The 62,440-nt window shown below is 38.1% G+C and overlaps 5 protein-coding genes and 1 non-coding gene across 15 annotated transcripts; 2 read left to right on the top strand and 4 right to left on the bottom strand.

Annotated features, from left to right (window-relative positions):
* Positions 1–3,933: 3,933 nt before the first annotated feature.
* On the bottom strand, positions 3,934–5,732 carry EXP7 (expansin-A4). The gene is made up of 3 exons (XM_009359463.3): positions 5,498–5,732; positions 5,005–5,323; positions 3,934–4,489 (listed from the first exon to the last, which is right to left on the bottom strand). Exons 1-3 carry the CDS (start codon positions 5,652–5,654, stop codon positions 4,180–4,182), a joined length of 786 nt encoding a protein of 261 aa, XP_009357738.2. The 5' UTR covers positions 5,655–5,732; the 3' UTR covers positions 3,934–4,179.
* Positions 5,733–25,413: 19,681 nt separating this feature from the next.
* LOC103948434 (telomere repeat-binding protein 3-like) lies at positions 25,414–30,715 on the top strand. Its single transcript, XM_009359466.3, has 10 exons — positions 25,414–25,816; positions 26,969–27,116; positions 27,227–28,067; positions 28,152–28,337; positions 28,452–28,514; positions 28,604–28,683; positions 28,905–29,131; positions 29,587–29,904; positions 30,000–30,063; positions 30,210–30,715. Exons 2-10 carry the CDS (start codon positions 27,036–27,038, stop codon positions 30,372–30,374), a joined length of 2,025 nt encoding a protein of 674 aa, XP_009357741.2. The 5' UTR covers positions 25,414–25,816; positions 26,969–27,035; the 3' UTR covers positions 30,375–30,715.
* Positions 30,716–33,953: 3,238 nt separating this feature from the next.
* On the bottom strand, positions 33,954–34,104 carry LOC125469003. Its single transcript, XR_007251331.1, has one exon. It is a non-coding gene; the product is annotated as a U4 spliceosomal RNA (small nuclear RNA).
* A 540-nt stretch (positions 34,105–34,644) lies between these two features.
* On the top strand, positions 34,645–36,615 carry LOC103948436 (ribosomal RNA large subunit methyltransferase E). Of its 4 annotated transcripts, none has more exons than XM_048565811.1 (7): positions 34,645–34,993; positions 35,068–35,154; positions 35,245–35,307; positions 35,414–35,515; positions 35,903–35,987; positions 36,090–36,158; positions 36,282–36,615. In XM_048565811.1, the coding sequence occupies exons 1-7, from the start codon at positions 34,916–34,918 to the stop codon at positions 36,404–36,406; spliced, it is 609 nt and encodes a 202-aa protein (XP_048421768.1). In that variant the 5' UTR covers positions 34,645–34,915; the 3' UTR covers positions 36,407–36,615. The 4 variants fall into 4 exon arrangements, with proteins under 4 accessions (XP_048421768.1, XP_048421767.1, XP_009357744.1 ...); XM_048565810.1 differs by having other exon boundaries at positions 35,900–35,987; XM_009359469.3 differs by having other exon boundaries at positions 34,657–34,993; positions 35,903–36,158.
* A 58-nt stretch (positions 36,616–36,673) lies between these two features.
* On the bottom strand, positions 36,674–40,251 carry LOC103948437 (protein FIZZY-RELATED 3-like). Its single transcript, XM_009359471.3, has 10 exons — positions 39,500–40,251; positions 38,505–38,627; positions 38,282–38,386; positions 38,022–38,201; positions 37,869–37,931; positions 37,568–37,762; positions 37,392–37,493; positions 37,204–37,266; positions 37,024–37,092; positions 36,674–36,935 (listed from the first exon to the last, which is right to left on the bottom strand). Exons 1-10 carry the CDS (start codon positions 40,085–40,087, stop codon positions 36,882–36,884), a joined length of 1,542 nt encoding a protein of 513 aa, XP_009357746.2. The 5' UTR covers positions 40,088–40,251; the 3' UTR covers positions 36,674–36,881.
* Positions 40,252–40,954: 703 nt separating this feature from the next.
* On the bottom strand, positions 40,955–44,253 carry LOC103948439 (actin-related protein 5-like). 7 transcript variants are annotated; one of them, XM_048564844.1, is made up of 7 exons: positions 44,047–44,253; positions 43,879–43,949; positions 42,947–43,131; positions 42,656–42,818; positions 42,273–42,400; positions 41,708–42,050; positions 40,955–41,617 (listed from the first exon to the last, which is right to left on the bottom strand). In XM_048564844.1, the coding sequence occupies exons 6-7, from the start codon at positions 41,876–41,878 to the stop codon at positions 41,162–41,164; spliced, it is 627 nt and encodes a 208-aa protein (XP_048420801.1). In that variant the 5' UTR covers positions 41,879–42,050; positions 42,273–42,400; positions 42,656–42,818; positions 42,947–43,131; positions 43,879–43,949; positions 44,047–44,253; the 3' UTR covers positions 40,955–41,161. The 7 variants fall into 7 exon arrangements, with proteins under 7 accessions (XP_048420801.1, XP_048420802.1, XP_048420804.1 ...); XM_048564845.1 differs by having other exon boundaries at positions 42,947–43,124; XM_048564847.1 differs by having other exon boundaries at positions 42,947–43,084.
* Between the last annotated feature and the right edge of the window lie 18,187 nt (positions 44,254–62,440).

Here is a 62,440-nt window from a genome sequence, read left to right as displayed (position 1 = left end):
ACGCATAAATTGCTAACCATGTAGTAGTCTTTGTTTTTTTTTTTTTTTTTTTTTTTTGGAGTTAACTGGAAATTCATTAACCAGGGCAAAAGCCAAAGAGTGCAGGAAAGCCACGAAGGACTAACAACCACAAACATTGAGAAAGCAAGGAGGACAAAGAAATACAAGACGCAGCTGGGCCTCGGCGAATACGTCAAATCCAACACTTTCCAAGCCACCTACAACCTCCGAGGGGGGCAAGGATGGAGGTCTTAGCAACCCACAGAGTTGCACATCCAAGACTAGGTGCACACTTGAAAAGATTTCCCCAACTCCAGGACACAGCTTAGAATAGGAAGAACTTCTCAAGGAGTTCACTCCAAGCCTGCCACCAAGGATGTGATGACCAGTTTGGAATCCGATTCCACAAAAATTTGATGGAAATTCCTCTGGCAAGCAAGAGCACAACCCTCCCAGATCGCCATAGCCTCTGCCATGAGAGCACTTGAGGCAGCGACTTCCAACCGGCACACCTCGACGCAGGGCTTGGGCATCACGAATTACCACGCCCACAAAGTTTCGATCCTCACCCATCCTCCAGCGAGCATCCACATTCACCTTAACCCCACAACTAGGAAGAAGAGACCAAGGAGGACATCGATTCAGCACTGGTGCACGCGGAGGAGGGGGCATGAAGGTGCTGCTCGTTGCCGACGAGAAACAATTAAACGCATTCCTGATAGCAGCAATGGTGATGGTGGGCGATGGCGGGCGCTGGTCGAAGACGGCCTTGCACCTGGATTTCTAAATATGCCAGCAGGAAAACACGACAAGGGAAAGAGCCCTCGATCTTTCCGTCTTACTCCCGAAGTCAACACTCCCAATCCGGAGAAGCTAAGCAGCAAAAGTAGAGATAGAGGCTCGGTCCACCCAAATACCTAGGGGACCTCCAAACCACACGGTCTCAACTCAAGGGCAAATGAGGAGAAGGTGTTCAACTGACTCATCATGCTCGCCCCAAATTGGGCAAGTGGGGGAGGAGGTGCAACGACGTCGAAAAAGATTTCGATAGGTTGCAATAACTCCTCGAGCCCTTCGCCACAAAAAGTTCCTCAGCTTGGGAAGTTCCACAAGGCCTCAAATCATCTTCCAAACTTGTGGGTCCGTTCCAACATTGGCAACACGCTACGGATGTTGACCCAACGATATCCCGATTTAACGGTATAGTTTCCATTCCTTTCCGTCCGCCAAATAAGGTGGTCCGGTCTCGCAGGGTCACCAAAAGAACCTTTGATCGCCGTTCTATCCAACGTCGAAATAACATTGGAGATTGGAGTCAAATCCCAAATCCCCGCGTCCTGATTAATGATTGAGTCAACAGTCTGATCTAAGTCCATCGAGCCATCGTCAGTGGGAATAAGATGACCTGTTGGTATATTCGGGACCCAAACATCCCTCCAAGGGCGGACCGTTGGCCACTTAGGACTTGCCAATGAGCACCCTTAAGAATAAGATCCCTTCCATCCAAAAGACTCGACCAAATTCAGGAGGAACGGCCCCCTCGCTTCGCCCCAAGGAATGAGGAATGAGGAAAGTACCAATCCTTTAGTTAGTACAAATAAAAACGGAGAACTTGTTTACTCATCAATTAATCATTCCGAGGTTCCGAGCTCATGTTCACGTTATGCATTCGAGGTCCCGAGTTTGATGTTCAATGATCATTATCTTTTGGGATTTGGATCTCATTCGGATTCAAATTGTGGAGATCTTAGAATCTTCATATCTTAACTATTAATCGTGTGGTAATAAATTATTTAACTTTTGTTGTACAATAAAGTGCAAACAAAAGTAAAATAAAAATAATAATTCAGTCAAACTGAACGCGAGAGAGAATGCTGCAAACGACGTCGCCCAACATGGGAAAATTCTTTTCTGAACGGCGCCAACTTTCCTGATGCAGAACGACGCCGTTTTCCTTTTCCGCTCTGCAAAATTAACCCTAGTGCTATATATATATTCGCGTTCTGTCTACTGAAAGCCTCAGATCTCCATCGCCTACATCTTCTGTAAAAAAATTAGGGCCGTGATTAGAAAGAGAGAGGCTTGAGCGGCGGTTCCTCCAGACAGACGCTGGAAAACCTAATTGGTCAAAAGTTTCAAGGAGATCAAAGAGAGAGCAGAACACTCGCCGCCGCTTTTCACCCGAATGGCAGGCTTTTGGCGTCTCTGCCGAAACTTTTGCGCTCCTCGACTCTTTGTACCCGATTGGGTTCGACCCGCAATGACAGTCCATCCAATTCTATACACTTGATATGAGCCCCCCTGCACCAGCCTCCTTTTTTCGGTACAGAGGGATTTTTAATTTTTAATTTTTAATTTTAGGGTTTTTTGTGTGTGTGATTTGAGGGTTTTGGGAATATATGGCACTTGTTGGGTTTTTCAGAGGAAGCGATTTTGATTTGCTTTCTCGCGGAGACCAATGGTGCTTACAGTGAAGGCCCGATTCGCACCGTTTCGGTGGGAGTCGGGCAGCGGCCAGACAACCGTAGTGATGGTATCCACAGATGGCGGGTTCTCCCTGTCCCGTTTTTCTACTAAATTCCATCTCACATTTTCTTATATTTCAATTAATTTTTCCAAATTTTGTTTTTTTTTTTTATTGAAAATTGAAATATAATTATCTAATTAAGGGTTCTATATTAGGTTGTATCATTGGTTGATTTTTGAGTTTTGGATTGGACATGATGATTAAAGACCTGGACTGCTTGAACATGATGATTAATAACCCTAAACCCTGTTTTATTAAACAAATCATAAATCCTAAACAATAATAAATCTGAAACAAAGGAGAACAATTCCCCCAAGAGATAGAAGGACTTGCATGAAACGAGGATTCAAGGACTTGAAAATAATTATTAAGGATAAATCGTGGATGATAAGAGGGAGAAAAACTTGCATGAAACGGGCGGGATTAGGGTGTGGAAAAGTGAGAAAATTGTGCTGAAAATTTCAGCTGGCTTAAAACCCAAGACAATGAACAATTGATCTGGAACTGAAGTAAGAACTGACTATTTGGTTCAATTCAATCTGTTGCTTTGGGACGGAAAAGGATCCTGGCCGGATCCTTTTTCTAAAGATCCCGTGATCGTTCTCGTTCATCGTATATCGTGCGGTCAGAAATTATTTCAAAATTTAAAATTTAAAATTAAATATAAATAGTATTTAACGAAAACTGATTGCACGATGTACAATGAACGGTCACGATATACTGCTCATCTCCGTTCATCTAAGTTCCTCTCCAAAACTTTAGAAAGTTGCAATCAACTGAATTATCTAAGTTCCTCTCCAAAACTTGAGAAAGTTGCAATCAACTGAATTAAAAAAATTACCAAGTTATATGACTATAGAACCTAGTCCAACCTGATGTGGAACCAACTTAAACCTCATTTAGACTTCAACACAACGAATCCAACAATAGTAGAGCATGTAGAAAAGTAGTCAACAGTTTTCAGTTTAGTGGTGTGTGAAAGAAAGAAACTTGGCTTAGACTGCTTGACCACGTAGCATGTCCGACAATCAAATATCGACATATCATGGATATTACTGATAGCATTGATACCTCGATATTGTGTCAATATATTTGTCAAGATAAATCGATATGAAATTAAGTGACGATGTAATGACATTTTATTAAATGGTCGAACAAGACACGTGATCAGTTATTTTGACCTAAAATCTCCTCGAGTGAAATGTGAAACAAACACGAATCGGGCAAAATGTTTATTCTTATTCCGCCGCTGGTGGCAGACATCCCTTCAAAGTCTATGATTGCCGGTAAAACAACACCCCAAATGCAAAGTTGCAATTTGCAGAGCATCGCACCGAAAAGCACAAAACGCAGAACAAAATCAAAAGCAAAAAACAGAAAACAGAAAAATACTTGATCGTGTCTAATGGTCTATAAAATTAAAGTATATTAATTATAATCATGATCAGATAACCAAAGCAGCGGGCTACACGACCTTTACCGCCACCTCAGCTGCTTACAACTTTCACTTTCTGGCTTTGAGCTTTTTTCACTCCTCCACCGACCAGCAGTAAAAAAAAAAGTTTTAACTTTAACCCCACCCTCAAAGCATACTTTTACTTTCTCACTCTCTTTTGAAACCAGATGTATTAAAAAGCGGGAAATTTGAATAATTAGACCCTGAAGTTCTTGCCGGTGAAGGTTTGGCCGAACTGCCAGTTGGAAGGGACGATGTTCCAGGAGGTGGAGGTGCGTCGGTCACTGCCTGTCACCCTGAAGGAGAGTGACTGTCCAACCAGGACTGAGTTTGACTGCCAGTTCTGACCCCAGTTGCGGCTCAGGCTCATCCACGGAGTGTTCGTCCCTTTAACGTACGCCTTCACTATATCCCCTGCGCCCGCGACGTTGTGGATCAGAACCAAGTTGAAGTACTTGTGACCGTTGATTGTGAACCTGATTCCACCTTGCTTCCGGCATGGCACTCTGCGTAAAAAAGGGCATTTTAGTCAATTGTCTATTTACAAACGAAGAGATGTCATTCACAACTTTACAAAAAAGAGGAAAAATTAAACAATGCCCCCTACAATTAAAACCTTCATTTTTACTAATTTACCCTCACGATCTTTGCTTTAGTTCAAACTCTCATAATCTTTTAATAAACTTAAATTTGTCAATATTGACTAATAACGGATTGTTTTTATCATTCAAATAAGAAAAACTAACAAAAAATGTGATCAAAATTTGATTCTAACTTGTCCATTCGACTTTCAATTTGATTATTAGACGTTAAACTTATCACATTAACTTTTAGGTTTCCGTATTTGAAAGGACAAAAATAGTCTTAATTTGACAGAAAATTTGAGAAATTTTAATCGTCGTGTTTTAAAACATTAAAAGGCTTAGAACCAAATTAAAAGTCGAGAACAAAATTCAAGAAGCATTGCTAATGTATTTTCGAACAAAAGAAAAATAGAGAGAAACAGAGAGAGCGAGCTCACCGGCGGTAAGAAACGGGGACAATGCCGGCGCGGTACTCAGCGATCTTGAGGAACATGGGCATGGCGAGATCGAAGTGGGTGCGAGGCGGGTTGCACCAGCCGCCATTGTCGCTGGGCTGGGCGAAGTTTGGCGGGCAAAAGTTTGTGGCCGTGACAAAAATGGAGGGACTGCCAGATTTGCACCACTGTGGCTGATTTGCGCACTTGAGTTCGAAGCAAGCTCCACAGCTCAAGCCGTTGTTAAAGAGAGCCGTGCTCAGCGCAGCCGTGTTCACTCCGTAGCCCTGGCTGTACAGATTTCCGTACCCACAAGCTCCTCCTATATACACACAAAAGCAATCAAAATGAGTGGACTAAATTCAAATATTGTTAAACAAATTGGGAAATTTTGATGTGGGTCTTTGAAATTGGGGGTGTAAATCCAAAAGGAATGAACTTTATGGTATGTTATGCTTAGAAAAATGCATGGGGTCATGAAATGTTTTGGGCTTACCCATAGTTCCAGAGGCATCACTGCCGCCATAGAAAGTAGCATGGGCATCCTGCCACGCGGCGCCAGTGTAAACACCAGGAATTCTGGCGTCGACTACAATGGTACTCGCCAGTGCCATGAGAGAAACAATGCAGAGCAGAGGAGCCATGGCGGCCATTGTTTTCTAGAGAGAGAGAGAGAGAGAGAGAGAAGTGGGGGTTTTCGGCTGTGGAGGGTTTGGGTGTGAGGAGAAAGCAGAGGGGGGTGGGGTGGTATTTATGAACAAAGTTGAAGAGAAACAACTGTCCAAAAGTGACCAAAATTATCACCTTAATTAATGCGGCTTTGGTCTCCCCCGGGCGGTAATTGCGTTCAACTCCTTTTTTATTCTCAACAGACGGAAATGCCTTTGGGTTGATTCATTTGGGGCTTTTAGCTTAAATGGTTGACGGTGAACAATCACAAAACTATTTCTATTGATTTTAAATCTTAGAAACCCAAGTGACGAGTTACGCCAATTTCAGAGACCATTTTGAATAAAAAATAAAAACTTCATTTTAACAAGTTTTATAGTGAGGATTGTACTTCGCACATTATGATCTTGGTGCATTTAAGGAGATAGGAGTTTGGTTTGCTTCAATTGCTCTGAGTGGAAAAAGAATATGCTGCTTGAAAGAAATTAAACTTTATTGTCTGAATTTGTTCGTCTCATGTTAACTTATCATCAAATTGTTCTGTTCCGTCAATAAAATTATCTTGATCTTTCTTTAAAGAGAACATTAGAAAAGAAAGATGGGGGGTTTTGTGTAAAAAGGGCGGGTGGTAAATGTAGGGTCAACAAGGTCGGGGCTCAAGGGAGTTGTGATGATATTGGATGAAACCGGTTTGCTTGGTTTGCAAGTTGTGGCATCAACTGCGCCCTCTCTCTCTTTGGCCACAAGGGAAGGATTTTCTTTCTTTTTGTTCCCTCCTTTTTGCCTTTTGACTTTCTAGATAGTGGGTGCATTGTGGACTGTATAGTGAATAGGAGGGAAGACTTTGTACGGATACAATGTTTTTCACTTGAAATTTTATTTTTTTAAAATTACGCTGCAGAGTTCGATTGATATGTATTGTGCCTTGAGCAGGTGTGGTTTTAGTGTTGAATTAAGGGTTTCTCTATGTGTTGATTTGCTCACGGTTCTCTCCTTATCATTTAAATTTTGCGTACTTATTTATTACTATTGCCAAGTTTGCTTCTCAAATCGATGTCTCTTGCAATTAGAGTGGAGCATGTTTATTCATATTGTATTGATTGAGCATTGTAATTCTTTTGTAACTCATATAAAATGATTTCTTTGGAAAATAACATAAGGTTGCCAATAGTGCGAACCTTGCATTTAATGAATATAATATAATATGAAATTCGGCTCAATACAATTAATTAGCGGTGAGCATTACTTGTCACATTATGAAAAAAATACATTAAATCACTCTACAGATTTGAAATGTACAATGATAATCTCACAACATAACACGTCGGTAAAATCTCATATTATAACACGTCGGTATACGTTTGTATTGTCAAAAGTAAAATCAACTAATCAAGAGTGAATCTAGGGATTGGTGGGGAAAATAGCTTCCCACTTTCCTAAAAGAGGAAATGAGATTCCAATAGGCACAGACCTTTGACGCAGCTACAATTTATCCACAAATTGTCTTCTTTTTTTTTCAATTTTCAAAGGGTGCGGATTGGGTTTTATCCTTCAACGGGGCCCAATCATTTCCGCATTCGTCGGTGCTAGTATTACGCCGTGCATCTGTCGTACAACTGCGTACACAGCACATGGGTACGGTGGACCTACGCTTCGCCTACGTCACTCTGGCTTCCAGCTTTTAGTTGGGTCAAATACTCAGTATTTGCTTTGCGACACCTACTGTAATCCAATATATATATACACACACACATATATATAGGGTTTAGGGTCTAGTGTGTATATATATAAATTTATGTATATACAAATGCATGTTTAAATATATAGAATTTTAACGAAAAATTTCTAGTATTGTTCATTTTAACAAAAAACTATAATTTTACATTAAAAAGTCAATCATGGACCTGATACTATTCACTTTACTTTTTATTTTATCCTTATCGTTAAAACTCAAAAATTTTAAATCATTTTCATTAATTTTCCTTTAAATATATTTATATATTTAAATATATATACACACACACACACAAATGCATGTTTAAATATATATATATATATATATATATATATATATATATTTTGGACAATATTATTGATAATTAAGTCCTTGTATATACCTAATCTTATTGAGAACGCCATTATTAAGGATACTTGGTGGCATGTTTATGTCACATCCCTGCCCAGGCCCTTACCACATCCCAAACTCAACTCCACCATAACACGATATTATCCGTTTTGGGCCCCGACCACGCCTTCGTTATTTTTGGGAACTCACACGAGAACTTTCCAGTAGGTCACCCATCCTGGGATTACTCTCGAGCGAACTCGCTTAACTTCAGAGTTCCGATGAACTCCGAAGCCAGTGAGCTCCCAAAAGGCCTTGTGCTAGGTACATATGGGAATATACATATAAGGCTTACAGGATCCACTCCCTTAGGCGATGTGGGATATTACAATCCACCCCCCTTAGGGGCCCGACGTCCTCATCAGCACACTTCCGGCCAGGGATTGGCTTTGATACCAAATTGTCACATCCCCGCCCGGGCCCCCACCACATTCCAGGCTCAACTCTACTGTAGCACGATATTGTACGCTTTGGGCCTCAACCATGCCCTTACGGTTTTGTTTCTAGGAACTCAAGTGAGCAGAACTTCTTAGTGGGTCACCCATTTTGGGATTGCTCTTGCGCGAACTAGCTTAACTTTAGAGTTTCGATGAACTCCGAAGCCAATGAGCTCCCATAAGGCCTCGTGCTAGGTACAGATGGAATATACATATAAGGCTTACATGATCCACTCCCCTGGGCGATGTGGGATGTTACAATCCACCCCCCTTAGGGGCTCAACGTCCTCGTCGGCACACTTCCAGCCAGGGATTGGCTTTTATACCAAATTGTCACATCCCAGCCGGTGCCCTTATCACATCCCGGGCTCAACTCCACCGTAGCACGATAATGTCTGCTTTGGACCTCAACCACGCTCTTACGGTTTTGTTTCTATGAACTTAAGCGAGCAAAACTTCTTAGTGGGTCACCCATTTTGGGATTGCTCTCGCACGAACTCGCTTAACTTTAGAGTTCCGATGAACTTCGAAGCCAATGAGCTCCCACAAGGCCTCATGCTAGGTACATATGAGAATATACATATAAAACTTACAGGATCCACTCCCCTGGGCGATGTGGGATGTTACAATCCACCCCCCTTAGGGGCTCGACGTCCTCGTCGGCACACTTCCGGCCAGGGATTGGCTCTTATACCAAATTGTCACATCCCAGCCGGCGCCCTTATCACATCCCGGGCTCAACTCCACCGTAGCACAATAATGTCCGCTTTGGACCTCAACCACGCCCTCATGGTTTTGTTTCTTGGAACTCATACGAGAACTTCCCAGTGGGTCACCCATCATGGGATTGCTCTCGCGTGAACTCGCTTAACTTCAGAGTTCCGATAAACTCCGAAGTCAGTGAGCTCCCAAAAGGCCTTGTGCTAGGTAGAGATGGGAATATACATATAAGGCTTACAGGATCCACTCCTCTGGACGATGTGAGATGTTACATTTACGTCTTGTTTTCCATTTTTTTTTAATTGATTCATAATGGAAGAGTGATTTTTGCACATAATTTTTCACTTTCTGCATGTTCAGGTTAATTTTTACCCTCCATTCATTTATGATTTGTTTAATCCCATAGTTATAAAAAGATATATATATATATATATATATATATGTATGTGTGTGTGTGCGCGCGCGTGTGTGTGAAAAAGAGTGCAGAAAACATTACTGTCGAAGCTCCCTAAGAAACTCTCTTGTACCATCACCATAAGTTCTATGTATTACACATTATAATCCCAAAATAAAAGAAGAAAAAAGTCACTTGGTATGAATGCTCTACTTCACTGATACAAGAAGAAATAAGATAGGAAATTTTTTTATTTGTATCATTGAATTTGATCTTGCATTTGATTGCATATATAGAATTATTGACAGTATGAATCTCATATTGGAGAAGAGAAATATTCCTAATAGTTTAATAATCATGGGCCTCTCTCTTTTATTTCAATTAGTTTACAATAAGAGAACTGCTCAGGAGACTCTCAAAGTCAGACTCTCCATGAATTCTCTGTCACTTACAATTTAATGTCAATTTTCGTGCCAACATTATAAAATGTTGTGCCAAAAACATAAGGTGCCAGAAAATCCTTGGATAGCCTCACTTTTGAGAGAGTCTTCTTAACATTTATTCACGCGTTAGATCCAATAATTCACGTACTTTCACGTCACTTGATATATGTTGTCACGTATGGTCGCATTCTATTAGAAACTCAAGATCTAACATCGCACAATCATGAATTGCAAGAGGGAGGACAAAAGAGAGGGTGGCATTTCTATTCGACAACACATAGCTTTTTACTAAAGAAAGTGGGCACAGAAAAGCCACAAAAACGGTTAGGAAGGTAATGCTTTGCTGCCTTTTTGGATCAAGGATGTCGATTTGGGTTGACAGAAAGAGATTATTTCGTACCCATCAACAAAATCTAAGAGAGATATTCACCACGTCATCGCATCTCGTAAGATCATTTAGCTGTGTTGTTCAACAACACATCACCAAACCCCTTCGATCGCCCAGTCACCCTGTGTTGGATTCAGTCCCATGAAAACACCATCTCAATGCATGTGAATATTTTCCACGACTAAAAGTCTTGTTTAATTATTTTCTAGGTCTTTCGTTTGTGTGTTTTACGTGTTGTGTATTGTAGAGAGAGAGAGAGAGAGAGAGAGAGAGAGAGAGAGACTTAAATTTTACTTTCAGCGTGGCTTGGTAGATAGAACATATGACATAATTATTGATCTCCTTTGAAGCTGGGAAGGATGTTGATGTTGTTGTTTACTTTGTCTGTGATTCTGTTAACTGTGACACTTATTAGTTTCATCACCCATACGTACTTTATACGTAGTAGTAGTTGATATGTAACCGGGTGCATGTCTTGTTGTGTGTGAGTGTGTTATGCAGTTATGCAATTAGATATGCGAGTTTTATGAGATTCACTCGTCTTACTGTATACAGTGGAGAAATTTAATATTTTAATAAGAAGTGATTATAGCATAGACTGTAACATCCCACATCACCTAGGGGAGTGGATCATCTAAGCCTTATATGTATATTCTCATCTCTACCTAATACAAGGCCTTTTGGGAGCTTATTGGCTTCGGGTTTCGTAAGAACTCCGAAGTTAAGCGAGTAGCGTACGAGAGCACTCACACGATAACGTACTAGGTAGAGATGAGAATGAGAACGTACTAGGTAGATATAAGAATATACATATAAGGCTTAGAGGATCCACTCCCCATAAGAATATACATATAAGGCTTAGATGATCCACTCCCCTAGGCGATGTGGGATGTTACATAGACAACTTAGGAGAAAATCAGCTCATAAATAACTCTTAACTTTAGTTTCGGACAATGAAAATCGATAGAACTAGTCACTGAGTTTGTTCACCGTAAATTATTTTAGTCTTTTCGTAAAAAATCTGTCAATATTCTCGTTAAGTGCCGAAGTTGGTTTGACAAAAATACTCTTAAACGGTGATAACATGGTCATTCATGTGATAATCTAACGAGGATATTGACTAATGTTTCATGAAATGACTAAAATGATTTACGGTGGGCAAACTCAAGGACCAGTCCTATCGATTTTCATTGTCAGTGACCAAAGTGAAAAATTATGCTAATTTCATAAACCATTTGGGTTAGAAAGCCGAAAAAATTCTCTCAATAAGGTAATTTTTAAGAGAATTGTAGATTACTAACTAGCTTTTCAAGTATGTAACATCATTTCTCACTTGGCAAGCAATTCATATAATTATGTGGTATAATAATTGAATACCAAAAAGTTCACTATGTTTCTTCAAGGTTTGGTAGTTGGTACACTCCATTTAACTCTAAATTTTTTTTAAATAATAATAATAATAAAACAAACCATTATTTGAGAGATTGTTAAATCATAATTTTTTTTTTTTAAAGAGAACAGTTGGTGATTTTACCACGACGATCAATCTTTTCGGAGACCAAAAAGACTTATAAAAGCATTTTAACCTCGATGTGCCAAAAAGGGCACCAAATCAAAAGCTTATATCTCCAACTAATCAAAACAATTTCATCACTCAATGTGCCAAAAATGGCACCAAATGCATGTGGTGGTTGTAAAATTACAGTCCTAAAACAAATTGACCTAATTAATTATTATTTTTTTCTTGCTATTAGAAAGCTCATCATCATTCATGCTTTGGAATTGGTTGAAAACTTGCCTCATCCTTAATCTAGCAAGGGGACCATTTACTATATTTTGATGTCTCATCTTTGGATGAAAAAAAGAGGCGTGCAACTATATGTCTAGGCTCCATTGAGTTTTACGCAAAGCCCCTACCATGGAAAAAAAGTTAAATTCCAAGTTTCTCAAGCAAGCAAATTAGAATCATATCTTCAACTTCCTTCCTTTTCATGCACCACACCACCACCACTAGGTTTATTATACTCTAGCTTTTATAATTTTATTCTATATACAATAATACAAGTGATATTTAAGGAGAGGATTCGCAAAACAAGGTCTTGAGTGTAAAAGAGAATGTTTTTAATCAACTGAGTCATGCACTCGTTGCAGTCATAATCAATTTTTTCTTTGAAGGTAACTATTCACACTTTTTTACCTTCCACACACCCTTATTACGTTTTGTCAATTGATCTTCTTTAACCCATTCAATCGACGATCATAAATTGATAGCGGTGCGTGAAAGGTAAAAATAAGTGTGTGAATAACATCACCCTTCTTTTATATATACAACGACATACTTACTATTAGGGGTGAGATGAAAAATTAGTATTAAACTCGTTATCTACGAGATTTGAATCTAAGATAGTGAGACACTAACAAATAAATAGCGTAATACTAATTGGCTGCAATCATATTTAATTTTGATTTCTTTATTTATTATTTTCGTTTTTGTAGGTCGGTAAAGATAAAAGTGCCTCATGAGGACTATAACTACCACATCAACTAGTCTAACTACCACCCGCATTTATAGGGCAAGGGACCAAATTACAAATCATTTTGAGAGAGAGTCAAGTCAATAATATTCAAGAATTCTAATTTTATTTTCCATTTTTTGGGCATTTGGGGTCAATTTATCTATCTTATTTTAAATCAATTGGGCACGTTGAGAAGGAAATTAAACATTTTTCATATTGCTAATTACGTCAAATATTCATCGATGAACATGGGCTAGCTAGCCAGTGCTTTACGCTAAGAAGCCACATGGTCCACATGGCTTTGTTGCCAAGAGAATGTATGTGCATATATACATTAGTACTTACGAGGCAAAAACCCAGTTCATAATTAAATTTAAGTTTTTTTATGGGAATATTTTAAGGGTTTTTTTGTTTAAGTCAAAGGGATTTTGTGTGTTAATATATACATTTGTTTGAGATGACCAGCTAGCTGATAAACCATATATAATGGGCAATTGGAGATGACCTGTTCTGCCCTGAATTTGGAGTCGGTAGTGAATTTTGAATTTGGAACGCGAGTTAAAAACAAAAATAAGTAAATAGAAAAACATAGTAAAACATGGTAAAAATTAAATTTCTCTTATAAAAAAAAAAAAAAATTCTTTTTTATGCTAGTAAAAATTTATATCCCAAAAAAAGCCACATTCAAACTCAACAAAAGCACCCAAGAAAGGATGGATTAGATGAAGGAGACGTGAGCTCTTATCTGTTCCGAAGATAATGTGTCTGCAAGTATGTCAATTTTCTGGGTTGAAAGAATACATACAAATATAGATTAGGTGGGTGGATCACTTCACAATGAAAGAGTTGAAGCTTTGAGAACCATTGGGCCAATGCACTTGAAATTTGGAATGGAGTTACAAGGATTGCAGGCTTCATCAGGAATATAAAATATTAATGATCATCAAAACAACTAAATTAAACCATGTAATTAATTTCCTTGCTTTTGGATTAAGAGAACTTAATGCAGTTTAGTGTATAATTAGTATAAAGAACTAGTGTTTGTTAGAAAGTCAATGTAACTAGATAGGAATGTTTTATTTAATTGATTTGTAATTGATACTTTCTGTTATCGTATTCCTAGTTTCTAGGTCTTCTTGTTGTACAAGGAAAGGTATTGTATATATTGAGCATTCTATCAATGAAAGGAATTATTCTGGCTAAATACAGTTTTCACATGGTATACAGAGCAGGTTCCAAACCCTAGCTCTTTTCTCCGCCGAAACCACAAGAACCTTTTTTTTCGTTCGTTGTCTTCCTTCTCCATGGCTGACAGCGACAACACCATTATCAAGAAGGACGACGGCGAGAGTTTTGCTGACCCTTATTTTCTTCATCCTTCAGATCATCCTGGTTTGATTTTAGTCTCCAAAAAATTGACTGGGGACAACTACAACACTTGGTGCCGAGCTATGGAGATTTCTTTAGGTGCCAAGAACAAAATTGGTTTTATTAACGGCAAAGTGAACATGCCATCTGAAACAAAGCAACCCGATGCTTACGCCGCATGGCAGAGGTGCAATAACATGCTACTTGCATGGATCATCAATTCCATTGAATCTGATATTTCAGATTCAATTCTTTACTTGAAGACAGCCTATGAAGTTTGGGAAGATCTTCGAGAAAGATTTTCTCAAAGCAATGCTCCACGAATTTTTCAGCTTCAAAGAGAGATTGCCTCTCTCACCCAAGGCCAACAATTTGTGGCTGTTTATTACACAAAATTGAAGGGTATTTGGGATGAGTTAGCATCCTATAGTTCTTCAACAATCTGCACTTGTGGCGCACAACATGAAACCAATAGACTTATGCAGTTACTCATGGGATTGAATGAGTCTTACAGTGCTATTCGTGGACAAATCCTATTGATGAATCCACTTCCCTCCTACCGACAAGCGTATTCCTCAATCATCCAAGAAGAAAAACAACGGGAGTTAGGCACTGGATCCCGCAGTCTAACTGAACCAGCAGCCATGGCGGTTCGCCATCAGCAGCAATCTTACAAGAAGCAGCACCAACAGTCGCAGACCAGCAGCAACAGTCGACCTCCTCTTCACTGCTCTTACTGCGACGCTAAGTATCATACCGTTGAGACTTGTTGGCAGAAGAATGGTTATCCACCGGATCATCCCCGTCACAATCCCAACAAGACACGCAACTCCAAACAAAATGATGGTGGCAGCGGCTTCTCTCGTGGAAGTTCTTCTGCTCATCACGTTGCTTCTACTCCCACCATCAAGGATCTTCAAGCTGATGTGCCCAACCTGTCCGAGAAACAATATGCAGACATCTTTTCTGCCTTGACTTTCAAGAATGACAAACCACAAGCTGCGAATGAAGCACCACAAGCCCATGCTGCTCTCACTTCTCCACCACCCTCAGGTTTGTCTCCGCTTGTTCCCGGTCGATGGATCATCGACAGCGGAGCAACGGATCACATCACTTGCTCGTCTAGTTTATTGACAAATTCCATTAACAATACCTCTTTGCCGCCTGTCTCACTGCCTAGCGAAGAGAAGGCTTCTATTACTTCGATTGGCAATATTCAATTAAGTGATTTACTACAATTGAAAGATGTTCTATGCGTGCCTTCTTTCCAAGTTGATTTATTATCTGTTGGAAAAATTACAGATGGGTTACATTGTTCAATGACTTTTTTTCCCTCTTGGTGCATTTTACAGGACCTGATTTCGAAGGTGACGATTGGTGTTGGTAAGCGACGGGGCAATCTCTATTACCTTGTGGCGTTGGCTTCTACTTCCTCTCTGCAAAACCGACCCTCCTGTCACCTCATTACCGTTTCTGCTGACCTTTGGCACCGCCGTCTGGGGCATCCTTCTCCTGGGCGTCTACAATATTTAGCAAATAAAACCTTAAATTTCCCTTTTGATTCACGTCATCGTTGTCCTGTTTGTCCGTTGGCGAAACAAACTCGCCAACCTTTTAGTCGTAGCTCCATTTCAACTTCTAGTTTTTTTGAACTTTTGCATTGTGATATTTGGGGTCCTCATAAGACTGCCTCCCTTACTGGTGCTCATTATTTCTTAACTATCGTTGATGATTTTTCTCGTTTCACCTGGGTTTTCTTAATGCGACACAAACATGAAACACAACCTACCCTTAAAACTTTTTTTGCTTATATTGAAACTCAATTTCACACCAAAATCAAACAAATTAGAGTCGATAATGGGGGTGAATTTTATTCCATGCGGGATTTCTTCTCTGACAATGGGATCATTTATCAACACTCTTGTGTTTACACACCACAACAAAATGGTGTTGTAGAACGCAAGCATCGCCACATCCTAGAAACTGCCCGAGCTTTGCGTTTTCAGTCTTATTTACCAGTTAAGTTTTGGGGGGAGTGTATTCTCACCGCCACTTATCTCATAAACCGTCTCCCTACACCATTACTTTCCAGAAAATCACCATTTGAGATACTATACAACAAACCACCTTCTTATTCCCATATGCGTGTTTTCGGTTGTCTTGCCTATGCCACGTCTGCCCATCCTTCCTCTAAGTTCTCTCTGAGGGCTCATCGATGTGTTTTTCTTGGTTATCCCCCAGGTCAAAAGGCTTATAAGCTTTATGATCTTGAGACACATAAAATTTTCACCAATCGGGATGTTATTTTTCTTGAAGACACATTTCCTTTTGATCCATCCACCACCGCTGCACCCTCCCCTTCCTTATCCGATTTACCTCATTCCACACCTTTACCCATCCCACTTGATCCCATCACCCTTGACCATTCCACCACTACTCCACTAGATATTGTCCCCCACACTTCCACACCGCTTGACCCACCGCTTGACCCATCCCTACCGCCTGACTCATCCTCACATCCTCCCACCTTTCACCCCCTCACGGACCCCCCCACGGACCCCACCCCTGACCTTCCTATTTCTACTCAACCCACCTGTTTTTCCACATGCCACAAGGAGCCCAATGTTCGTCTCCGTGACTACGTTTGCTCGCAGGTGATGCTGCCCCCACTCCAATCTTCGTCGCCTTCGTCATCCGGTTCCACCAAAGGTACTCGTTATCCCATTTGTAATTCTATTTCCTATCACAGATATTCACCATTGCATCTTTCTTTTGTTGCTCACATTAGTCGAAGTGTAGAACCTTCTTCTTTTGCAGAGGCTCTTCAAGACCCTCATTGGCGCGCAGCTATGGATTCCGAACTTGAGGCACTTTCTTCCAACAATACCTGGACTCTTACTCCGCTTCCTCCCGGCAAGCGTCCCATTGATTGTCGGTGGGTCTACAAAATCAAGCATAATGCTGATGGTTCTATCGAGCGTTACAAAGCTCGTTTAGTGGCCAAAGGATTCACTCAAGCCGAGGGGATTGATTATCATGACACTTTCTCTTCCACCGCCAAAATGATCACAGTTCGCTGTCTACTTGCTCTTGCCGCTGGTCAAGGGTGGTCTCTTCAACAATTTGATGTTCATAATGCCTTTCTTCATGGCGACCTTCAGGAAGAAATTTACATGTCCCTTCCTCCTGGTCTTCGGCGTCAGGGGGAGAACCTTGTATGCCGCCTCAACAAGTCCTTATATGGTCTCAAGCAAGCCTCTCGACAGTGGTTTGCAAAATTCACAGAAGCTATCCTTGCCGCTGGTTTTACTCAATCCAAAGCAGATTATTCTCTCTTCACCCAAAAGAACGGTACATCCTTCACAGCTTTGTTGATTTACGTTGATGATATTATTATTACGGGCAACAATTTAGATACCATTAATGTTCTCAAACGGTTTCTTCATACTCGCTTTCGTATTAAGGATCTTGGCAATCTGAAATATTTTCTGGGTATTGAAGTTTCTCGTTCAAAAAGAGGACTATGTATTTCACAAAGAAAGTATGCCCTTGAAATAATCAAGGATTGCGGCCTTTTGGGTGCAAAACCAGTAGGATTTCCAATGGAGGAAAACAAACTTTCAGATAAAGGTGAATTACTCAAAGACCCATCTTTGTATCGAAGATTGGTTGGACGGTTGATTTATCTTACCGTTACTAGACCAGACATCACATACTCCATGCATGTACTCAGCCGTTTTATGCATCAACCGCGTCAACCACATATGGATGCAGCACTTCGAATTGTGCGGTATTTGAAGTCTGCACCAGGTCAGGGCTTATATTTTCAGTCAGATAATAAGTTAACTTTGAGAGCCTTTTGTGATTCGGATTGGGCTGGTTGTCCGATAACTCGACGTTCTACGACTGGGTATTGTATATTCTTGGGGAATTCGTTGATTTCGTGGAGGACTAAGAGGCAGAAAACGGTCTCACTTTCTAGTGCTGATGTCGAATATAGGGCTATGGTTGGAACATGTTGCGAGCTCATTTGGTTACGGTATTTGTTAACAGATTTGCATGTACCCATTTCAGGACCTGCCATTATGTCTTGTGATAACCAGGCAGCATTGCATATTGCTGCTAATCCTGTCTTTCATGAGAGAACACGCCACATAGAGATGGATTGCCATTTCGTTCGGGACAAGATTTTAGACGGCTCTATAGCTACTCGATATGTCAGTTCTTCTCAACAATTGGCAGACATATTTACAAAGGCCTTAGGCAAAGAAAAATTTTCGTCCATGTTGGGCAAGTTGGGAGTTCTTGACATCCACTCTCCAACTTGAGGGGGAGTGTTAGAAAGTCAATGTAACTAGATAGGAATGCTTTATTTAATTGATTTGTAATTGATACTTTCTGTTATCGTATTCCTAGTTTCTAGGTCTTCTTGTTGTACAAGGAAAGGTATTGTATATATTGAGCATTCTATCAATGAAAGGAATTATTCTGGCTAAATACAGTTTTCACAGTGTTTTCTTCTACTAAGTATCATTTGACATGATTGTGTTTTTTTATCTAAATAGTTGTGATATTCTGTTTTATTTTTGGTCATGAAATTTCTCTAGCTTAGATTTGGTTCCTGAACCAAATGTCGGTTCGGTAATCATTTGGTTAGTTTTTATTCTTTTTTATTTTTATTGTGCTTGAGATGCAGGAAAAGTGTATGGACGAATAAAGGGATACATAAGAGTGGTCTGAGGAAAGAAAGAAATAAAGAACAATGAATGAAAACAAAATTTTAAAAGTGAAAGTAACGTAAACTAATGTTTGGTTTATGATTTTTAGTTTTTATAATTTGTGTTATTTTCCTTATACATTTCTTCAATATATCTCCTAGAATCCCACCATCAATCTCCATTGTTTTATATCCTCATTTCTTCTATATCTTTCCCTCCATCACTAACACAAATTTACAAACTAAATTGTTCTCAAATGTACCCTGAGATATTTAAATTCTACAAGTGTGAAGCATTACTTCCTTTCAGAAACCAATTTGCTTACATAGTAGGACTAAAACTAAATTGTTATCAAACGTGCTCTGAGATATTTAAATTTTACAAAATGTGAAGCATTAGTTCCTCCGCGAAACCAATATGCTTACGTGGTAGGACATGGAACCAATGTTATACGACAACTTCGACAAAAAGGATTTGAAGTTGGGTTGGTCTTCCCAAATTACCCTGGACCACGTCATCCAATTGGAGCCCAAAAACATTTTTGGGTAGCTTGAGAGAACAAAAAGCTACTCAACTATCAAGGCAACTATCAAGGCTTGGGTTGGGCTTGTTATATTTATTCACTACACAAATTTTGACATTTAAATTCATATAACGCTGATAAATAAAGTGGTGAACATCATCATCACCACTTGAGGGTGCTGAGCAAAAATATTCCTTGATAACGTTAAGGCATTTTGTGATAAACATCATCTGGAGATGTGCAGGTAGGAGGTAATATCAATGTTAGTAATAGGCCATCTATCATAAATATTGACATAGTATGATAGCATGCTGATTAATCGGGCTCAAGTTAGAGGGCCTTACTTGAGTTGCCTGATTTAATATCAATGATTTGGCAGCGAGCGTGGCCCTATTTGGTGTTCTTACTTGTATAGACGTGCTGTACTACTATCTGTACCGACTATTTTTAATAAAACTTCGTTAGTGGTAGTCGACTTATACAAGAATTTCTTGTAGTTTAGGCCATTGAGAGACAAATGCTAATTAACATAACTCTTATATACAAATATATCTAATAAAGTAATATATCCAAGAGTATCATTTTTGTAGACATGATTCAAGATTCTAAGGAATTATTCACCCACGATCCTTCTTGTTGTGTTGAATCTTGAAAAGCAAGCACACACACATATATATATATATATATATATATATATATATATATATATATATATATATATATATATATATCAAGCCCTTTATCTAAAGAGATCTTTATTTAAAATAAAAAATAAAAAATAAAAAAGAGATGAGTTGTGGGGGTTACACTACGTCGAACTTTAATGATTCAGACCGTTTATTTTTCAAGTTGCATCTTATAATTTGTCCTTGCAAAATATTAGCCAAATAAAAAATATTAGATACATGTAATTAAGTTCAAAGAAATTGACGAACATTTTGTTCTCTAAAAAATAATGAATTTTATGATGATAATTAAATAGGCAAATGGTTCCCTTCCATCCTACCGCCCACCCTTCCATCCCTTTTGTTTTAGCTGCAACCTGTGTCTCTCTCTCATGGGACATGGGACAATAGCACAGCTAGCTAGCCAAAGCTTGGACGGAGCTACCAAAAGGCAACGACGATAAGGGTCTATCAACAAGAAAGGAATATTGCAAACAAAAGATTTGATGGATTAAAGAAGAAAATTAATAAAGATTTACGTGAAATGTATGGTGCATGGAAAGGTGATATGTCCCAGAACAAAAGAAAAAGGGCACGTGATTGCTAGCTAATTGAGCAAACACACTCCTACAGTCCCACTTGGTTCCCAATTTGTTGGCTAGTCATTGGCTTAATCCATTTGTTTAGTACACTAATCACCCCTACTTTATTCATTTACTTAGCGTCTTTAAGTGACTTGACAACTATCACTTGCATTATTGATGATTACCTATTTGTGAATATACTATTTCTATATATCAAGATTTCTAATTAGAATTTTCTTTAATATGTCGCCACTAAACTCTAATTACGAGGAAAAAATTACGATATTTATGATCACAAAATTAGTTGTTAATAATGTCGATCTTAGCGATATCTCTTAAGACAATATTATTCGTTTGATAGTGTAACTAAAATGTTTCCACCTTCACACATAATCAGTATGATAATAACTCAATACAACATGTGTATGCTCTTTCTTCTTTTAGTACTCATCCCGCGCGACGTGTATGGTGAGTGGTAAAGAAATGTCACAAGATTTATATTAAAGGAATAAGGGAGTGTAAGGGCTACACTCCTCGTGGCATTCAAGTAATTTTTCTCTATAAGTAGGAGAAACATATTGTGTCATCATGAGTAAATCTTTTAAGGCAAATTGAGACTAAACCAATTTTAATAGAACTTTTAAGGAAAACTACCAATCCCTTCCCATTCTACTTAGATTAAGCCCCAAATTGTGGGCAAATGTATACACTTATAAGCATAAGACCATTTATATTTTTATTCTCATTGCACATGACCCACATGTCACCAATGCATGTGCCAGAAATTGTCGGCCGACCACAGTCATTTTGAACGAATCTTTTTTCTGATCAACGAAAATTTTCAAGTCATGGTTCAACAATGACTTAAAAAACAATATGTGGAACATTTTCATCTTCAATTATGTTTTGTTGTGTGAGTTTATTATTTTTTTACATGTATACAAAATAAAATTAGAGAATTTATGAGAAAATTCATTACTTAATATGTTTTTTTTTTGAAGGTCACTTTTGGACAATGACATTGAGATCAGAAAATTTGATTAGTCGGTTGTCAAAAAATTTGATCAATTAGTCACAAGGAAAAGTTTGGCGGATTGAAAATCACGGTAGGATTGAGTGACAATCATGTAGTTATTTTCGATTATAGTAGTATTTATAGAATTGTTTTGGTTGACTTTTTGATTGGTACCTAAACTAAAAACATAGTACTTTAGCTAAATAAACTAAAAACATAGTACTTTAGCTAAAAAAATTCATATAATTGGTATTTAAACTAAAAAATCACTATCTATTATCTACAAAACTTACCACATGACCATAACTTGTGCTGTGGATATTTAGGACATGTTTGAGGTTCATTCTCTAAAAAAAACACTTATTTTCATAAGTGCTTTAATTATAGTTGTTTTGATTTTTTTTAATTAAAAATCAATTACTTAGAAAAGCACTTGAAAGTTCTTTCTTGAATGAGCATTCAACATGTGTTTCTTCAAACAAGCATTTTTTGAGTCATAAGCACTTCTAAGTCTGTCTACCAAACAAATTTAGAAGTGATATTGAATGTTAGAAATCGAAATCAATTTAGCCCTTTTAGAAACAATCTCAAACATACCCTTAATAAGCATTGTAGACATAAAATGATACATCTTGGTTGTAGACAAATTCTCTCCATAAGTAACTCTTCAAAGTGCTTGCTACTAGTACTATAACTAGTAGTATGCCTATTCACTTGACTTATAAATAAAATGCTTCATGTTTGATTCTTGTAAATGTTTAGGTGATATCAATTTATTATATTGACAAGTCGAGGCATTTAATTCAAATCTTCATCACTTTGTTATAAAAGTAAAACTATCGTTGCATATAAAAAATATGAGACTTGCTTAAATCACACGTAACATCAATCAAAGTACATTAATCTCAAAAAATGGAATTGGATTCTCTTCGAGGCAAAGTCTCGAGATTCTCCTGATCCAATAATACGGGTCATTGGAGTTTGATCCAACGGTTATAAATAGGAGGCTTCTTTAAAAATTAAAATAATTGTAGCTGTTGGATCAAAATCCAACGGTCCGTGTTAATAGGTCAAGAGGATACCAAAAGCTTTTCTTCGAAGAGGATCCAATTCCTTAAAAAAATAAAATAAAACAAAAGCACATGAAGCCCATTTCACTTTAAAATAATAAAAAAAAGTAGGTGAAGCCCAAACTCCAGTAGACCATAAACCCAATCCACTCGCAGCCACTCACCCACCAACCAGTCCAAAATGTAACCGACACGCGTGTAAAAAGCAAGAGGGTGACCGGCTACCGGATACGTTGGCGGGCGTGGCAGGACAGTTACTGTGGGTTTCTCGAAGAAAGTGAAGGAAACGTGCAAGACAACTTCTAATCTAGATGGTTTTGACGGGATAACCGCGAAACCGCATTTGGCCACTCATTCCGTTATCTTCCATGCCTTCTCTGCGCGCCACCCAATCAAATCCACTCCTCCTAGTAACTAACGCCGTCAAATATTCCCTGCCTTAATCCGTGTTTTTTCCACTACCACCACTTCAACATCTATGTCCGACTAGGACAGACGACAAGTCATATAAAAGTGTCGCATTAATTCCACGTGGCAAAACATCGTAATCTTAATTGATCGTGTAATGTTATAATTATAGATTTTAAATAATCTTTCTATGCAGAAGTGTAAAATCATTTCATTTTTTTTCTTTTTCTAGAGACAAAGTAATGTTAGTAAAAATAATCTTATTAGTGACCGGATAAATAGTGTATAAACCATTAAAAGCTGTTGCTTAGGAACACGCTAAAGTGTTAATATATAAACAAGTTGGCATCCATATGACAGGCTGAATCTGTTCTTTCATTTAAATAATGGGCCATATTAGAATATAATTAAATATATTTGCAAGACCATAATTTCTACCCCTCTGGAATAGTGAAGCCGCCAAATCAATCCGTTGATCTGTTTCGGAGTGAGTCACGCACTCTGGATGTTACTATAACAAAATGTCAACGAGATCCTCGAAGCCAGTCAATTGTTGCAGCCTTAATGGGACTACGCGGTCAGTCGCCCGTAGGCTCTCCAATATAATCTACATCGTGCCCAACAACTCCCACTAGATACCATCAATCACCAAACAGATCCTAATTTGCCAAATCCTAACTGCATGTACGATTGGCCAGACTAATGGTACCCTAACCCATGATGCGCCTACTACGAGAGAAGGAGTAAGGTTCTCTTTTTTTTTCTTTCTTTTCTTTCTTTTTCTTTTCTTCTATTTGAACGATCACGTTTAAATTACGTCAATATCTTATACTAATTTTTTATAGAAAGAGAAAAACAAAATAAAGAATGTGAGAGGAAGGAAAAGAGTTCTGGTCCGTTGTCTTGTCCCATGTTGTTGATGCAACTTGGCATTAAGCCTTATTTTAACGACTCAGACATTTGGCATAACACTCACAAACTAACTCCCAAACGCCTATAAGTAGGCCATTCGACTCTTAGATTAGACACTCTCATCCCTCTCAAAATATATAACTTACCATCCATCACTCATTTCTAACTTGATCGTCGGAGCACCTACGTCGAGAATTATCCTCCCCGACATCTAGTTTCGTGATCCTTCCCTTATCTTTGTTCTTGTAGGTTCACTCGCCAACCCGAGTAGAATTTGGTCCAACAATATTAAAAGAAAACTAATGAAAATGACTTGAAAACTTTGAGTTTTAATCAAAAGAACAAAAAGCTGTTGTAAGTGAATAGTACTAGGAGTGACTTTTTAGAGTAAAAATATCATTTTCGTTAAAAATGAACAGTACGAAGAGTGTTTCGTTAAAACTTCGCTAATATTAATGGATAACAGTGAATTGTTTGAAGTGTATTTTCGTAATTTGATTAGACACTTAATTACTTTAGAATATACAATTACACATTATTGGGGGTAAGAATCTACGATCACATGGCTATAGCCAATAGAGATGTATGTGGGTGATGTCAAAGGTTAAATATTTTATTCTTTTTCATATTCTAATTATTCTAAGATCGATCGATCAAGGATTCATGAGTGATATAATACTACTATTCAGTTTAACTGTTTACTAGAGATTAATGGTTCGTTTGAACGTGAGTTTAACTGTTTACTAGAGATTAATGGTTCGTTTGGATGTGTTTTTAAAATGACTAAAAGCCCTTTTAGAGAAAATATTTTTAGATTTCAAAAACACTTTTAAGTACTTTTTTAAGGATTTATTTGCAGTTTTACTAAGGATTGGTATTGAAAATATTTTCACTAAAAGCGTTTCTAATCATTTTAAAAGCATATCAAATGAAATCTAATTCGATGGTTGTAGCTAACTGGTACAAAGCAAAAGGGTTAGACTTAGCTTTAAGAAGATGAAATAATAGGTTAACAAATACTCCATCTTCCTCTTTTACAAAATAAATCTGAGTGAGTGATGATAAAAGAAGAAGAAGCATTTTGTCTCGGCTTCAAACTCTGTAGTTGAAGAGAGTCTATGAAGAATCGAATTTTGAGAGGGATTCATTAGCATTTCTTTTTTCATTTTCATTGCCCATTCCAACAAAAAAAATTATCGTCCGAAAATAATAAAATTGTTATTAGCATTCTGAAATTCTCATTTTGCACTCTAAACATTTTATATTTAAAAAAAAAAAAAACAACATTTGTGACAATTATGAAATAAAATTTTCGAAGCGGTAATAATAGTTCTCGAAAATAAAAGGAAAACAAATATGACTTGGGAGGTATACGTGGCAAGAGAACTCTATCTCCACCTCAGCTGGTGGATTGATGGATGTATAAGAAAAGGAGGGAAGGAAGAAGAGGAAGAACTGGTCCAAGAGATAGAGAGAGAGAGAGAGACAGAGAGAAAAAAGAAGGAAAAAAGAGAAGAAGGGGGTTTAGGGAACCTGCAATTACCCGGACATTATTGCCCTTTTACTGGCTCGCCTAGTTTTGTGGTCGGAAAACCATGAAACATATATAAGAAGGGGTTTAAGGCCACTGTTTCTTCTGCATGGTTTTTGTATATACAAAATCATTAACATTTTACAATCCAATTGGGTTTTTCCTTTTTCCTTTTTGTAGAGAGATTTAGAGAGAGAAACCACCAATTCTTGCTTCGTATTCTCGCAGATCTCTTACACATTTCCCAGATTTTCTGTTTTTTCTTTCCCTGAAAATTTGTAGATATATTGGTTTTAGATTTAACCCAGAAGAAGATCTTTGTCCAAGAGGTGAGTAAATCGAGCTTCTCTGCAAGGATTTTGGTTTGATGCAATTTGGGTTTTAGTTTTTGAGAATTCAGCGCTGTTCTGGTCAATAACTTATGGGTTTTGCTTCGGTTGAGCAATTGGGTGTGTTCAATTACTGCATGCAATTTTGAATTTCGATTGAGATCGGGACCTGATTGGGGAATTTGGGTCGTGTTTGGATGTGCTGAATTGGGTTTGATTGAGAATTTGTGGTCGTGATCAGAATCATGGGTTTTGTTTTGCATGAAGTCCATTTCTTTTGATCTGAGGTTTATGGGATTTTAGTTTAGCTTTGAATTCATTCATCGCTGCGTAAAACAGATTACAGAACTAAGATCGGAATTGGCGTTGGATTTGTAATTGCTTTTGCCGAATTGGATTTGATTTGGAATTCTTCTTGTTGTGTATTCAATTTATCAAATGGGAATTCGTTTTCTGGGTTTTGGGTTTATGAAGTTAAATGCAATTTACATTTCTAAGTTCTTTGTACATTAAACAACTAGTTTCAGATGTGATTGGAGCCTTGACTTCCAATTTGGTTCCGGTTCATGCTTGATATTGTATCTGTTCAATTTCCTGGAATTTTCTTTTGAAAAGACCTCTGATTAGGGTTTTAAGATCTGGTTTATGATTTTCTGCATACCGCGGAGCAGATTAGTTTAGTTTTTATTATGTTTTCGTTTCAAGCTTTGGTTCAAGTCTTTCGAGTAGTTTTATATTCCAAATCTTACCGTGTTGGATTTTGCTATTGTTCCTCAATCAGTCTGAGGGATCTGTTTGATTTCTAAGAATTGTGGGAATGATTAGGCACTTACACCTAGAGGGGTGGTTTGGTGGTTTAGGAGACTTGGAGGCCTAATCATGAGTTTTACGTTATTGATCACAGAGGCAGTCTATTCTTGCTATATTTTAGTTAATATGCATCTTTAAAGAAGGAACATTATATCACTACTTCGATCTCATTGTGGGATTTTATTTTGTGTTGGTTTTGATATAGTAGTATGACGTAGGATTCTGAATTTATTGTTATCTTCCTTTTGTGATCAATGAGATTTTGTTTCGATTATGCAAACACATATTCCCCAAGCTAAGCCTGACACGTGTTCTTTCTATGAAATGAATATCTTATGACAGTGAACTGAATGCGGGGTTGATGCTTCTTTGTGTTTGATGAGTTCAAATTGCCATGTATGCTTGAGATATGGTGTTGAAGAAGAGGCTCGATTTTGGATTTAATGGCTTCCAGGTCCCTACTATACCTAGAGCTCCCAGATCAGCTAGGGTAAGCATTCCTGAAATTCTAGGGTTGCCTCTTTTTGTTTTCTCCTTACCTTTTTGGTTTTGGATGATAAACCCTGTATTGAATTCACGAATTTCGGTTACTGGTTTCAGAGGGGCCCACATAGGAAGTCGGTTGAGGATGGCCAATTCTGTGCATTTGAATTATTGGCCTCTTTAGCTGGAAAGTTATTGCAGGAGAGTGAAAGTTCTGCCTCCAGTAATGCTTCTGAAGGAAATTTGCAGCCTGCCTTTGGCATAGACGTTAAGCAGGAAAGACAAGATGAACATAAACCTCTGAAAGAAGAGTGCCCTGATCAGGGAAGCTCCGAAGAAAGCGTTTCTTTAGGGCTGACATCGCAAAATGTCGGTCAGAAGGGCATTCTAAAAGAAATTCTGTGTGCCAACAGTGATACTGTTTTGGAACGCACTTCAGTTATTACAAGTTCAGACAGCTCTGCAAAAGCTGGGCGCCGGGCAAAGTCTGTAATTTCCAGTAGCAGGCCCACATTTCAAAATTATTCTGGTAAGGTAGAGGGGGGATCCTCGGGTATTGTGGAGTCCTGTTATGGTACTGTAGCAAATGGAATTGAAGTACGGGAAGATAGTAAGCTGTTAGAAACTGGAGCTTTGAAGATAGCTAACCCATGCAGTTCCAAGGATCCAACTGAACTGCATGCAAAATATCCTGCAATGCTCAATGGAGACAGCAATGTCAAATTGTCATTGTTCAGGGATCCTGTTCCTAATGCTTCTTTTTCCAGGCATAGGAATGATATTGAATTAGGTAGCAGAGATGATGACGAAAACTTTACTAGGTGCATTAAACCTAGCAACAGGGTGAAGGTCTTTAGGCCTCCACCACGTGTTGGAGACCGAAGAATAAGGAAGTTACTGACATCCAAGTACTGGAAAGCGGCTCCAAAGTTGAGGGAATGTGAGCACTATAGATATGGTAAGTTTCTTATTGTGCTTTGGTTAGCATCATAAATCGATACAAATTCATTTAATGTTGAGCTTATGTTTTTGGTTTTTCTAGATGGGGGAGTAAAAACTATTTATCACAAAAGGAAAACCTTTTACAACCGTGAAAGATCTCAACGTGACACTCTTTATAAGAGGAGGAAACTGGTTGACCGGAGTTCGGTAGTGACTTCTGATGGAGGGTTTAGTGGTGAAAGTGTTTCTAACTCACCTGATAACGGAGATAAAACTGGTCCAGCTGGTATGCTACTTTGGCACAATTATGTAGATATTTTGTTGTTACTGTTTCCTTATGTGTTCTTGGGACTTAAGGCTTGTGGTATTGGTTTTTCTTAATGGTTATTCTTCTGTGCAGCAAACGGAGTGTCAGCTTCAGTTATTGGTCATCAAACATCTTTCCGCTCTGAGGAATCTCATGGTAATTAAAGTTTTTAAGATTTGGTGTTAAACACTTTCCTTATTCGATTGTATAACCAGTATCATTGTGCATTATCTTTCCTTCTGCAGTGAAATTGAGAATCAAATCCTTTAGGGTTCCAGAGCTTGTCATTGAGGTCCCAGAAACTGAAACAGTCGGTTCATTGAAGGTATTAATTCAGATGCATTATTTTATTTTACGTGCCATTGGCCATAAAATAATGTACGGGTTGCAGGTTTTCTCCTTCCTCTTTACGATAAGAATTTTCCTCAAATGGCATGGAATATGCTTGTTTATTCGCTAGTATTGGGTCTTGTTTAGCAAGTAGTTGTTGACTATTCATCACTTCTGGGCCTGAATATTTTACTTTTGTGATATGAAATTTTACAGAGGACAGTCATGGATGCAGTGAATGCCATACTTAGGGATGGTTTAAGTGTTGGAGTACTTGTTCAAGGGAAAAACATAAGAGATGACAACAGAACTCTAATGCAGATGGGAATTTCTTCCAAAGACAGTTTGGATTCTCTGGGTTTTATGTTGGAGCCTAGTCCCGTGCAAGCTTCTGCATTTTTGTGTTCTGGCGATCCTCCATTTTCATGCGAGATGGTGGCCAGGTAATTGATGTGTTGTGAGAAGTCCCTTGTCTAAAGTTGGAATTTTTTTGATTGCCCATTTGGGTCGACTTTGTTTTCTTTCATAGTTGTTGATATGCATGCTGAGATGGTATTTTTCTGCTGGAATTTATGACGTTTGTTTTCTGTATTTAATTAAGTCTATAGCTGCTTATACAATATATTTGAGGCTGTTTAGACAATTAAGAGATGAATTTCCCTCCGGTATGCGTTATTTGATTTAGTATCATAAATTCTTAATTAATGCAATTTTGTAGGCAATAGTGTGTGCTAATTATTCATGATGATTGTGTTATGATGCATATGTGGAAAAAAAAATTGTTGAGCTTTAATCTCAATGGATAGGACAAGTTTTGCATTACGGTTCTGCTCTGTTGACTTGAGGAACAGCTTTTCACATGTGTTCTCATTACAGCAAATATGCATCGTTGTTTCAGGTCCCCAGGCACACCCGTCTTGGACTCTCCAACGTCTGATGTGTTGTCTGACATTCCTCCTATAACCAATTCAGGGAGTCTTGCTGAAACTAAGCATGAACCAGTTTCCTCTCATATTGACATATTGACCAACAAAACAATGCTGGAATCCCAGGCGCTAGTTGCGATTCCAGAAATGAGCATGGAGCCACTAGCCATAGTTCCTGTGAGCCAAAAAACTAAGCGATCTGAGCTTGCACAGCGTCGAACCAGGAGACCATTCTCTGTCTCAGAAGTCGAAGCATTGGTGACAGCAGTTGAGGAACTTGGAACCGGAAGGTGTGATGTTCGTTACCACTTAAATAGTATCAGTGCGAGATGCATGATTCCATTTTGAAGGATAATAGTGGTTTAACAATGTTATGAATCTGCAGGTGGCGCGATGTTAAATTGCGTGCATTTGAGAATGCAGATCATCGAACTTATGTGGACCTGAAGGTAAATTTTGTTTGTATGGTTATCTTGTCCTACATCGCTCGATTATTATTTTGTTTGCAGGTACATTGCCATTGAGTGCTTCTCTGGAAAGCACAAGTTACATGATTTATGTTGTATTTGATGTGCTTTGTGGTGGTTTTATGCAGGATAAATGGAAAACCTTAGTCCACACCGCAAAAATCTCTCCTCAACAAAGAAGGGGAGAGCCCGTTCCTCAGGAGCTTCTGGACCGAGTGTTGGCTGCCCATTCTTACTGGTGCCAACACCAAGCAAAGCAACACAGCAAGCACCCGGCCTTGCCAGCATTCTGAAGATCACAGATGCACCCGACCGATAGGCATGGAGCTGAAAGGTATCCGATTGTATGATGTAGAAAAAAAACAGGAAACGTTGACAGAAACAGGGAAATAAGAAGACAAATGTACAAATGACCCAAAATTTGTGTAAAATCCTCACCCCCACAGTTTAAATTCAATTGCCGGCGTCTCTGTCTGAGGGAGGCCGGCAAATGTAAATGGTTCGTCGGAATAAAGATTATTCTAACAGAATCTCACAGTTGTTTGAATCCAATTTGTTTTTATTTCACCAACTTGTAATGCAGAGAAATGTGAATGTTCATAAACAGGAATAAACTTATTTTAATTATCTTCAATATGTTGCTTCTGTGTTAATAACTTCCATGTGAATGTGATGTGAGTTTCTTGCATTGCAAGTCAGTCAACGTCACTGTTTTCAATTCAAAGATGGGTTGCAATTGCATGATTGAGTTGCGTATAATTTACACCTTTGCTGTTGGACTAATTATTTATCTAATTTTTTGAATTGGCCAACTAACTTGGGCGGTGGCTCTGACATATTAACACATTTGGCACGTGCAAAATCACGTGTAGAGATGAAGAAAAGAAATATATCCTGTTGATTTGTTATCTGGCAAAGTTTGTAGTGTACTACTCAACTTCTTGCCTACTTACCTACGTATTTTGAATTGGTCAGCATATCACCAAGGAACTAAATTGGATCTAAAACACCTCAAAACGGTGCGGGTTCGGGTCACCTGTTTCTTTTGCGGGGTATGGAGGCGGATAACGCTCGTTCAAGTGTATACCTGATTGCGCATGTCCAATTGGTTTAGTGGTACCCAGTTTTCTCTTTGGTAAAAGTAGATCTCAAGTTCAGCTCACTCGATTATGATACCTATATATCTATATTTTTGTTATGATTTTAATACTAGGTTGTGATTGATATGCGAGTTAACCTTATGTTGTAAAAGTATCTTTGTAAATATCTGTGTGCGAGTAAAATTTCATCGGTTATGGATATGTGTTCGCAGGTATGCATGAGGACCCGAAATAAAAGTTGAATTCTTGAAACAATATTGTTCTGTTCACCTATATGAGGGGCTTTTGTGAATCTGATCTCCTCACTCTTGATCACATGGCCATATTATCTTTGGGTCCTTGGCCCAAAATTAAAAAATTAAAACAAAATAACACCCAAAAAAAAAAAAAAAAAAAGAAAAAAGAATAATTCAAAAATGATAGACTTAAATTGAGTTGAGCTTGGTGTGACTTGTGCGAGGCAGCAAGTGTGTAACTAAAGAGGACATTAAATGTAATTAGTTGTGATGAAGAGGGAAGAAAGGGCTAATTAACATGCACACAAGTGATATTATTTGTTAATACATTATGAAATTCACATGCATCAACAATTGACAGTCACTTACACGCTCATAAATGCTAACTTTGAACGATTTCTTTATCAAAATTGTGCACCTTCCCATCCAATTTCGAGTAATTTGGGCCCGGATTTGAGCACGAATTCGGATGGGGAATCATCCGAGGACTGCGATTTTAGTGATGTAGTTCTCAAGTACATTAACCAAATTCTTATGGAAGAAAAGACCGAAATATATCATGAGCCTGCAGCACTTGAAGCTGCTGAGCTATCATTTTATGAGCTTCTTGGAGAGAAGCACTCTCTTTCTCCTCCTTGTGACATGACTTCGTATGCTGATCAAAACAATGAAAGCCGAGATGAATGTCATCCTTCGCATTCTAGTGATTACAATACTACCTCTTGGATTGGCTTTGGGGTTGTGATTCGCGTGAGTACAAATCCTTGCATGTTTCTACTCAGTCCAATTCTCTGTCATTCCATGCCTCATCAAATGGAAGTGGTAATATTGTAGACAGGGTGTGAATTCTTTTCCGAGCACTCTTAGAGTTCCTCACCTTTTGAATTGAGATTGAGTCGGTTGTGCAATTTAAAAGAGGCTCTGAGGAAGCAAGTAGGTTTCTTCCGAATGGTAATGGACAGATTGTTAATTTGGAAAGTAACACGATGTTACTTAACGAGGGGAAGGCAGATGCTATACGTATGGGAGCTGAGGTAAAGAAGAAGAATGAGTACTTTTTCTGATGGGTGAAGAGGAAGGAAGAATCCTTACTGCGAAAATGTGAATGTAGATGCAGGGAAGTGTAACAAGCAATCAGCAGTTTAAACTGAATCAACTGTGAGTTCGGAAATTGGTGATACGGTTTTCACAAATTGCGCACAAGAACAATCTGCTCTTCGTGAAACATTGCAGAACGGGACAATCAAGAATGTACAACAGCATGGTCAGTCGAATGAGGCCAGTGGTAGAAAAGGCCGTGGAAAGAAGTGGGGATGTAAAAAGGAAGTGGTGGATTTGAGAACTCTTTTGACTCTTTGTGCACGAGCGGTTGCAGCTAATGGTAAGAGGACGCACAATGAGTTGCTTAAGCATATCAGACAGCATTCTTCTCTTATGGCAATGGGAAACCCACTGCAAAGACTAGCTCACTATTTTGCTGATGGTCTTGAGGCACGCATGGCTGGATCCGGTGCTCAGATTTACAAAGATCTTGTGTCCAAGCCAGCATCAGCTGCAGATGTCTTGAAGGCTTACTATCTATATCTTGTCGTGTGTCGTTTAAGAGGCTATCGTTTTTGTTCTCAAACAAGACAATAATGGAAGTAGCTGAGAAAGCAACAAGGATAGCATGCGGAAACTTATAAAGTTCCATTTCAGTTCAATGCAATAGCACAAAAGTAGGACACCATTCAAATCGAGGATCTTAAAATTGATCGTGACGAGGTGCTTCTTGTGAACTCGATGCACAGTTGTTTTAAAACTGATTAGGACCATAAATCTGGATATCTACACATTGGGGATTTCAGGAGGGCCTCTTCCACTTTTCCACATTGTTCGATATGAAGATAAATGTCCCGCATGATGCTCCAGAGAGGATTTTGATTGCGAGGGAGGTCTTTGGTAAGCAGGCAATGAATGTCATTGCATGTGAGGGTTCGGAGAGGATTGAGAGACCAGACATACAGGCAGTGGCAGGTGAGGAATCTGAGGGTCGGGTTTACGCAACTTTGAATCAGGAGATTGCGAAGGTAGCAAAGGACATCCTCTCTCTATCATTTGTCAATTTGTGTCACGTAAGATAATCAACAAATTGCCAAGGACAGGACCTGCTAGCCAGATTACTCGGAATCATAATATCGGCAGCTGCAACAGCGTATGGTCTTCGGGTGAGAAGAGGTTTGTTGTTGAAGGGCGGTAGCGAAAGCCATGATTACACTCTTTTAAGAAGGATCAGCAACTCTAATCCGGTTGCCCAGAGGCTTTTTCTACTTGATTGCTACTTCCTGAATCCTCTAGTTTCATACCGCTGTTTAGATCATATTTCTCAAGGTAATTGCGGCATCCAGCATGAGGGACAATCTTGTAATTTTATTTATCTTAATTTAGAGTACCTGTAATTTCTGTTGTACTTATAATCTTACATTGACCATTTTTATCCGCTATTATTTACTCCAATAAGCTATCAACAGCAAGAAATTTGAACTTGGAATTGTAGGGCTTTACCCCGAGGGGAGCCCTTCCAGAAATTCTCAGAGGCCCAGGCTGAACCCAGGCCAGTGAGGGGGTTTGGAAATAGTTTTCAACCAGCAATAGACGCGCCTCGGTTAGAACCTCATTAGCTGCGTCATTGCCCCAAGCGCAAAGATGTTTTGCGCCTTCTGCTTCTGTTCCATTTTATAATCTCTCCAGCAGCTTCCCATCTATCTCTGGGCGATGTGGGACAACAGCAACAACTTTGTCTCACCAATTGTATTGTATTCCTCGCTTTTCCCCCATTCAACAGCTACCTACTTTATCCAACAAAATTGCATTTTATTATAGGCAATAACCCACCTCAAAATTCAGCGCTATTACGATTTACACGATTCAATTTCCTCACAATAACATTGTATTATGAGAGGTAAAAGTCGTACTCATATGCTATTTAGTACTATGGTCTAGTGATATTCTTTTTCATTTGTAAGTGAGAGATCTTAAGTTCAATTCTTGCCAAAACAAAATTGAACCACATTATTATTAGCTCATTGAGAGATTTAGCCACTCCCTCACCTCTTAGTGTAAATAGTATCGTTTGTTTAAAAAAAAAAAAAAAATCGTACTCATATATATCTTTTAGCTATTTGCTAATTTGATTATTTGTCAAAATAATGACATGATAAGTATCGATTCGTTTGTAGATTGGTATGGAAACCAAACTGGCACAACATAAACAAAAAATTGTCATCATGGAGCTTCGTTTTCTTCCCGGTTAATATTTAGTTATTTAGTAGCATGAAAAGAAAATCAATCGCACAATTTAGTCACAATTCTACCGCATTATCAATTTAATTAAGGAGATTAAGGGTGATATTTGAAAAAAAAAAAAAAAAAAAAAAAAACTCGCTGTTGGTTGGGGTTTAGGGTTTTATTGCGAAGAAGAAACCAGGGAAAGAAACAGAGAGGAAGAAAGGGGTAAAGATGAGTGGGGCAGGAAAACCAGATTTCTTCTACAGAGAGGCTCAACGCCTGGGCTATGTGGCTCGCTCGGCCTTCAAGGTATTCATTGATTTACCTTTTTACCTAAAATTCATGTCTCTAATTGCCACTAACCCACCCACATCTTTCAACAGCTGCTTCAGATGCAGAAACAGTACAAGCTCATAACCCCTGGCTCCTCTGTTCTCGACCTCGGCTGTGCTCCCGGCGCTTGGCTTCAGGTCCTTTTTGGTCATTTCAAAATCCTAACTTTATACTCAAATTTCGATTGTCTTCTCATAACATTCATGGGTTTTTGTTGAAATTTGCAGGTGGCTTGCCAGAGCTTGGGTCCCCTAAAAAATGGCGGCCTTGTTGTCGGGATTGATCTCAAGGTCTCATTTTTCACTATCCTTTCGCGTTAAATTTTCTTTCTTTTTCTGTTTATTCGATAATTTATATAGAGTAATTGGGTTGTGAAATGCGGAATTTGCAGAACAGAAGGTGAAGGTTCCAGCTGAGCATTGTGATTCGAGGGTTCAAACAGTTTGCGCCGATGTGATGAAACTCCCCAGAGCCCATGTCAGGGAACTATCTCCACAGGTATTGTTGTCTTAGCTTCTTAGCTTTAATTAACAATGGTTCAAATTGCTTTTGCTAATTTATGTCTTTCGATTGTGAGAACAATTCAAATCTTCACAGCAACTTTTTATGACCAAGAATTATTAGAAACTTGGTTAATTATGCTGTTGTTTCGATTTATGATCACGTTGTCCTTCAACCCTGTTTCAGGATGTTTCAAGGTGTGAGACAAATAATATTTTGGTTCCTTGCCAACTTTTGACATTGTACCATGTGCACATGAATTTCGAACTTAATAAAAACCAATCTTAGCTTTTTGCAAAGGAAAACGTTTATAGGATCCTCTTGCAGATGTAGGATAGGAATAGGGAAGAGATTCATGGTTTTGCCGTTGTGTTTGTGCAGCAGAAAGGGTTTTCTGTGGTACTCTCGGATATGTGTCCCCTCGTTTCTGGAATCTCAAGTAAGGATGCAGCTTTATCGCTCGAGTTAGGTGTGCAAGCACTGAATTTGGCTGTTGGTGGAGCTGCCTTAGCTCATTGCAATAACGAAATTCAAACAGAGGAAAGTAATGATGGGGCAACTATAATTTCAGATGATAATGGTGTATTGCGAAGGGGAGGCAATCTTGTGATAAAGCTTTTAGAGAGTGAAGATGTGCAAGGTCCTTTTCTTAATTCCTTTCTTGTTTTTACCCCTTGTTCTGGTAACATAATAGCAGTAATTGCTCCATTGAAGCTCTGTTTGGATATGTTTTTTACCCATCTTCTGGCCGTTTGTTCTGTAGAAATCAACAAGATTTGCAAACCGCTGTTTAGAAAGGCATCGCTGTTGAGGCCTAAAGCTACAAGATCATCGTCAAGAGAGATTTATTTGATATGTCAAGGTCTGCAGTCACAGGCAAAGACTTAGAACGAAGATTGCACCCCAAACTTTGGAGTAGAAATCCAGCATTTCTGAACATTGTAGGTGTTTTGCAAGACGAGTAAACTGATCGATTGGCGGCTGTGAATTATTGTGTCCTGAATTGAACCATACCACATTCCTTTCAACGACCTTGTACTAAATGTGTCTTTCGAAAGATTACGATTGAATGTTACTGATGCTGTTATTGGTTTTCACTTCTATTTTATGAACCAAGTTGCGATGTCGTACACATTTCTTAGGAGGCTCTGGAAATGAACACTGAAAATGTATGTTGTTGAGTTTCTTAATCAGACGAGAACACTTTACAAAATACAAAAACTTCGTGTGGCGTAAAAGAACCAAAGAAAAAGAAGAAAATTTGTGTTTTCACTACCGATAAATTACAGTATTCTTCTGACCACAAAGAAAATAAGAGCATCTCCATTTACAAGATATCGCTTCATGTATATGTGCAAGAGAATCATCGAATCTGAGTTCGTCCTAGTGACCAAAGACCTGTATCCTTCACTGATGTCTGAAATAACAAACGAAAAGAAAAGGATCAGAAAAGAAGTCGTAACAGATTTTAGGAGGGAAGATTGGATCATGATATTCATGCATACATGTGTCTTCACAGATGGGAAGACGTTCCAGAATCTTAGAGTCTCATCCCCGGCACCCGTGACTATTGTCTGCAGTAAAAGCAATTTTATTTGGGTTAGAACAGAAATTTAGGCTTAAACAAACAAGAACTTGTGCGTATACAGGGTGGCGTATACGGGGTGGCAAAAATGGTGCAATACCTGACCATCTGGTGACATTGCAAGGTACAGAACTCGCATGCTATGGCCGGTTAAAGTGGCAACCTATACAAGAGGACATTCCGGAAGGAATTAGATAGAAAGCTTGCAACCAGAAAAGGTTTTTTCTGCATTTTCTTATGCTTCAAGTCGATTTGAACATTTACAAAGTTTAAAATGAAAAGGCCAACCTTTCCCATGGATGGATACTTCCAAACCATAATTTGATTCTGGGAGTACCCATGAGTGCTGACTATCTCATTCACATTCTTACTCCATGTAAGATTGCAGACCTGTAAGTTTAAGTCGACTTGAGTGAGTTGAGGGTATTCTCTTTGCTTGTAGGAATAACAGAACTGAAATGTACCTGGCTTCCTGTGTCGATGCTGTTCAATTGGTGGCCGTTTGTAGTGTTCCAGAACCGAATACTTCTGTCAGCAGTTCCGCCTCCAGATGCAAGAAGGCCACTCTGGTGGGGTGACCAAGCAATGGCCTTGACAGCAGCTGTGTGCTCTGTCAGCCTCAAAGCCGGTTGCTGAGAATGCTGGTTCCAGACCAAAAGCTGGTCACCAACAAGCCACTAAGTTAGCCATTGACTGAAACATCGAAGAGAGCAAGAGAAGAGAACACGAACGGGAAAAAAAAATAAACAGCTTAGTAATGGCTACCTGATTATCATTGCCACCGGATGCAAGTTCCCTGTCATCATTGGACCATTTCAGCCCACATACCTGAAGAATTGAAATTTGAAGAAAAGTTAATTTTGTTTGCGTTTTCCCAAGAACCTCATTTACTCACAAAGTCTTTTGAAGTCTTCATACCTCAGACTTGTGGCCAACAAGCTTGCTGATGTAATTGTCTGGGACTCGAAGATCGTGTTGAAGTATGTTCCGGTCTCGGCTTCCTGAAGCTAATATGCGCGAGTTCCACGCCAAAACTCCAGTCCTTGTTTGATGCCCGCCCATCGTTCGAACCCTCTTGCACTGCGTCCCATCCCAAACCTAGAACAAAACATCACAATTAATGGCCATCTGTCTATCAAGTGTAAATCAGAGGACTATCGATTCAAACAAATAGCTACCTGAACTCGACCAAGACTTGTGCCAATTGACAAGTATGACCCCTCCCGTGTCCATTGGACAGAGCACACGCCGTCATTAGGCCCCAAGTCACAGAGTTTTGTCACCTGAGGAAAAACAATGCATCACAAACTACTACAAACTGAAGAAAGTGGCAGAGACAGCTTTTGAATTAGACTTCGAAACCACAGAATCAAAAAGTTGGAAATCTATGTTTAAACTCACCTTGCTGTTTGATGCACTCCAAAGATAAACACTGGTCCCCAGTCCAACTGCAAGGACATTTTGGGAAGACCAGTCCACAAGGTTCAAGTAAAAGTCATCTTGTAGTGATGGAGCATCCAGAACCTGCAACCCATCAAGCCTTTTAAGATCAACCATTTTAATTTTCCCCTATAATTCCATTCTTAGCCATACCAACAAAATATCAAGCTATTACTTAAACCATATCAACATCATAATATCGACATAATATCATAATATCAATGCTAGTATGATGATATATACCAACTTATCAAAAAAAAAAAAAATTATGACATATATCGAGTAATCCTGCAAACTAGCATAGGAAATGCAGCTTTTCAAATCAACCATTCTCGTAATCTAAGACCAACTCCAATGATGGGTTAAAAGCTGAATTACCCCCCCCCCCAAACCCTCTCCAACCCAAGGGAAAAATTTGGGCTAAATGCTAAATGCTAAACCAAGGTCAAATTCCTCCCAAAATTTAGCCCATAAATCGAAGTGGACTCCACCCAATATTTATCAGAATTTAAATTTTTTTAGATTAAAATGTTCATAAAATTAATTTACGGTAGTCTGCATATTTATTTATTTTTTAAAATTTAATTTAACAAAAAAAATAGCCTAAGTTCATTCTTTAATAATCCCGGGCTAAAATTTTAGGTTAGAACGGTTTGAACAGAAAAATTGTTTCTAGGCTAAAAACTAAATTTTCCGGGCTAAAATATTTGGCTTTTAGCCCAACCATTGGAGATGCTCTAATCCATCAGATCAACTTGCTACTGCATTACAATTAAGCTAATTAAGCTAAATTGAGCTGAATTAAGCTATATTTAGCTAAATGAAACTATTTTAATCACTTTTTTCTTAGCAAGGTTCTGTCTTTCGTATTCCTAAGCTGCCAAAATTTTCAAAATTAACATTAAAAATTAAAGATCTAAAGAGGGAAGAACAGGTTACAGGGGATAATTGATTACCTTATGGGGTGTCTTGGGGACCTTGCGAGGAGGCTTGGGAGGCGTCGTCTCACTGGAAAACCCACTGTCATTTCTCAGAAGGGAAGGCGAATACGGCGAGTTGGGTCCAGAGTTCTCCGTCTTGAACCGCAACATGTTCTTGCTGGGACTCATTGGGGACGCCGCACCACCTGCAGGAGAAAAAGACCCGAAATCAGACCCGAAAAGCTCCGATTTCAACAATCTGGCATACGCCTCGTTGCCGCCTTCTTTCACCGGCGAGGCCTTCTCGTTGAGCCCGAACGTGTGAAGCCGCGAAGAGGATCTGCAGGGGATGAATCTGTCGCTGCAAGTCGAGGACTTGGACGGCGAGGACAGGTTCGAAATCGCCCGACAAGAACCGGGCGATGCTGAGAGACTGGAAACCGCCCGAAAGGAAACCGGCACGGAATCGAGGCGGAGCAGTGTCTCGGACATCCCGGTGGGGAGGTTGAGCCCGGATTTCCTCGCTTGAGGTGACTCCATTGCCGGGTTTTCTCGGATACGGTTCTTGGTTGCTTGGAGGAGGAGGTGCTGGGTTGCTGGGTCTGAAGAATGTGACGATATCATATAGGTATAATTAATGGGGTTTTGGAAAGAAGAAAGAGGAGGCCAAAGGACCAGCAATGGATGGAAAGTCCGGCCTCCCTCTCTCTCTCTCTAGAGTTTCTCTCTATTGGTTCAGTGTGGAGGAAGACTTGTAACGGTCGAATAACAGTGGGGTTTATAGGAGCGGTGCTGGGGTTTTTTCTTTTAATTTAATTTTTTTAAATTTCTGTAAATAAAAATGTAAGACGCGCAATGTGCATGTATAGAATGCTACAACGGTCATTTTTTTTGCTTTGCTCGAGCTCGTCTATAGCTGGCAGTTTGGTGTGGTTACCAAAAGTAGGCCGTTGCCTTGAATTCAATTGTTTATTGTTTGGCCTTTAAATCTAGTGTGATTCAATGCATCGAAATTTTTTGTCGTTGGATTCTTATTCATTAAATTCATAACTGTATATCCAGTACGTGTCGTATACTAAAATATAGTAGAATTTTTGGCAACAAAGAGCTACCCATGTGCTTTTTACCATATATTCTTTCTATTTTTTATGGAGGGATCGAGTAATTATGAACTAGTAGTGATACTAACCCACGTGTTATGATATGACTAACAGCAAATATATTTCTCAGACAATAGTATATTAAATACAACGTGTTATAATATTAAATATTGATGTATTTGTAACACAACATTATTGTGTCATTACTTACCTAAAAAGTTCTTTTAGGGTTTGGGTTTGGTTTGAATGAGTACAATTGTTGCCCAAGTACCGCATATTAGGGAAACTCTCACACCAAGAGAGACACGCGTGGAGTTTTAAAAGTGTGAGAGATAGAACATTAGCATTCCAAGGGCCATAAAACACAAAAAAGTAACAAATGGAGACGCTCGAGAGGAATGAGGCTATTTCATCGACGATATTAACATGTTGTATGCATCTAGGTTTAACAACATCAATAATGCCATACAATATCAGTGTGTTATGGAAGAAGCTGAGTTTAGTGCCATTCAATGGACATACAGTAGGAAGGGTGACCAAAACAAAACAACTACAATGTATAATACCGAAACTGGTATCTCCGGACACAGTCTTCACCCTACTCATAATACTCTTCCTTGCTGAAAGTTTGTGTCGGGAAATGGGACTCGGCAGCGTAAGCGGAAGCCCCGCGCCATGCATCTAATATCGGATCCAATGCCTTGGCTATCCTTATGGGAGAACCACACAGCAGCTTCATCCGGATTCCAGCCTCCAAGCGCTCGCTCATGCCAGGAAAAATACTCCCAACAGTCATAAATATTGAACTGGTTAGCCCCTCCTCCAGCTCTTGGAACTTAGTTGGCAGCCTCCTCAGTGACACCTCAGTCATATCATCTAAGCCTGCCTGGTCGATCCCAATCCAGTTGGGATGAAATAAGATCTCTGGGCATCTGAACCTTTCAATGCCGAAAACAATTTGAAAATCTTCCTGGGTGAGAGGACGAAACCGTGGTGCTTCAACAGATTGAGGGTTTGCATTATCTGGTTTGGGAACAAATGTTGGGTCTACTTCCTGTCAAAGCAATGATCCAAGATAAATAATCATGAATCGAACAACAATGGTAATCACAGTCAACACATAAGTGAACCAGAATAAACTGACCTTGAGCCTCGAAGATAGACGTGCTAGCTCTGCTTCATCCACATCTGGTCCCTCGTCATCATCATTGTTATCTTTGCTCATGAGTTTGTACAGTTGCCAATCTTCATCTTTGGCACCGAAAGTATCCTCACCCTTGCCGTGATCAAAAGCTGCTGTTGTCAAAAGGCGCATCCTTTCCCTTTCTGCAGCATTTAATCTCTCCCCACGGCCAACATTTCCAGAAAAATTATTCCCATTTGTATGAGCCCCGCCATTTGTCTTAAGTCGTTTTTTCTGTTCAACTTTCTCAGAAAGATCTTTATATTTAGCATGCAACTGCTCCAGATAAAGTTCTGGGTTTTCTCTACAATAAAGAGAAAAGGAGAATACGAAACTAATTGATGAGGAGAAAGTACACATTCCAAAATCCCTAAAATAATCAAGAGGAAGCTAGCATGCTAAGCAGTGAACCACAGAAAATCTTAATTTTGGAAAACATGAATTAACCCTTCTCTCCTTAAAGTGTGACCACAACAAATCGATTTTTTATTTTCTGGTCGAGAAATTAAAAAAATGTGTCACATACAATTGTTTTTGCTCATCTTGTTGATTTTTCTTTTCCCGCTCTAGTTCTTCTTCATGACCTTTCTGTTTAGCTCGCTACCGGCCTTCAGATGTGGTTTTTAGGAACAGCTGTCTCTTTTTCTCCTTCAGCTGTCAAGAGAACAATACCAAATGACTACATTAATGACGAGAGGAAACCTAAAAGTATGAAATAAGGAGAAAGCTCTGATGCCCTCTGGTTGACGCTGTCTTCAAATGTTGGGTTTACGGAGAGGACTTCTGGTTTTTTGAGTCGTAAATAAGTTTCAGAGCAATGAATTGTGTGCAGACTATGCATACATCTTGAAAGTGCAATAGACAATGACTTCAAAATGGTGGGGAATGTGAAGGAGATTTGGCATATACCTGCTCAGGTGAGCATGTTATCAGGTACATTTAAAAGAGGAAACCTTTCGCTTCCTACAGGTTCTGTCTTCTCCTAAAGCCAGGACAGATAGCAAGACCATTTTTGTCACAAACCCCATGCAGAGATTATACTTGTAGCTGAATGCAGCATCAACACCATATGCTGTAAGTATGGAAATGAAGAAAAATTAAATAACTGAACAAAAATAGACATAATAGAGGGAGCAAAAACTACACAGGACCAAAGGCTCAGTGTGGAAGCATGTCTGAAGAGATAAAATTTTAAGTTACCGTTGATATCTATAGATGGAACTCCATATGTCTCAAACAAAAGTTCAGCCATTTTACTGCAAGAGTGAACTGGGTTGCACACGCATTCAGTAATCAGGATCGGATGATCAATCTGTTCTGCCCTCAAATGAACACAAACTTAAGGAAAAGGTCTTATGAATTGAATATACAAACTGATCTGAAACCTTGCATAAAAAAAATAAAAAAGCATTAAATTTAAATATGCTTGTAACAATCTAGAAAAACAAGAACACACTCTTGCATATCATTCATGCAAGCTGATATTGGCAATCTATCGTTAAAAAGAACTGGCTTCAAGATAGACAAAATCATGGTAGAAAAGAAATCTGCTTTTAACAAAGAGAACCTTCATAATCAAAATCTAGAGCTTCAGCAAGTATAGTAAAACGAAGAAACAAATGGTCCATTTTAAATCATACCCATGATCCATTTGCACCCAACCGATCAAGGGCAAAGTCAAGAATTTACAGACGCAAAAGAATATAAGTAAGCCTACAATTCTAAGATTACTGCAAGAAAGCCCGTAAATGTTGCTGCGTTCTATATTTTATACATGGTATATACTAAAATCATGTAAACTTTTCATTTCAAGGAGGTAGGCAAGCTAAATACGAATTGAGTGAGGCTACCAATATAGAATACAATCAGCAGTAAACTGAACTTACATATTCCATAATTTCAAACCGGAGAACAACATTGTTGTCAAAAGCTGAGCGAGGTCCCGACCGCTTGCAATCAAAGTATTTCAACAATGGCCGCAGTTTCCCCGGAATACAGTTTTTTTAATTTTTTGATTTTTTTTTTTTAAGTTACTACCTTCGATAATAATACAAAATTGTACACGGAAAAGCTTCCTGAATCTTGCAAATTAAGCTCCCAAAAATACATAACAGTGAGAAAATCAACCGTACCAGTGGCTTTGTGGCGAGGTCTCTGAACAATGTTGCGGAAAATAACACGAGGCTCGGTCTCTCCTGCCCACCTGAAAATTGCTCCCAAATAAAAACGAAGAAATGAACAAAAACAGCCACAAATTTACGCACACAGAAGTTGAAATTAGGGTTCTTGCGAGGCTATACCCGATGCGGAAATAGGAGGCGCCATTGTCGATGACGATGGGAGTGGAGGAGGGGAAGCGTCTGTAATCGGACTGCCGTTGAATTTTGGGGATAAACGGCATTTCGAATGGAGGAAGCCGAGGCCATGCCTGCGTTTTGTGCCCTAGCTTTCTCTGCTTCTTCTGTTGCAGTTCGAGTGTTCAACCATGGTACAGAAGAAGCAGATGCACAGTACCAGAATTGAACCGGGTCGGGTTTCAAAGCTCACTGAAGTTTCGCTCTAACAGGTTTTGCCGCCAACATATTGAAGCCCACTCGGAAGTTCCTCACGCTTTTCTACTCTGCTGGGCCCCCAAAAGACTGGGCTAAATTGGGCTCAGACAAAGCCCATAGTATTGTTTTGCGTCCCTCTGGGGAATTTAGTTGCATGGAATTTTACTCGAGCATCATAAGGCTATATGCCATTTTTAGGAATTTTAGTGATTTGTTTCTCTTTAATACGAACTGTTGTAACAAATTTAAATTTTGTACAAGTGATATTGGAGAACATTAGTCAAGAATCGAACAGAATACCTAAAGTGCATGAAATTATGAATAAATGTACGTTGCGAATCACTTTAATTACAAACTCTTTGCATATAAAAAATAAAATAAATGATAATAGTAATAGTAATAAATATGAAAATTTTGAAATTCCACCATCAAAAATCTACATCAACTTTCACAGTATCATTGTCAATGGGGCCTAACTTATTGTTTAACAAAACTCAAAACCGAAGAGTTAAATCTCTTAAATGCCACTTGATTGCGGTCGATGTTCTTTCTTGTCTAATTTTACCGCTCCATCGAAAAATATCCCTTGTTTGAATCGTAGTCCAACTTGTTAATTTCTCCATCACCTGCCTAGAGTTGAGCCCTGAAATTTGATGACTAGTGATTTGAGAATCATGAAAATTGGTTTATAATTTTGGAAAATGCAAAATTAACATTGGATATCACTCTCTTAATGTAGATAATATCATTTGTTAATAAAAACACAATTAACATCGTCTAACATTTACTTGTTGAAACTATAATAACAGTCCAACAGACATAGAGTTCACATGTGAAAGGGAAGTACAAATAATAAAAGTACTGATAAAGGCATTGAAACTAAGGCGTGGTGATGAAACATTCCAGGTGAGGATATCGTCCTTAGGGATTGAATTATTGTACCATTGGCAATGGCACTGGCACAGCCAAATCTCACTCAGTCAAGAACATTTGGAGTACAAATGATCTGTCTAATTGTCCTACTAGGGAATCATTGAGGTTTGGGATCGATATATGTGCATTGTTATCTGTTAGAGTTAGATATCTCGCATTGGATACCACTCTTGTTTCACTCTTCAAGGGTTACTTACCGATCTTCTTCAATTAAGTAATCCTTAATACGTTTTTGGTTAACTAAAAACACTTTTGACTGTCTTCAAATTAATTAAACATACCATTGAAATTCTTAATCTTTGAAGCCCCAAATTAGACCCGGCAGTTTCTTACACGACACGAAAATGACACGAAAATAATGGGTTTTGGATCAACACGATAACTAATCGGGTCATTATCGGGTGACCTATTAAGAACCCGTTAATAATAGGTTCTTAATGGGTATACACGCGCGTAACCCGTTTTGACTGGTTAAGAAAAATAAAATATAATTTTAAAGTTTAATTACAAATTTTTTTTATTATAAAATACAATAGCCATATTGTATACATTGGTATATTCTATATTAAATATATATTTTTGTATTATTATTCTATATAAGTTAAAAAAATTAAGTTTTATTTGTTTATTTATTTTTATTATGAGAGTTTCTTATTATCATTAACAGGATAAATTTTACTTAACATGTTGTTGTCCAAAATTAAAATCAACTAGTATAGTATTAGTACAGGCAATAAGACATTCCTACAAGTATGAAAAAAGTGAAAGAATATATAAACACTCGTGATTCATCATTCCTCCATGAGTAGACAATGGTTACACTTACATTATCGTTTAGATTTTTAAAACCCTCCAAACTGTCATGAATATTGTTTTTTTTATTTGAGTGTAAAAGTAATAAAATTAATAATAATTATTGTAGAACTGTAAGAAATGTAAAAAAAAAAAAAAAAAAAATCACTCATAGTGACAAGCTTTACAACTTTCGTAAAGGGGTCAACTTCGAAATCCAACACTATAATCCATAAACCTTAAATTTGTATTTAACCGTCGACTGTCGTTTAGCCTTTATTCTTTATATTGAATTTCATTTTTAAAATTTTCTTTTTTGAAAACATGATCTACTGGGGGATGTAGGAAGATGAACGGTTCAGATCTTTGATATCACATCCCGATATTTACGGTTAATTGAAATATGAGTTGATGTTATATAGTTTGTAGAGACTTTATAAACACCAAACAATATTTTCACTAACGGTAAAACTTTGAACATAATATCAACGATCTGAACCGTTCATCTTCCTGTATCCTCTAATAGATCATGTTTTCAAAAAACAAAATTTGAAAAAACAAAATTTGGTGAGAAAAATGAAGCATAAATGTAAACAACAATCGACGGTTAAATTTTGATCTATAATTTATATGATTATAGTGGCACGTTTCAAAGTTAAGCCCTTCACGAAAGTTGTAAAGCTTGTCATTACAAGTGTTTATATATTTTTTTTTCTGTATTTTTCACATTTCTACATTAATTAAAAAACTATTAAAGACTTTACTTAAACAATAGCCATAGAGAGAGTGCTAATGTAGAAAGCCTCACTGAAAATATCATCAATATAACTCTTGAAGACAATATATCAAGCCAAAGTTCCAATACCGTTTCCCATGGTGATTGATGAGAATTGAAGAGTTTGATTGTAAGAAAATGTGCAAGGTTCCAAACCTTGAAACATAACTCCCTTAATTTTGCAAATCTTTTGAACATTTGATATTTTGTAATGTTCTAATGTTTTTTTATTTTTTATTATGCTCTTATTTTGGGTATGTAAATATGTAATATTTGAAAGACAAATACGTTTTTATGTTTTGAATGTGATAATATGGTATGTATATATTTATTTAGTATTATGTTTTTCATTTGATTATTTATTGGTTCAAAATATATGTCCTTAACAGATAACGGGTCAGGTTATATTACCTGTTAATATTATGGGGTCGATTTCGGGTCGGGTCATTTTACCCGTTTATTTTAATAGATGTTACACGACACGATCTGTTAAGATATTGGATATGACACAAAAACGATACGAACATGAAAAACACGATACGAATGCCATGTCTATCCCAAATGCTACATCCAGCTTGAACTTTGGAAGAGTGAAATTAGGGTTTACTCTTTTAACCGGTTTCCTTTTGCCACGCGCAAAAGCCCAAAGAAATGATCACTTTCGTACTATACCATGGCAAGTTGTTTGTACGTAACAGCCGAGAGAGAGAGAGAGAGAGAGCTAATTAAATAAGATGACTCAGAGTGACAGGCCAATAAGACATTTTCTTAGATATGTTATGAGGAAGAAATCTTTAGTTGTGACGGAAAATTTTAAATTTTAAGTTATTAATCTTTTAACACACATAAATCATCATTTATATAGGGATACGTGATGTACCATCTCGTATAATGATCACATTGAAAAATCTCTCGTTATGAGGTAACATGGCGTCATAGCATCGCATCTGATGGAATAAAATGGCCAGAGAAATAGGGGAATGTAAAAGATATTTCCAAATCCTAGCTTTTTTTTTCGGAGAGATAAACCCTTCCCTATGTGGCTATATAGCCATGCCATGAGAGTTGCATTGCATGGCATCACGAACAATTACTACCCAATTTATACGTACTTTTACTTTTACCCATCCATCATTGCTCTGGTTGAAACTGTTGGATTTGATTACTAAAAAGTAAATCTAAATATATAAATATGAGAGAGAGAGAGATAAAAAGAGCAGTTCAAGAACTGTGTAAAAGAAAGGACCTACCAAAACGGGAAATCTGAACCTTACGAGCAAGAGCCCCGCATGGCACAGTTCGTGTCTTCCACCACAACACAGTTCATATATATCTACGTACGTATACTCAGTCAGAGTCAGATTGCTCCTAAACCCAGAAAGAAAAGCCAATTAACCTTTTCTCCCGTGATCATCCATCTGTCGACTCTCGATGCATGGGATCACTGATTTGATATAATATCTTTGTCACCACAGAACCTAAAAATTCTCCATTTGCAAACACACAAACAAGTCGAGACTTGTAACTTATATCCTAACTAGTTGATCTAAAGTTCTAAACACATGGTATTACTACAACAATTAATAGTTTTTTGGTTTTTTAATATACTTTCAATTCGGTTGGGACAAGTATTTTTCCCTCAATGCCTCTTAATTAGTAGAGAGCAAGAGCTTAGGATTTTTCGGGTTTAGGGTTGAAAAAGTAGAGAGCAAGAGCGTAAGACACCGAGAGCCATTAAAGATTTGTAGCCAAAATCATTTGAGATTCACATTTAACCATACAGTTAGAAATTTCTTAATCATCAAACTGCACTCAGCAATGTTACATGTATATACTTTTGCTGGTTCGTGCAAAATTTGCAAGTCTAATAATTGGTTGATTTTTGCTAAAAGCGAATTTGAACTTCATTATTGCAAGTCCATTTTGAGACTTAACCCACTCTCCCATCCTCTTGGTGTAGATATTATTGTTTATTAAAAAAAAAAAATTAACTGGTTGATAGTCTTCGTATGGTGCTCTCAAAGGGTCTCCTGAATCTGGAAGTGGAGGAAGACTCGAAAATTCTTATTGATGCTTTGAATGGTGTTTCTCCAACTCCCTGCCATCTTCTCACCCTTGATTTTCAACGTCCAGAAGTTGGCGTGCAGATTTCATAATATAATTTCATCATGTCTAATAGGAAGCAAACTTAATTTGTTGTTGACGTTTGGCGTCTATGGGTCATTCGTCTTCAATCCCTTCTATGTAGTTGAATTCCCTTCCTGCTGAGGCGAGACCAGCGTGGCTTTGGGATATCGCTCATTTTTGTTGCCCTGAGGCTTCACTCTGTAATCTTTATTTTTCGTTTAAAAAATACATTATATGTACACCCACTAAATTTAGTGGTTAGTTTTATTTATTTATTTATTTATTTTACCAATAAATTTAGATTATTTAATGATGTATAGTAGTTTTCATTTGTTCATAATATCTTATTTATTTAAACCTAAGGCCTTCATTTATTTGTAACATACAAAAATTAAGATCTATCGCCATGGTGACAAACACTTAACAATTTATTTTCTCTCCATCTATATTATAACACATGATGTGCTGATTTATGTTTCAAGTACACTAAAAGTCTCTTGTGTATTGGGTCTTTTGATGAATTATTAAGTGAACAAAATTAATAACTCTAGCATGATATTTTTTTGGTCGAAATATAGATGACTCAAATGATTAGGTAGACAAGAGAAAAAGTTGCTACTTAAAAGTACACATATATATACGTATATATCTAATACATCTGAGCTGAGCTAACGTACAGATATATACACCAAAGCAAAAAACAAAACAAAAGGTGGGAAGGGAAAGAAAAATGAGAGAGCATGTTGAGAAGAAATGAAGAAAAAAGGGCAGCTGAAATGAGGCTATACGATGTGCAGAGCGAGGACATTGTAGTTTCTAAATGGGGTAAGCTAAACCTATACATCCAAGTGCAAATTGTAAGGCAACGTAGCTGCCTGCAGTTGTCTTGTGTCAAAACACAGTCCAAGTCCTCAGCGAGATTTCAGGGCTTCGTTTTTGACAATCATTTCGAAAACCAGTTTAGGCCGTGCGCCCTAGAATACTAGGTTAGGGTTTTGTGAAAAAAATTATTGTGCTTCATTGTATATATGACATGTACCGGATCACCGGTGCAACTGAGGCTTAGCTAGATATGCGGTCAAAGATTTAAGGGTAAATTATACTTTCGTACCTCAGATTTGGGGTCTATTTCAATTTCTTACAACATCTTTTAAACATTTGACTTTCATACCTTAACTACTATTTTATTTCAAAATAATACCTTTGTTAGATTTTCCATCTAATGATCTGTTAAATGCTAACGTGGCTGCCATGTGGCAAAAAAATCATTTTTTATACATTAACAATATTATAATATTAACCCTAAAAATAAAAAAAATAAAAAAAAAAAGCAGAAAAACCCGAACCCAACCCAGATCCCCTTCCTTCCCCGTCACCTCTTTGCAACTCCTATTTACAAAATCCCTTCCCCCTAGAAGAAGAAGAAACCAAACCCGTCCGTTCCCCCCCAATGACCCACTTGCCTTCCTCGACGGTTGCAGGTATTTGGGTTGTGGTTTTACAGGTATTGTGTTGCAGGGGTTTCTAAGAAAACCAGTGAAAAAAAAAAAGCAAAGAAGTGATTAAGGTGGGGGCTTTGAGGTGGGAGAGGTGGAGGGGGATATGGGTTTTGGGGCAAGGAGATGTGTGGAGGTGGGAGACGGAAGGTGGTGGGGGAAGAGGCGGGAGAGGGGTGGAATTCGAAACTCAAACCCTACAGAAGGAGAGGGAAGGAGGGAATTGAAAAAAGGGTGTCAGCGAATGTGTTGGCGTTAGTGTGGAGGAAGAAGAAGAGTGGGCGAGATGGGTAAGGGGGTGGGGACAAACGGATGGGAAGGAAGAGATGGGTAAGGGGGTGGGACGGACGGACGGGAAGGAAGAGATGGGTAAGGGGGTGGGGGTGGGATGTGGGGTTGCGGGGAAGGGGATCTGGGTTCGGGTTTTTCTGGTTTTTTATTTTTAATTTTTTTAGGTTAATATTATAATATTGTTCATGTATAAAAAGTTTTTTTTTTTTTTTTGTCATGTGGCAGCCACATCAGCACAAATGTGGCAGCCACATCAGCATTTAATAGGCCATTGGATGGAAAATCTAACGGATGTATTATTTTGAAATAAAATAGTAGTTAAGGTATGAAAGTGAAATGTTTTAAAGATGTTGTAAGGAATTGAAATAGACCTCAAACCTGAGGTATAAAAGTGTAATTTACCCAAGATTTAATGACAAACATCTAACTATTTTTGTTTATATTATCTACTGGTGCATACTAAAAAACTCTAGGATTTATAATGTTTGTTGGTTTCTCTAACGAAATTAAAATATCAGGGCATGGTAAATAAATTTTGTGTGATTCAAAAATCCATAATTGCATCAAGTTTTAAGTTAATAAAGTCTTTCAATCAAGTTTTTGACATGGTAAACATAAAATATCGGAAAAGTTTCTTTTGAACACTTGACTGGAAAAAGGTCTTAAATCGTGCCTCCCAAGAAGACGATTAACACTTTACCAACTAGTTAAGCATAAACTATGCATCCTAAGATGGTGCTCATTAACAAAAGAACAAAACAAAAAGGAAAAAGAAAATTGGAGGACTTGTTTGGGAGCACGAGAGGAGAGCACGTAGTCCCCACTGGCCACTGGTTTAAAATGAATATTTCTCAGCAGATCAAAAGGCAAAACCTCTCTCTCAACACCCAGCTGACAGATATTCAGATCCTTCTGTTTTTACTCTCGAACTGTGGAATTGGCATTGGCATGTGAAAATGATCCAAGTCACCATACTTGGGCTCCTAAAGCTTTCTGAATATATATATTTTAATTGGGTAAATTTACATTTTAGACTTTTAAGTTTATATGTTCTATTGCAACTTCATACTGTATCTTTAAAACGTTACAATGTCATACACTGACTTATAATTTCGTTGAAATGTCATACATTTATTAGAAAAAGGATTTTTAGTCAATGCATTTGTTTGACCGTTAAATAACAATTTGGGAATCTTAGAACCTAAATTTATGTTGATGTAGATGTCAAAATTTTCACACATGGAAAAATGAATTTAGAAATAAAATAAATAACATAAAGTCAAAAAGTGTGAACCTCTCCCCCTAACAATCCACCACTAACTCAGACCCATGCATCCTCGATGCCTCCTTCCCTAGCCTAACCTACCCGACAGACAACCGCCACCAGTCCACACCTCTTTTCAGATCTGCTCACCATCCTCGTCTTCAGCTTCCAATGTTTTGCTTCTCATAAAATTATAGTATGAGGACAAGTAGTGAGCACTTAATTCTACTTTTTATTTTTTTTTTCCTATGTGGCAAAATTATGACGTCACACTAGCATAAATGTAGGTTTTAAGTTTGCCAAATCATCAGTTAATAGTCAAATAAACGGATTGATGAACAAATGTATGACATTGCAATAAGTCATAAGTTTATGATGACATTGCAATACTCTAGTAGGAAAAACTATTTGCACGATGTGTGACAAAGCAAAATTGTCGCACAAGTGCGTTTTATGCAACGAAAAAAAATCTTCATTGTGCAAGGTTAGTGCCACTTTGCACGACGAAGAACTTTGTCACACAACAAAGTTTGCACGATGTAAAAAAAAATACTCATAGCGCAAAGTCAATAAGAAAATTGCGAGTAATTTTTTTTTGGTGCGAAAAAAATATGCGACGAAGATTTTTCCGTAGCTACCTTGGGCTACAAAGGCGTCGTCGCGCAAGGTTTATTCAATTTTTGGGTCAAAGCATTCAGTGCATGATAATTAGCAGAACATTTGCGTGACAAAGGCTTCGTTGCGCAAAATCGAGTCAGTTTATGTTTACGTAAACTTTGTAATTACAATCCGTTATGTTCATCGCGCAAAATTTTTAGCGATGACAGATTCATCACGCAAAGGGCGTAAAAAACACGAATGACCTTACCGCCATATTTCGAATCTATATGTTTAGGTGATAAAACCTTGTGCGACAAAGGCTTCGTCGTGCAAAAGTTGTTCAGTTTTTAGGTTAGAGCAATCAGTGCGTGTGAATCAGAGGAATCAAAACCGTATTTACTGCAGATGTTTGCACGACAAAGGCTTCGTCGCACAAAATCCCTAACCTTCCTATAAATATGCGCTTGTGCTCTCATTCTTCTTCAGAATGAGTTATGAAAACGGTTTACAATTTTGTAGATTATAATCAATTTGTTCTTTGATTGTTGGTGCGATGGCCGACGGTGGTGCACGTTCGTCAAATACAATGGATGGCGAAGGTTCTAGAAAAGGTTTGCGTTGTAAATTTTGCATTTTGTATAAAGTTTTTATTTAGCCTCAGTATTATGAATATATTTATTTTGTTGATAGATAAGAAGAAAATAGCTGGGGTACGGGTCTGACACACTTATGGTGGGAGCTGTTACCGAATCACTACTGACGAATTAATGGGGATTGTAAAGTTAGATATACACGTCAACTTTTGGTTCGACGTTGGAGCATTGGTGCGAGACAAATGTGTTGCGGTTTGGGAGTCTTGGAGAGCCATCCCCAAGAAGCTAAAGATGCATATGATTGATGAGTTAGCTGTATGTGTTAAGTTATTAGTTAAATAATAATTATATTTGTTAAATTTAATATAAAAGTGGGATTTTAATTTATTAAGTTTCGCATGACAGCGTAATTGGGACATTAACAAAAGTAACCCAAATGTGATGAAGGCAATCGATAACATGTTCAAGTCTCGTTTTCGAGAATGAAAGTTTGATAATCAACGTGCGGCAAAACTACAGCGAGAACCAGAACTACCGGCGGAAGAATAGAATAATGTTGTTTATTTTAATTTTAGTGCTTATTTAATAATGAGATATGAATTAGAACTTTTTTTTTTATTAAGAACGGTTTACTTAAATATGTACTTAATGTTTATTTTGAATAAAATTAATGTATTTTAATTTATATTAATTAATTATGCAGAAATGGTTTTATGAAATAAGTTCTTAATTTATTAAGTATTTATGTGGTTTGAAAAAAAATTGATGATACACCCCGACCCGAAATGTCAACTAGGACTCTGAATCGAGCTGTGTTGGCCGACATCAGGAAGGTGACGAAGCCATAAAGTGTAGTGATGTGGAAAATGTGAAATTTAAACCTAAAAATGCCTAAATACAAGAGTGCGTTGTCAGCGGGAATGAACCCAATTCACACGTGATGACAGAGCATAAGTACAGTACAGTAAAATAAGGTGAGAATTATACCATCGATGATAATTTGTGTACACCAAGATTTGCCAATAATCCCCGTCAGTACGAAAACTCTGCTACTAACACCTGGAGGGGTGAAAAATAAGGGTGAGTGGGCCTAAAAATAAAGTTTTAATAAAAACATTTTGAAATCATTATAACCACTTGCCATAAAATCCATATAGTTTCCAGAAATTAATACTACATAAGTACGAAAATGAATGCATGAGTGCAATGAAAATAGAAGCATGCCATGCCTTAATATCTCAGCAATACTAAGTGTAAGCTAGGTGTGAAATCAATTTAAACTAGCATGCCAGTCGAAGTCACCTAATGTGACTTGTACGATTGGACCTATTGTTCATCAGTCTATGCTAGCACACGAGTTGGAGTCACCTAGTGTGACATGTACGACATGCTAGGTGTAAATGTGTACGCTCTAGTGCTACGATCATGTGAAAGCTAGCGCTATGTGCGGGTCACCTATGAGTCGAAGTCGCCTAATGCAACCTGTATGACAGGCTGACACCTAACTTGGATCCAAGGCGAGTGTGTGGTGCGGAAGGTGAACAATCACGTGAAGGCAGTGCCCTGGCCTGGGGCGAGAGCACTAACACCAGGGTGCAGCAATGATGAGCTCTAAATGAATATATGCATGCTCATATAATGCAACCATTTCAATCACATAATAACTCACTTGAACTTATCTGCACCTTCATAGAATCATTTAGTATAAACACATTTCATAACAATGCAACATTTAAAAGTAATACATTTTCTAAATAGGGCATGAAATGCAATACTCAATTTAAAACATTTCTGGAAACTGTAAAGTTTATACACACACACACACACACACTATAAAAAGGAAAAAGACCCATTCACCTGAGGTTTGCGCTACAACTCCCTAGCATGAATATTGAGGTATCACGAACGATCGTCGCCTAGAACAAATATTCAGTCACGTGTCAGAATTCTTATCAATAGAACACATAACTAACATAAAACACATCCCTAAGGATGTTTTGGAATGATTTGAGACCCTATTGACCAAAAGTCAACCGTCGGTCAAAGATTGACAGTAGGGTCCACAACCCTACGTAACTCGATCCGAAAGATTCGCATCACAGATTTTCGATCTGTAACTTCCAAAGATCCACATTATGCTTCTAAAACATCAAACTAAAGTTTCATTATGATCCAACGGTCGGATCTCTGCCAATTATAAATTCAAGTGGCGGTCAACATTTTATTTTACGAACTTAAGAATCCAATTTGGGAAGATCCGCACGTCAGATTCCCAATCCGTCAGTTCCTATTGTCCTCAAATATTATGAATAATAACCTACTAAAGTTTGGTGATGATCCAACGGTTAAATCATCGATTCAAATAAGGATCAAGTGGCAGACCTTAGCAAAATTGTACCTAAACAATGGAATTTCGTTAATCGGACTGCACCTATGAAATTGGAGTATCAAACTTAGCTTAGGAATGTCAGGTGGCATCTCGGCCCACGCGCCGCAGCACACCGCTGTCAGCTGCCCCGACTCGCCGAAAAAATCAACTATTTCTAAAAATTCTCAAATTTCACATAAATGAAGATCTCAATGAATAGAGCAAGTTTCATACCTGTGGCCAAGTCCAATTTGACTGGAAAAAGCTTCAAATCACCACGAACTTGTTGGAAACCCTAGAAATGAGTGGTATTGATTCGACTCCAAACAAGCTTCGAGGCCTTAACCAATGCATGAGCTTTTTCCTTAAGGTTGAAGAAAGTTTATTGGTTGTGATGGTTGGCTAAGTTTGCTTCAGGAATGGCGGATCACCTCCATGAGGCCCATCGCACCTACCAGTGCTATTTTTCACAGAATGAAACCAAATCTCGTCGAGTTTGGGGTAGAATTCATAGCGAGGATGTCGTAGTGATGTTTACAGGTGATGGTTGACCTTGAAAAGCTAGGAAAACGCCGTGAAAAGCATCAGAAAAGCCGTGGAACACCGAGTTGCGACATGGAAACGGGTCGGGGGTCTGATCGGCTACCCCCTCAACTCTCTCCTCTCCCTTCCTTTTTCTCCTCTCCTATTGGTTCTCTCTTTTTCTCCCTTTCCTAATTAATATGGTTCCCCCTCTTTTCCCTCCTTTATCTTCCTTCTCCACCGCCCATCTTTTCTTTCCTTTAATCTAGGCCACACACTTGGCTTTCCAGATTTTGCTCCAAAAATCTGGAGCATTCCAGAAAATAATAAATTTACAATTTTGCCATCGACTTCATTCGTTAATAACTCATTTGTCATAACTCCAAATTACGTTCCGTTTACGCCCACGCGTTCGTAGCGATGAGCACTACAAGGATACGCGAAGAAAATGGATCTTACGTGACTCAACAAGGCAGTCAACAAAAGTCAATGCATTTGCCTCGAAGGGCATTTTCGAAATTTCACATTTTAAAATTATAAAAATCGTAGTTTTTGGGGAAGGGCCGTTACAATTGAAGACTGAATGGAAAAATTCATATTTTTTTTCAAAAAACGAATTTTTTTATTTAAAAAAAATGTAATGCACGACGAATGGTTCGTCAGGCAAAGGGTTATAAAAAACACAGCAAAGCGTATTTGGATGGCACCAAAAGTGGAAGCAGCATGTTTTGCGTGACGGTGCTTTCGTCACTCAAAGTCTTATCACTTTATTGGATTTAACCAGAATGTAGGAAAGCAGAAGGTGCAAAACAATTGTAGCAGTTGCCATCCTACTGGAAATTCTAGCAACGTTGAAGCTGAGTTGACCTTAATCTTGGAGGTATATTTTCTTAACTAACTTATTTAATTTCCAATCATTTAAATTGTATTGTATGTGGTTTATAATTATTGTGAGTTTATGTATTTGTATGCAAACATTTTTGTATGGATGTAAAAAAAAATGGTTTGCAATGTTCATATGAGCTTATTTTCTCATTTGAGAATTAGTTGGATTTCGCGAATAGATGTGAAAGCATGATTGCAGTCCAATTAGAGCACTTCCACTGGGGGTGGGATAGGTCGGCACACAGCCAAAAAAATGGCTCGGCACCTAGGGAATTCTCTCCAACCCACAGGATTGCGTGGCACCCAGCCCAAAATTGACAGACCTTGGGACTGGCCTTAATGATGCCATGCTAACGTCAAGGATGGAATCGACGACTTTGATCTACGAATGCGATGCAGTTGTGAAATGTGAGTCCACTGCAGAGAGAGAGAGTGTGTGTGTTTGAACCCGGAGAGGGATTCGAATCACTGAGAGAGATCTAGTAGCACCGAAACCCTTGGACCTACAAAAACGAACAAAGGGAGAGAGATCTGAGGAGAGCTCAAGCTTTCGGCTTCAATGGTAGGACCTCACACCATGCACCGATGCCGTATGCAAGGCCATGGTTGGGTTCCTTAAGCTCCATGGATTACAAAAATAATATTTTGTGTTTGATTTGTTGAAGGTTTTGAAGAGGAATGAGAAGGAGAGCTCATGGGAGTGAGCTGGAAAAGAAAGTGAGAGGGAGAGAAAATAAATAAAGAGAGAAGGAAAGAGAGAGAAACAAAGAAAAGAGAGAGAACTGATCAAATGATTGGGTAAGGAAATAGGTTTTTAAAACGTATTAAAATCATTATTTTAAAGGTCCAATTGGAGATTCATTTTATTTAATCATATCTTAATAAAATGGACTAGGCTATTTTTTGTTAGGAATGGAGATGCATTTGGCCTATTACTGTTTATTGGGGTCTATCATTGTTCACTGAGTGGATAAATGGGCTGGGTGTTAGCGCAAAATTTTTAAGGGTGGAATTGCTCTTAATTCTTGAATTGTCCCAAAATTTTGGACAAGTTGAGAACGCACAATTACATGTTGTATTTTGTGGTTCACGTATTAGAGTTTGAACGTGGGAAATTTGGTAGCATTTATTTGCGTTCTTTGGGTGCATCGTAGTTTTTTTGTATCTACGTCATGCACTTGAAGAACTGCAAGGAGATACTGCTGAAGTTTTCCAACGATCAAACTCTAATGTATTGGAATCGTAAATTACAACACGTAACTGTGCATTCTTGAATGAAATATGACCTATACTGGAGGCATAAGGTGGCATGTCATAATTGAAGTTGTTGTAACCTATGTAAATTTTTTATGTTTACAGGTGATATGAACAAATAGTGGATACATAATCCTAACAGATGTGCTGATGATTATTTGGATGGAATAAATCAATTCATTGTTTTTGCAATTGCAAACAACCGGGGTTCAACTTAAATTCGGTGTCCTTGTAGAAAGTGTAACAACTCAATGGTTGAATATTTTGAAACTGTTTGATACCATATAGTCAGAAATGGGATAATGGAAACCTATATTACGTGGAATCATCATGGAGAACAAATACAACATGCTTCATCCTCACACAGTACCCGAGTAATGGAGACAGTTGAATCTGTTGTGGACCTAAATGAACAAATTATGGACATTATCAATGATGCTTTTCCAAACGCTAGTTCGAATATGAATGAGGAAGTAAAAGATGACGTCCCTCCCACCATGGACAGTGAAGCATTTGCAAAATATGAAAAACTATTAAAAAATGCTAAACAAGAATTATATCCCAGTTGCAAAGGATTTTCGGTGCTCACGACCATTGTTGAGTATCAGCATGGCAAAATAAAGTTTTGTATGTTGAACCAGTGTTTTGATTACTTTTTAGGGGTTTTTAAGAGGATGTTCCCAAAGGACAATTGCCCGCCTAAAGATCATAAAAATGCAAAGAAGGTACTAAGTGGTGTTGGATTCGGATATGAAAAAATTCACACGTGTAAAAATAATTGCATTTTATTCTACAAAGAGAATAAAGCATTGGATAAATGCCCTATATGTAATGAGTCGCAGTTTAAAATGACCTCTTAGAATAGAACAACGAAGATTCCACAAAAAGTAATGTGTTATCTCCCATTAAAGCTCAGGTTACAGTGATTGTATATGTCGACACACACTGCAAGCGACATGAGGTGGTATAAGGATAGACAAGTGGATGATGATGTTATGAGACATCATGCAGATGGAGATGCCTGGAAAGAGTTTGATTGGCTATACCCTGATTTTGCATGTGAGCCCCGACACGTTAGATTGGGACTTGTGACAAACGGGTTTAATCCGTTCAGGGTTCTAAACCAAAATCATAGCATTTGGCCAATCTTCATAATTCAGTATAATTTGTCGCCTTGAAACTACACGAAAAAAGAATATATGATGATGACATTGTTGATAACGAAAGATCCGAGCACGTCTATTGATGTTTATTTACAACCATTGGTCAATGAACTAAAAGAATTATGAAAAAACGGTGTTCCGCCATACAATAAATATACCGGAAAGATGTTCACTTTGAGAGTAGCAGTGATGTGGACTATAAACGATTTTCCTGTGTACACTATAATGTCTGGGTGAAGCACTAAGAGTTATTACACATGCCCAGTTTGCAAAAAGAACACAACGTCTGGTTGGCACGCAAGAAAAGATTGTTACCTAGGGTATTGTAGATGGTTGCCGTGGAACCACGAGTGGCGTTAGAACAAGATAGCCTTCTTCAACGACATAGAACTTCGGCCAAGACCCAAAGAATGGTTCGGAGATGAAATTTTGGCTCAGGTGAATCGTTTGGACTTTGTTCGTTGGGCAAATATATAAATAGGACAAGACCAGACACACATATGCACTGGACACACAAGATGAGGTTATTCGAGCTCTCGAATTGGTCCAAATTAAAATTGAGACACAACATCGGTGTAATGCATGTTGAGAAAAATGTGTTTGATACACTGGTCAGAACTATACTAGACATTGAGGGAAAAACAAAGGACGCAATAAAAGCTCAGATCGATCTGGAAAAAATGGGTATTAGGCTAGGTTTATGGATGACAAGGGACGAAGACATAGCCAGAAAGAAGCTTGCATCGTTTTCGGTGAAATCAGATAAGAGGAAAGAGTTTTTGGAGTTTTTATCTTCTGTACAGTTTCTGAATGGGTATGTTTTAAACATCGGCCGTTGCGCAAGCGTGGATGGAGGCAAATTTTTAGGCCTCAAGAGTCATGATTGTCATGTGATACTTCAACGCTTTCTCCCAGTGGGAATTCGACACCTCTTGCCCGAAGATGCGGTGAATTCGATTATGTTGTTGGCGAGATATTTTTCTCAATTAACTGCAAGATCTTTGCGCAAGTCTGATGTTAAATAGTTGTGTGACAATATTATTGAAGTGTTATGCAAGTTTGAACAAATATTTCCTCCAGCTTTCTTCACAAGTATGATCCACGTCATGATTCACTTGTCGAATAAGGCACTTCTAGCTGGACTCATCAACTATCGATGGATGTATCCGATAGAAAGATATTTAATTGCAATAATTCCTTTAGTTCATGATGTATGTACTAATTGACTTATTTTACACGTTATTTTGTTTATTGATGCAGACTACTGGGTGAATTAAAAAAAGAGTGTACAGAATAGGGCAAAGCCCGAATGATCAATTGTGGAGGCATAGGCTGCATTTGAGTCGCTTACATTTTGTGCAATGTACCTACAAGACATTGAGACTATGTTCAATTAACAGCAACACAATAATGACGATGGTGTGAGAAGTGAAAAACTTTCTGTTTTTGCCCAAATTGCACGACCCTTTGGCGAACCAATCAGAGGGGAGTCATTTAACAAAATAGACATGGAGGTAACAATTGTAATGAGACAATTACCTACATAGATGAGCCTGAAGAGTTGATGAAGTGGGAACATCCTGCACATTTATATGCCAAGAAGCATCGTGAATTGTTTCCACGTTGGTTTCGTGAAAATGTAAGTTGTTCGTGTTTTGGGCTATTTGCATAATTGTAAATGGTAAACTAACACATCAACTTTTTATCATTAATTTAGGTGAAGAAATTGAAGGACATGAATTCGCCCGTTTACATTAAAGAATTGTACAACTTGGCTATTGGGCCCCTAAGCGCAGAATTGTACTTCGATTGTCATGTAAATGGCATCAAGTTTTTGGCAACTAATTATGATGACAAGCTGTGTACGAAAATAGTGGGGTAAATGTCCCTGGTGTGGGTGACATTGCAGACATTGATTTCTACGGAAAACTGACAAGTGTTGTGCAATTGCTTTACAAAGACGGTTGTCAAGTTATCCTGTTTAAGTGTCGCTGGTTTGATACAAACGCACGTAGGGTTGGAGGCGTTATTTATTTAAACAAAAAAATAAATTAAATTTACAAATATGCGCGATGATGTTTTGGAAATGTTTGTCGCGCAAATATTTAAAAAAATTCATTTTTTTTTATTTAAAAAACTGGTTGTATGACGAAAATTTGAACACCCTTGTCACACAAACATGTAAAATTTTGATTTTTTTTGTCAAAATTTGGCGCATTTTTATTTTGGCATGTTCACTCTATCTCTCTCTAACTCAAACGCCACACCATCTCCTCGTTGTCGCAACATTACTAGGTAAGCACCTAGTATCCCTTAATTCACTCTCCTGTAATTCAAAGATTTATCAGTGCAATTTTTCATTTTTATGTTGAATTCTTTTAATTAGAACATTTAGGGATTTAGGGTTCGAATTGGGATTCTTGGGTTAGGGTTTTCGAATTGAGATGAGATTTGGACCTTCCATTCAAATTGGAACTCTTGCTCTCGATAGGGTGAGCATTCACATTATGAGAACCTTGTAACTTACCTGAAAAAGAGGATCAAAACCTGACTTATAGGATGCAACTGCTCCACCTATCATGGTAGCATTTGCTGTCAGTTTCTTCAAGTTTTGTAAGTGTCTTCCATTCATAATTTGTACAAGTTTTGTAACTTTCTTCAAGTTTTGTATTTGATTAGTCTTGAGCTTTTACAAATGAATTACATCGTCATGTATTACAATTGAACATTATAAGCACAATTTCTAATTAAAACACATACTTAAGATAGTGGAAAATTACCTTACTCCTACATTCAAACATTATCTATAATTGTTTGTATTCCTATATTTGGCAAAATGCTTTTGAAATGCTATTACATGTAATGGTTTTGTCAATGGATGTGTCACCATGTGATAAGTACCAATATGCTCCAAATCGTCAATTCATTTTCTGATTTCATCTCGAAGCTTCAAATACTTAATATATATGATTCTTGAAGCTTCTGACTTTCTGTTATTCTTGCCAAAGAATATAGTTGAGGAATTGTCACAGAAGTTTCTGACCTTCTGATGTTCTGTTGAACAACATTTCTCACTATC

Source organism: the organism of the source record quoted next, unplaced genomic scaffold (genome assembly GCF_019419815.1).
Source record: "Pyrus x bretschneideri cultivar Hongxiangsu unplaced genomic scaffold, Pyrus_bretschneideri_v1 Contig4, whole genome shotgun sequence".
NCBI classification, from domain to species: Eukaryota; Viridiplantae; Streptophyta; class Magnoliopsida; order Rosales; family Rosaceae; genus Pyrus; species Pyrus x bretschneideri.
Note: the sequence above shows the minus strand (reverse complement) of the source record. Positions and strands in the feature narration are given on the sequence as shown.

Coding starts and splice junctions, on each gene's coding strand:
- LOC103948434 (XM_009359466.3), top strand. CDS start 27,036: ATGGTGTTGAAGAAGAGGCTCGATTTTGGATTTAATGGCTTCCAGGTC. Junction 28,338..28,451: donor AGATAAAACTGGTCCAGCTG/GTATGCTACTTT, acceptor TCTTCTGTGCAG/CAAACGGAGTGTCAGCTTCA. Junction 29,132..29,586: donor TCATGCGAGATGGTGGCCAG/GTAATTGATGTG, acceptor TCGTTGTTTCAG/GTCCCCAGGCACACCCGTCT.
- LOC103948437 (XM_009359471.3), bottom strand. CDS start 40,087: ATGATATCGTCACATTCTTCAGACCCAGCAACCCAGCACCTCCTCCTC. Junction 38,628..39,499: donor TCCCCAAGACACCCCATAAG/GTAATCAATTAT, acceptor GATGGGTTGCAG/GTTCTGGATGCTCCATCACT. Junction 37,763..37,868: donor CCGGTGGCAATGATAATCAG/GTAGCCATTACT, acceptor GTTGGTGACCAG/CTTTTGGTCTGGAACCAGCA.
- LOC103948439 (XM_009359473.3), bottom strand. CDS start 42,106: ATGTGTACTTTCTCCTCATCAATTAGTTTCGTATTCTCCTTTTCTCTT. Junction 41,618..41,707: donor GTCTATCTTCGAGGCTCAAG/GTCAGTTTATTC, acceptor TTGCTTTGACAG/GAAGTAGACCCAACATTTGT.
- LOC103948436 (XM_009359467.3), top strand. CDS start 34,916: ATGAGTGGGGCAGGAAAACCAGATTTCTTCTACAGAGAGGCTCAACGC. Junction 35,155..35,244: donor CTCCCGGCGCTTGGCTTCAG/GTCCTTTTTGGT, acceptor TGAAATTTGCAG/GTGGCTTGCCAGAGCTTGGG. Junction 35,516..35,899: donor TCAGGGAACTATCTCCACAG/GTATTGTTGTCT, acceptor GTGTTTGTGCAG/CAGAAAGGGTTTTCTGTGGT.
- EXP7 (XM_009359463.3), bottom strand. CDS start 5,654: ATGGCCGCCATGGCTCCTCTGCTCTGCATTGTTTCTCTCATGGCACTG. Junction 5,324..5,497: donor TGATGCCTCTGGAACTATGG/GTAAGCCCAAAA, acceptor GTGTGTATATAG/GAGGAGCTTGTGGGTACGGA. Junction 4,490..5,004: donor GTCCCCGTTTCTTACCGCCG/GTGAGCTCGCTC, acceptor TTTTTTACGCAG/AGTGCCATGCCGGAAGCAAG.